We start from the raw sequence: 72,089 nt of genomic DNA, 5'->3' as shown, positions 1-72,089 counted from the left end.
AGGTTAACTTTCAAATAGTTAGGTAATGAGAATCTTATTTCCTTTAAAAAATGAAAATATTCTGCCCCACTTCTTGCTACTCTCCCTCCCTCTACCCTTCCAATCATATTTAAGTATATGTTAAAAGAATACACCGTGTATAATTCCTTCAAGGAATTTCTTGTTATATTAAGGCACATAGAAATTCCTTAAAGGAATTATACATGGCTTAGAAAGGCAAGTTACAAATATGTTTATTCTATTCTCAGAGAAAGTGATGTGTTTGCCTTTTATTTCTATGCGAAAGCTCACTTACAGATAACATAGTTTTTATTAAAAAGAAGGAAAGTACATTTTTAAATTGCTTGGGCTTCTGGTAAAACTGGTAAATTATTGTGAGTAAAAACATCATTATATGATTCTAAAGTATGTGGGCTTTATTTCACATGTTATCTTCACAGTGAGCAAGAATCGTGTGCCACGGTGCTTATTTCCATAATAAGGACATATAACATTGCTTAAAAGTTTCAGAATATCATGCTCTCAGCTATATTCATGCAAGTGCTCTGCCTCCTTAAGGTTTCAAAAATGTAACTCAATAATATATAATTGTAGAATATTCATATTCCAATTAATTCACCCTGGCAATGCTCAAGATATTTTTTTTTGCTTCATAAACTCTTCCTATTATATTATTATTCTGTTTTATTAGAATAGCATTGTGTTAAAGAATACATTATATCCATACTCAATACATCGATCCAGTGCTGGCCTGGGTAGAAAGTTTAGTGTAGCACTATCACTGTTGCTGTTAAAGATATTAGAGCACTCTGTCTATTTTGGGAGGGTTTTTAAATTTGTTTGTAATATTTTATTTTCTTTATTACAGAATCCAAAATAAGATCTTTCATAATAAATACACACACACACACACACAAAACCACATACATAACTTATTATGAACACAATACAGATCCAGTAAGCTAGAATAAGCATGAAGACATTAGAGTTAAAGTCTACTTCACACGAAAAACAAAGAAAGCTTGTTCTCACAAACCGCCTTTACCATAACTATATTGTTGCATGTTGCATTGTCATTCCTTGAAAAATTGCCCAGGTACTTTTGAATCAATGGAATTGCAGTGAATACGCAGTGACAACAAGATGTCATTATGAGTAGTGGCACACACCAAATGTTGACAAAGATTTATACAGGACACTATTTATAGATACATTTAAATGTTATTAATATCATCTATATTTAGGGATATGAAAATAAATATTGACTATGGTCAAGGATATGTACATCAAAAATTATCCAATGTAAATATGTTCCTTTATTTATGTTTTATTTTTTGGTAAAGATTTGAACCATTTAATACTATTAAAGATAAAAAAATATTTGGGAAAGATCAACATTTAGGTATTCCTTAATACTATATAGTCATTAAGTAAACAACTTTGTTTGGCTGTTTGTCACACCGGTCCTTTAAAGGCCAATAACATGTAATCAGCCATTCCTTGACCATTCAAATAGAAATCAAAAGACGTTTTCACTTGAATAGCTGCATTGCAATGTGAAATGGGGTGTATCAAAAGAAATAACCCTTTTCATTTTATCTAATCCTAGGAAATAAAAGCTTTAGCTAATAATAACCCATTCTTACATTAGAAATGTAATTCTAGTAAGGAGAAAGTCTGAAATAGCTGACCACCTACTATCCCAGCCTGGAATGTCAAATAGCCAGTCAATTTTAAATTGAATTAGCTTGCCATAGTACCAGGTAAGGAAGTAGTAGATTTTCATGTCCTTTCTATTCTAAAAGAAGATAATAGCTCCCTTTTCTCAACATATTTTCATTTTCATTTCCATTTTCAAAGTGCTGGTATTATAGAATAATAATAACCTTATAATCTTTTAAGCTTAAGTATTACCTCTGATCTTTTCCATATCTAGTGTTCCATTTGAGGGACACACCTGGATCATGGCATAATAGAACATACTCTTAAAATCTTAAAGTAGTTTGAATACAATAATCAACTATGAGATTTGATCAAGACCATAATTACTATTTAACTAGTGCTCATTACTCTTTATCAGGAAAGTAGGAAATTTCCAAGAAATAGTTACAAATTTTATTTTGATTCTGCATAATTTATTTCTGATAATTTTCTAATAATACTTTAATCTTACTATTTAGTAGCTTATCTAAAAATGTGTCCTCCATATCTATTTATGGATGCCTAAATATTTACAAAGATCTTCATTGAAAACTGATATCCCTGAAAGCAATAAATGAATAAAATTATAGCAGTTACCCATTCCAATGGCAAGAAAGAATCCTTAACAGAAATATTTACTTAGTCAGAAAACTTAGGATTGTTCCTAAAAGCATATATTAGAGAAAAATCCAACCTATGAGAAATGAAGACTTGGATTTAAATCCTTCCCCTAACTTATGTGTGATCCTGAAAAAAGTAACTTGACAGTGCTTCTATCAACTAAGATTGTAAGTTTCAGAAAATGCCTCATCTACAGAGGCAAAATTTTCTTCAGGGAATTCCCTATGCTAATGAAATCACAAGCTTGGTGCAACAGCAACAATAAAGACAACAACAAACATCATTATCCATGATGAATTAACTATTAAAAAAGAGAACTAAGAACCACAGTCAAACAAAAATGGGAATTGTTGAGTTTGTGTCACTGATTAAAAAGGACACAAATTTTTTATGTTCCAACAAAAATAATACTTTACTATTAACATATTTTAATTGGGAAAAATTATGATGAAAAATCTATTATAAGTTTTTGCACTTTAAAATATATTTGTATTTTATCAATTAACTAATTTTCCGATGGATATTAATAAAATAGTAATATATTGTGAAATATACTCTTTGTTCAGTCTATGAGAGACATGCTGTATATTTGTTGTTTGGGGAACGTCTTGTAAAAAATATCATGGTCCTTTGTAAAAATATCATGGTTCACTGCTTTTCTCACTTCACCAGTGGTCTGTGGCCTATAGATTAAGATCTATAGCAGTTTAGATCAAAATGATTTAAATCAATTGTGTCAAAATCAAATAGATAGAAGCAGACCTCAAGGAGGGGGCACATAGCATCTTAGAAAATTAAAAATTCACATTATCCATGTTGTATCACATACTTATTTATTTTTTAAGGCATTTCCCAATTACATATTAATCTATTTCAGGTCTCACTGTGCTATCAGTTTGACACTACTGATTTAGGCTACTTGTGTAATTCTGGATAAATTAATAAAAGTATTTTCATTAGTCTGTCAACAAGTATTAATTACCACTTAATGTATGACAGAAACTGTGCTGACTGCTAAAGATTCAAAGAAAGTAAAAAACATTATCCCTTCCCTCAAGGAACTCACATTCTAATGGGGCAAAATAATTACATACATCAAAAATATATGCATAGAGAGAGACAGACAGACAGACAGAGACAGAGTCAGAGAGTGACAGTGACAGAGACAGAGAGTAGATATAAGTTAATCTTGGAGGGATCAAAAGGACTTAATATTGGAGGGAAGACACCAAGGGAAAGGACCTGGAAGAGGCTTCTTTTTTTTTTTTTTTAAATATATTTTATTTGATCATTTCCAAGCATTATTCGTTAAAGACATAGATCATTTTCTTTTCCTCCCCCCCACCCCCCATAGCCGACGCGTAAGTCCACTGGGCATTAGATGTTTTCTTGATTTGAACCCATTGCTTTGTTGATAGTATTTGCATTAGAGTGTTCATTTAAAGTCTATCCTCTGTCATGTCCCCTCAACCTCTGTATTCAGGCAGTTGCTTTTTCTCGGTGATTCCACTCCCATAGTTTATCCTTTGCTTATGAATGGTGTTTTTTTTCTCCTGGATCCCTGAAAGTTGTTCAGGGACATTACACCGCCCCTAATGGAGAAGTCCATTACGTTCGATTATACCACAGTGTATTAGTCTCTGTGTACAATGTTCTCCTGGTTCTGCTCCTCTCGCTCTGCATCACTTCCTGGAGGTTGTTCCAGTCTCCATGGAACTTCTCCACTTTATTATTCCTTTGAGCACAATAGTATTCCATCACCAACATATACCACAGTTTGTTCAGCCATTCCCCAATTGATGGGCATCCCCTCGTTTTCCAGTTTTGGGCCACCACAAAGAGCGCAGCTATGAATATTTTTGTACAAGTCTTTGTGTCCATTATCTCTTTGGGGTACAGACCCAGCAGTGCTATGGCTGGGTCAAAGGGTAGATATTCTTTTGTCGCCCTTTGGGCATAGTTCCAAATTGCCCTCCAGAATGGTTGGATCAGTTCACAACTCCACCAGCAATGAATTAATGTCCCTACTTTGCCACATCCCCTCCAGCATTCATTACTTTCCTTTGCTGTTATGTTAGCCAATCTGCTAGGTGTGAGGTGATACCTCAGAGTTGTTTTGATTTGCATCTCTCTGATTATAAGAGATGTAGAACACTTCTTCATGTGCTTGTTAATAGTTTTGATTTCTTTATCTGAGAACTGCCTATCCATTTCCCTTGCCCATTTATCAATTGGAGAATGGCTTGATTTTTTGTACAATTGATTTAGCTCATTATAAATATGAGTAATTAAACCTTTGTCAGAGGTTTCTATGAAGATTTTTTCCCAATTTGTTGTTTCCCTTCTGATTTTAGTTATATTGGTTTTGTTTGTACAAAAGCTTTTTAGTTTGATGTAGTCAAAATTATTTATTTTACATTTTGTGATTCTTTCTATATCTTGCTTGGTTTTAAAGCCTTTCCCCTCCCAAAGGTCTGACATGTATACTATTCTGTGTTTACCCAATTTACTTATGGTTTCCTTCTTTATGTTTAAGTCACTCACCCATTTTGAATTTATCTTGGTGTAGGGTGTGAGGTGTTGATCTATTCCTAGTCTCTCCCACACTGTCTTCCAATTTTCCCAGCAGTTTTTATCGAATAGTGGATTTTTGTCCCAAAAGCTGGGATCTTTGGGTTTATCGTATACTGTCTTGCTGAGGTCGTTTTCCCCCAGTCTATTCCACTGATCTTCCTTTCTGTTTCTTAGCCAGTACCAAATTGTTTTGATGACTGCTGCTTTGTAATATAGTTTGAGGTCTGGGACTGCAAGGCCCCCATCATATGTGTTTTTTTTTCATTATTTCCCTGGATATCCTTGATCTTTTGTTCTTCCAAATGAACTTTGTTATGGTTTTTTCTAAATCAGTGAAGAAGTATTTTGGTAGTTCAATGGGTATGGCACTAAATAGATAAATAAGTTTGGGTAGGATGGTCATTTTTATTATATTGGCTCGTCCTATCCATGAGCAGTTAATGTTTTTCCAATTGTTCAAGTCTAGTTTTAGTTGTGTGGCGAGTGTTTTGTAGTTGTGTTCATATAGTTCCTGTGTTTGTCTTGGGAGATAGATTCCTAGGTATTTTATTTTGTCTAAGGTGATTTTGAATGGGATTTCTCTTTCTAGTTCTTGCTGCTGAGCTGTGTTGGAGATATATAGAAAAGCTGATGATTTATGTGGGTTTATTTTGTATCCTGCAACTTTGCTAAAGTTGTTGATTATTTCAATTAGCTTTTTGGTTGAATCTCTAGGATTCTTTAAGTAGACCATCATGTCATCCGCAAAGAGTGATAACTTGGTCTCCTCCTTGCCTATTCTGATACCTTCAATTTCTTTATCTTCTCTAATTGCTACTGCTAGTGTTTCTAGTACAATGTCAAATAGTAGAGGTGATAATGGGCATCCTTGTTTCACTCCTGATCTTATTGGGAATGCATCTAGTTTATCCCCATTGCAGATGATATTAGCTGTTGGTTTTAGATATATACTGTTTATTATTTTTAGGAATGACCCTTCTATTCCTATGCTTTCTAGTGTTTTTAATAGGAATGGGTGTTGTATTTTATCAAAGGCTTTTTCTGCATCTATTGAGATAATCATGTGGTTCTTGCTAGTTTGCTTGTTGATGTGGTCAATTATGTGGATGGTTTTCCTAATGTTGAACCAGCCCTGCATCCCTGGTATGAATCCTACTTGATCATGGTGAATGATCCTTCTGATCACTTGCTGGAGTCTTTTTGCTAGTATCCTATTTAAAATTTTTGCATCTATATTCATTAGGGAGATTGGTCTATAGTTTTCTTTCTCTGTTTTTGACCTGCCTGGTTTTGGAATCAGTACCATGTTTGTGTCGTAAAAGGAGTTTGGTAGAACTCCCTCTTTGCTTATTATGTCAAATAGTTTGTATAGTATTGGGGTTAACTGTTCTCTGAATGTTTGATAGAATTCACAGGTGAATCCATCAGGCCCTGGGGATTTTTTCTTAGGAAGTTCTTTGATGGCTTGATGGATTTCAATTTCTGATATGGGATTATTTAAGAATTCTATTTCCTCTTCTGTTAGTCTAGGCAGTTTGTATTTTTGTATATATTCATCCATTTCTCCTAAATTGGTGTATTTATTGCCATATAATTGGGCAAAGTAATTTCTAATGATTGCCTTAATTTCCTCCTCATTGGAGGTGCTGTCCCCCTTTTCATCTTTAATGCTGTGAATTTGCTTTTCTTCCTTCCTTTTTTTAATTAGATTGACCAGTACTTTGTCTATTTTGTTTGTTTTTTCAAAGTACCAGCTTCTTGTCTTATTTATTAAATCAATAGTTCTATCACTTTCGATTTTATTAATTTCTCCCTTAATTTTTAGGATTTCTAATTTGGTTTTCTGCTGGGGGTTTTTAATTTGATCGCTTTCGAGTTTTTTCAATTGCATTTCCAATTGATTGATCTCTGCTCTCCCTTGTTTGTTAATATGAGCTTTCAGGGATATGAATTTGCCTCTGATTACCGCTTTGGCTGCATCCCAAAGGGTTTGAAAGGATGTTTCGCCATTGTCATTTTCCTTGATGAAATTATTAATTGTTTCTATGATTTCTTCTTTAGCTAAACGGTTTTGGAGTATCATATTGTTTAATTTCCAATTGGTTTTAGATTTGGTTTTCCATGTACCATTATTAATCATTATTTTTATTGCCTTGTGATCTGAGAAGGCTGCATTCATTATTTCTGCTTTTTTGCATTTGTGTGCTATGTTTCTGTGACCTAATGTATGGTCAATTTTTGTGAATGTGCCATGTGGTGCTGAGAAGAAGGTGTATTCCTTTTTATCCCTATTTATTTTTCTCCATATGTCTATTAATTCTAATTTTTCTAAGATTTCATTCACTTCTTTTACCTCTTTCTTATTTATTTTTTGATTCGATTTATCTAAATTTGATAATGGTTGGTTTAAGTCTCCCACTAGTATGGTTTTATTGTCTATTTCTTCCTTCAATTCTCCTAGTTTCTCCATTAGAAATTTGGGTGCTATATTATTTGGTGCATACATGTTGATTAATGATATTTCCTCATTGTCTAGAGTCCCTTTTAACAAAATATAATTACCTTCCCTATCCCTTTTGATCAGGTCTATTTTTGCATTGGCTTTATCAGATATCATGATTACCACTCCTGCCTTCTTTCTATCAGTTGAGGCCCAGAAGGTCTTACTCCATCCTTTAATTCTGACCTTGTGGGTGTCAACCCGCCTCATGTGTGTTTCTTGAAGACAACATATGGTAGGGTTTTGGATTCTAATCCATTCTGCTATTCGTCTACGTTTTATGGGTGAGTTCATCCCATTCACGTTCAAAGTTATGATTGTCATTTGTGGACTCCCTGGCATTTTGATTGCCTTCCCTAATTCTAACCTTTTCTTCTTCGGCTCTACCTTTTAGTCCAGTGATTTACTTTGAATCAGTCCCCCTTGTCCCCTCCCTTGATGTTTCCCTTTTTAGTCCCTCCCTTTTTGTTCCCTCCCCCTCCCCCCTCTCTTTCCCTCCCTTTTTGTTCTCCCTCTCCCCCTCCCCCCCTTGGTTTTCCCTTCTCCTTACCCTTGTTGGGTAAGATAGAATTCAAGATCCCGATGGATCTGGATGTTTTTCCCTCTCAGAGTTGATTTCCCTGAGATTGAGGTTTAAGTAAACCCCCCCCCCTCTCTTCCTCTCCTTCTTATAGGAGTTTTCTTCCCCTCCCCTTCCCCTGTGAATCCTTGTGTGAGAACCATTATTCTATTTGGTCTTTCTTTACCCCCTATTTATACATTACATTTTCCCCACATATTAGTATACATAGGTTGATATAAATGTAGTCCTTATAGAAGAGAGTTTGAGTAAAAGAAGATAACATTTTTCCCCTTTCCTTAATATTTACCTTTTCAGGTATTCCTTGCTCTTTGATTTTCGGTATCAAACTTTCCACAGAGCTCTGGTCTTTTCTTTGCAAAAAGTTGGAAGTCTTCTATTTTGTTGAATGCCCATACTTTCCCTTGGAAGTATATAGTCAGTTTTGCTGGGTAGCTGATTCTTGGTTGGAGACCCAGCTCTCTTGCCTTTCTGAAGATCATGTTCCATGCCTTACGATCATTCAGCGTAGAACTTGCAAGGTCTTGTGTGACCCTGATTGGCATTCCTTTATATCTAAATTGTCTTTTTCTGGCTTCCTGTAGGATTTTTTCTTTTGTTTGATAGCTTTGGAATTTGGCAATTACATTCCTGGGAGTTGTCTTTTGGGGGTTTAGTGTAGAAGGTGTTCTGTGAGCTCTGTCAGTGGCTGTATTGCCCCCTTGTTCTAGAATCTCTGGGCAATTTTCTTTGATTATATCTTGTATCACCATGTCCAGTTTGGTGTTTATTTCTGGCTTTTCTGGGAGTCCAATTATTCTTAAATTTTCTCTTCTCCCCCTGTTTTCCAGTGGAAGAGGCTTCTTACAGAAAATAAGACTTGAATCTTCAAAGAAGACAGGTAAGGAAGAAGACAGTTCTAGGCACAGAGGGCAGTCATTGTAATCACAGAGATGGGAGAGATATAATATTGGGTAACAAATGGGTCAGTATAGAGTGGTTGAAGGCACATCAAATACAAAGAGACCTGAAAAGTAGGAAGCATTCAAGTTGTAAAGGGTGGTCAATGCCAAAAAGAAGACGCTTTTCTAATCTTTGAAATAAACAAAAAATATAGGAGTTAATTGAGTAGAGAGAAGACATGATTAGATGTAAGTTCAAGTAAATCACCTTGATAGATGATTGTAGGGAGATCATTTGGAAGGCTTTGTAATAGTACAGAGTATGGTTGCTAAAGATATGAATAAGAGCTAACGTATGAGTGTAGAGAAGTAATATATATGAAATATTTTAATTGTAAAAAAGGTATTATATTATTAGACAGCAGACTGGATATATTGTGTGCTGCTTAGTGAGGTATTAGGGATAAAAATGAGGTTTAGAGCCTAATGATTGGCAAGAAAATGCTATTCTCAACTATAATAGGAAAGTTGGAAAGAGAGAAAGAGTTGGGAGGAAAGATGAGTTCTGTTTTGGACATGTTGAATTTGAGACACCTAGTGGATTTCCAGGTTGTGGTATCTAGTAGGTGGTGGTTGGTAGTAAAGACTGGAACTCAGGAAAGAAAACAGGGCTGGATATGTATATCTGGGCATCATCTGCCTAAATAATCGATTTATGGGAGCTGATCAAATCATTAAGTGGATTGGAAGAGGAAAAAGAAAAGTGTTCAGGACAGAATTTTGGGGAAATATTCATGGTTATTAAGTATACCATAAATGAAGATCTAGCAAAGAAGAGTTAAAAGGAGTAATCAATTATATGGAAGGAAATCAAGAAGGAAACATATCATGAAAATGCAGAGGAGAGGAATATATTGGATGAGCCAATGACCAATAGTTTTAAAGAATTTAGAGAGGTCAACAAGCATGAAATGCCAGAAAATAAAATTTAAGTTTTAAAATGATCTGTGTATATTCATATGAAATCCTCATCCTCAATACCAAGTATTTCATCAATATCTTTGTATTAAATTTAAAAATGCTTCCAAAGAAGATCATGTTATACACAAGAAAAAGGATAAAAAAGATAAGAGATAATTCCTACCAAACTTTTCAACATGAGAAATTAGGAAACTTGGTGGTGTCTTATTACCTTCACTTTTCTAATAATTGTTTATATCCCTTTTAGTTACTTATATGTTCTCTCCAAAAACTTATTTCATTTTCTTCAGTTCAGTGGTCTACTACTTGATCCTCTGCATTCATTCCCTCTCAGAATTTCTGTCACCTTTCCAGATATACTTTACCAGGTATATTTGTTCTCCATAGGCAAAGGAATGTGCTTGCTGCTTTTTGACATGTCTACTACTGTCAATGAGAAAAATAGAATGTCATTTACAGTCATGGCCTCCAGAGCAATGTAGCTCCAATGATTGTGTTTACACCTATGCATTTCCTGTAATTAATTTAGAATCTTTCTTTCTTTGATTTATGTTGTTGTTGGTTGTCTCTCGAACTGAGGATGACGATTGTGCGTTTTTGTGCACAAAGACACCTGTGCATGAAGATTTAAGTGGAAAAGTCGATGCACAGAGACAGTCCCACTCTCTCGGCATTGGAAGCCTGGGTCCATTGGCACGAAAAGTCGTTACACCTGGAGACTTCCTCAGCTGCATTGGATGTGTTGTCTTTTGTGCTCCAACACGCCCTAAGCACTCCACAGTGCCTTGCTGCGTCGCCATCTCAGCCGTTGAACCTTCTTGTTAGTTTCTTCCACCTGTTCCGCTGAAGCAGTCTTCACATGCTGGGTGAGCAAAGCCCTGGTTCACCATCGACCCTATGGCTACCCTCACAAGGTTTAGCCGGCCTGTTGAAGCCGTTGCCTGGGGTGTGGCCGCTGCCTTATGCTAGCAGCTACTAGGAGCCACAAGTGAGAGCTGGGTGTCAGGTCAGGGTCAGAGGCTGGAGAGCTGCCCTAGAAGGGCACGACAAGCCCTCCATACCAGAGATATTACCCCTCCCTGAGCACCCCATACATCCCCTTTTATAATAAATTTATAATACAAACCAAAAGTGTCAAGCACAAGAAATGCAAACTGCATGTTGCCCACAACACTCCTAAGTGTACCCAAAACTAGAAGAAAATATAATTGGGAAATTTATAACAAAGTGAATAAAATAAAACAGATAAGATTACATTTTAAAATTAAGTCAATATGCACAACATATATATATGCTTATGTATGACTTAGTGACTCCTATTTCTTTTTGTGTTTGACACCACTCCTCCAAAGTACACCTTCACACTACCTCCTTCCCCTCCCAAAGACCATAAAATTAATAAATAGAATTTCAGAGCAAGAAAAGATCTAAAATGTCTAAAACGTGAAATCAATTAGATATTCATAGACAAAACTGCTAAAAATGTCTTATTTAAGATTTCTCTTTGTTTATGCAGTTATCTGACATGGAGGTGATCCTGGAATCTCATAAGCTACCATCAATAAAATCCAAGTACTGCAGACCCCTTAAATCTGGAAAACCTCTAGGTTTTTAATTATGAATTCTCAAGTCATCTGATAACCAGTTCAGCTAAGCTGAAAATGACTTATTGCCTGGTTGGGATGGCAAAGAGGTGATGAATTTTTAAACAAGACAATTCTAGAAGTGTTTTCTAGAGTGAAAACTCCCAGATCATAAACCCCTTTTTAGAGTTGCTCTTATAAAAATATTCTGTTGACATGACGGCACTAGATCTCTGAATTTATCCTTATGTAAGTGTGTGATATCCTGGGAGTTGTCCTAGCCAGGTTGATTCAGTCAATGGAGTCTAATTCAAAGGTGATATGATAGGGTTGAATCTGGAGTCAGAGATAGCTTCCAGAAATGTTCAAGATTTAGCGAAAATGTTATCTTTATTTTTTAAAACCTTTTTGCTTTCTGATTTAGAATCAATATTAAGTATTGGTTCCTAGGAAGAAGAGTGGGGAAAGTATGCAATGAGGGTTAAGTGACTTGTCCAGGGGCACACAGCTAAAAAATGTCTGAAGTTGATATTTAAGCTGAGGAAGAAGAGTCTTCCTGACTTCCTGAACTCTATTCACTCTTTCCTTAAGGAATACTAGTGCTACAGAAGCAGGAGGCAAATGAGAACATAACAAAGGAGACTGAAAAGGAGCAGTCACAGAGGTTGACATAGAGTCAAGAGAAAGTGGTGTCACAGCCTAAAAGAGAAAGGAAAGAGAGAGAATGGTCAGCAATATAAAAAGCTATGTAGGAATCAATAAGAGGTCTGACAAAATATTGAATCAGAAATGTGAACTATAGGCAAAACCCATAAGAAACACTTCACATACTTCAGGACTCAGGAAAACAAAAACAAAAAACCTTGGGAATGTATCCTAATATTGAAAATTTTTTTAATGAAAAGGAAAACATTTAAATACCAAAGGACAGAGGACATGAGGAAGGAAAGGCTGAAGACTGTATGTACTTTAAGAAGATAGGGACAGAAATAAATGGAATTCAGATCTTTAAATCCCCACAAAACACCAAAAAAAGGCTACTTTTACTTTAGCACTTCTTCAGTCATATATATCTGTCTGACAGTGAAAGGCCACTCTAATTCCTTTGCAATACCCCGGGGAACAACACTTGCTCAGAATGTCAAATCTTGGAAACTTGCTGTTAATTACTATGCTTGCCATGATATTTTCAATTTGATCAGAAGTATTAGGATTTTTATCATTCTCTTTCTTAAATGCTGCAAGATCACCACCTAACTTATGCTATGCTCCAGCCCCCCCTCCACCTTTCAAAGTGACCTTTATATGCAATGGCAGATCTAAGATTATATCAATTATGAATTGCAATGTATTATCAATCAAAATGTTACCCATCAGGCTGCTTTTTCACTAGCCAAAAAAAATCATATATATATCCTCAGAGGCTATAATCCTGTATCTGAAAATACCAAGGATTTTATTCTCCTATCAATGCACCTACGTAAATCTCACTTTCACTAATATTAATGGGGAGTTACATGTATGTATCAAGAGTAGAATAAATCTAAAAAAGAGAGTCAGGTAAAGATTTGGCATTAAAATCGTTTAAGAGAGCACTGTGAGAAGAAATGCTGTATAGCAGCACTTTATTATATAAATGATTCAAAATTAACTACAGGTAAAGATGATCTTTCCATTTTCTACAAGGTCATTTTAAAAAGATTTGCATTATAAAAAATATGTCATTTAGATTCAATATAACATTTCTCGCTAAGCATTGCTCCCTGAATTTGTCATTAACTTATTCACTTTGCTGAATTTCTGAATTTCTTTCAATTTACTAGGCTACCTACAAACATTCTTAATATCACTATGTTGCATTTGTTGCTCTAAATCACTCCTGATTAGAGAAATACAAAATAAAGCAACTCTAAGATACAACCACACCTATCAGAATGATCAATATGACAGAAAAGGAAAATGATAAATTTTGGAAGGGATGAGGGAAAATTAGACAAACAAATTACTGTTGATGGAGTTGTGATCTGATTGAAGTATTCTGGAAAGCAATTTGGAACTATTTTCAAATGAGTCTAAAACTGTGTAGATCCTTTAATCCACTACTAGATCTATATCCCAGAAACAAAAAGGGAGGTGGGGGAAAGACAAAGGCCCTATTTGTATAAAAATGTTTATTGAAACTTTTTTTAGAAATTGAGAAGGTGTCCATCAATTGGGGAATGATTGAAAAAGTTGTGGCATATGATTTTAATGAAATACTATTGTGGTATAAGAAATGATATACAATGTAATTTCAGAGAAACCTGAAAAAACTTCCATGAACTGAAGGAAAGTAAAATAAGCAGAACCAGAATTTAACACAGTAACAACATTTTTTGGATGAACAATTGTGAATGACCAAATGATTCTCAGCAATATAGTAATACAAATTAATCTCAGAAATTCATAGTTTAAAATGCCATTCATTCTTCTTTCCAAAGAAGTGATGAAGTCTAAATGCATGTCAAAATTTTTTTTCTCTTTATTCCTTCCTTCCTTCCTTCCTTCCTTCCTTCCTTTCTTTCTTTCTTTCTTTCTTTCTTTCTTTCTTTCTTTCTTTCTTTCTTTCTTTCTTTCTTTCTTTCTTTCTTTCTTCCTTCCTTCCTTCCTTCCTTCCTTCCTTCCTTCCTTCCTTTCTTTCTTTCTTTCTTTCTTTCTTTCTTTCTTTCTTTCTTTCTTTCTTTCTTTCTTTCTTTCTTTCTTTCTTTCTTTCTTTCTTTCTTTCTTTCTTTCTTTCTTTCTTTCTTTCTTTCTTTCTTTCTTTCTTTCTTTCTTTCTTTCTTTCTTTCTTCCTTCCTTCCTTCCTTCCTTCCTTCCTTCCTTCCTTCCTTCCTTCCTTCCTTCCTTTCTTTCTTTCTTTCTTTCTTTCTTTCTTTCTTTCTTTCTTTCTTTCTTTCTTTCTTTCTTTCTTTCTTTCTTTCTTTCTTTCTTTCTTTCTTTCTTTCTTTCTTTCTTTCTTTCTTTCTTTCTTTCTTTCTTTCTTTCTTTCTTTCTTTCTTCCTTTCTTTCTTTCTTTCTTCCTTTCTTTCTTTCTTTCTTTCTTTCTTTCTTTCTTTCTTTCTTTCTTTCTTTCTTTCTTTCTTTCTTTCTTTCTTTCTTTCTTTCTTTCTTTCTTTCTTTCTTTCTTTCTTTCTTTCTTTCTCTCTCTCTCTCTCTCTCTCTTTCTTTCTTTCTTTCTTTCTTTCTTTCTTTCTTTCTTTCTTTCTTTCTTTCTTTCTTTCTTTCTTTCTTTCTCTCTCTCTCTCTTTCTTTCTTTCTTTCTTTCTCCTCTTTTTAAGATCTCTTCCACAAAATGACTAATATGAAGAAATGTTTTACATATTTGCACACGTAAAATCTACAACAAATTGCTTGCCATCTCAGGGAGGTGGACCTGGTGCAAGGGAGGAGGGGGAAAAGGTGATACAGAGAAAGAGAGAGAGTTTGGAACTCAAAAAAAATTTTTAATAATATTAAAATTGTATTTACATATAATTTGGAAAAAGTAAAATATTAAAATATATTACTTTTGTTAGCTTTATATCATAAAAATGAAAAGAAAAATTGTATTTTGAAAAATGAAACTATTACTGGGATACCAGCTAGCACAGTAGACAGAATTCTAGCCTTGAATCAGTAAGGTCCCTATTCAAATCCTATCTTTGACACTCACTAGCTGTGAGATTCCAATAAGTCACTTAATTTTATTCTGAACAAATTCCTCAGTGGTGAAATGGAGATGATAATAGCATCAAATTCACAGGTTTATTATGAAGATATAATGAGATAATATTAAACCACTCTTATTATTCCACATTTAGCTATCAAAGGATCATTTTCCCCAAAGAATAGAACTAGAGGGAAGCTAGGTGACTCAGTGGATTGAGAGTCAGGTCTAGAATTAGCTATGTGACCTTGAGCAAGTTACTAAACTCCCATTGTCTAACACTTACCACTCTTGTGCCTTGGAAACAATACATGGTATTATTTCTAAGATAGAAGGTAAGGGTTGTTGTTTTTTTTAAGAAAAACAAAATTTATGCTTAGAATGGAAATAGTTAAATCATTTTTCTATTGACAGTATATTTGAAAGTATACAATATCAAAAAAAATAAATATATTATATATTTACTTATATTTGGGCCATTTATCTAAAAGTTATTATTTCATATAAACAATTGTCACAGTATATGAAAAACATTAATACATCAGAATTTTGGACCATATCAAGTATACCCTGATATATAAAAGTGGTCCTCTAATGCCTTATCATGGTTAGGAAATTATAATTATTGAAATCTCTGCCAACAGAGAACAGGCTTGTGTAGATCTTACAAAGTTGGAAAGATCTCAAATATTGTCATAGTTTAAGCCCATCTATCCTCTCTGGAAAATAATCTTGTGAACCATGAAATCATCATCTGAATATATAAATGACTACTATCTATTGAGGAATAGATATGGCCACACCATCCTGGGAAACATTAAAAAAAAAAAAACACAATGATCTCTAGTTCTCTATTGCTCTGTAACATATCTGTTAATCTATTGGTGCAGTGAAAAAAATGGACAATGAGGGCATGGAAAATGGTGTACTTTATAATTTTGTCTTCTGATATTAAATGAATTGTTGCTGCTCATAATGTAGAGTGATTTCCCAAGAACAATGAGATGATATACTCCTAAAGCAACTGCACAATGTCTGCATTGACATTTGCACGATAAAATCAGTCAGCTAGTCAATCAGTTAGCATTTATTAAGCAACTACTATATACTAGGACTTTAGGGCCAGAAATTGTTAATAAAGCAGTTTCAGCTCAGTGAAGGACAGCTCAGAGTTTCTTCTTGTAGAAGACATAAAGAATTTGCTGGACTTGATCTCAATTGATCCCCCAAAGGCATTATACTTCTTTTAAAAAATTATTTAGAATATTTTCCCATCATTACTTGATTCATTATCCCCTCCCCCACTCAACCCAACCCTGGTCCACCACACTACCCCATCTCCCCTACCTGCTTCCAAAGCTGACAAGCAGTTCCACTGAATTATACATGTATCACTGTTTAAAACCTATTTAAATGTTATTTATATTTGCAGTAGAGTGATACTTTAAGATCAAAACCTTAATCACATCCCTATGGCATTATGTGATCAAATATATATTTTTCTAATGCATTTCTGGTTCCACAGTTCTTTCTCTGGATGTGGATATTGTTCTTTCTCCTACCTTCCTCTGGATTGCCCTGGGTCATTGCATTGCTGCTAGTAGAAAAGTCCATTACATTCGATTGTGCCATAACATATCAGTCTGTGTACACTGTTCTCCTGGTTCTGCTCCTTTCACTCTGCATCAAATCATGGAGGTCATTTCAGTTCACATGGAATTCCTCCATTTCTTTATTCCTTTCAGCACAATAATGTTCTATCACCAAAATATGCCACAATTTATTCAGTCATTTCCCAATTGATAGACACTGCCTCATTTTTCAAGTTTTTGCCACCACAAAAAGCATGGCTTTAAATATTTTTGTACAAGTCTTTTTCCTTATCTCTTTGGGGTACAAATCCAGCAGTGATATGGCTGGGCCAAAGGGCAGGCAGTCATTTAAAGCCCATTGCACAGAGTTCTAAATTGCCATTCAGTCTACTGGGTATGAGGTGGTACCTTAGAGTTGTTTTAAGTTGCATTTCTCTAATCAGGAGGGATTTAGAACACTTTTCATGTGCTTACTGAGTTTTTATTTCATCCTCTTAAAACTGCATATTCATCTTCCTTTACTATTTGTTGATTGGGGAATGGCTTGATTATTTGTAAATTTTATTTAGTTCCTTATCTATTTAGGAAATTAATCCTTTTACAGACCATTTTCTTAGAAAAATTTTCTCCTTGTTTACTGCTTTCCTTCTAATTTTGGTTGCATTGGTTTTGTTTCTTAAATTTAAATTTGATATAATTAAAGTCATTCATTTTATATTTTGCAATGTTTTCTATCTCTACTTCATCTTAAATTCCTTCCTTTCCTACAGATCTGACAGGCATACTAATCTATGTTGGTTTAATTTATTTATGATTTTACTCTTTATATTTGTCATTTACTCATTTTGAATTTATCTTGGTATAGATTATAAGATGTTGATCTAAACCTAATTTTCCACATCCTGTTTCCCAATATTCCTAACAGTTTTTTGTTAAATAGTGAGTTCTTTCCCCAAAAACTGGAGTCCTTGGGTTTATTGAATACTAGCTTACTGAGGTCATTTACTCCTAGTCTATTCCATTGATCCACCCTTCTGTCTATTTGCCAATAACATATTGTTGTGATCACCACTGCTTTATAGTACAGTTTAAGATCTTCTAGGCCCCCATCTTTCACATTTTTTTCCAATATTCCCCTTGCTATTCTTGATCTTTTGTTTTTCTAGATGAAGTTTCTTATAATTTTTTTCTAATTCTATGAAAAAAGTTTTTGGTAGTTTGATAAGTATGGCACTGAATAAGTAGATTAATTTGGGTAGGATTGTCATTTTTATGATATTAGCTCATCCTACCTTGGAACAATTAATTTAAGTTTCTAATTGTTTTGATCTAGCTATAATTGAATGAAAAGTGTTATGTAGATGTGTTCATATAATTCCTGTGTTTGTCTTGGCAGATAGATTCCTAAATATTTTATATTGTCGAGAGTGATTTTAAATGCAGTTTCTCTTTCTAACTCCAGTTGGTGAGTTTTGTTGGAAATACATAGAAATGATGATGATTTATGTGGGTTTATTTTGTACCCTGAAAATTTACTAAAGTTTTAAATTATTTCCATTAGGTTTTTAGTTGATTTTCTGTGGTTCTTTAAGTATACCATCATATCATTTGCAGAGAATGATAGTTTAGTCTCCTCATTGCCTACTTTAATCACTTCAATTTCTTTTTCTTCTCTAATTGCTACTGCTAACATTTTTGGAACAATATGGAATAAAATAGGTGATAATGGGCATCCTTGACTCACTCCTGATCTTATCGGGAAGGCTTCTCACTTGTCCCTATTGCAGATGATACTTGCTGATGGTTTTAACTGTATACTGTTTATCATTTTGAGGAACGGTCCTTCTGTCCCTGTACTTTCTAATGTTTTCAATAGGAATTATTGTTGTATTTTGTCAAAGACTTTTTCTGCATCAATTGAGATAACCATGTGATTTCTGTTGGTTTGATAATTGATATGGTCAATTATGTGGATGTTTTTTTCTAATATTAAACCATCCTTGCATTCTTGTTTTGATTTTTTTCAGAGTACCAGCTCCTAGTCTTATTTAGTAGTTCAATAGTTCTTTTACTTTCAATTTGATTAATTTCTCCTTAATTTTTAGAATTTCCAATTTAACTTTTATCTGAGGATTTTTAATTTGTTCACCTGATCATAGTGAATAATACTTGTGATCACTTGCTGGAGTCATTTTGTTAGTATTCTATTTAAGATTTTTGCATCTATATTCATTAAGGAATTTGGTGTATAGTTTTCTTTCTCTGTTTTTGATCAGCCTGGCTTTGGAATCAGTACCATATTTGTGTCATAAAAGGAATTTGGTAAAGTCCTTTCTTTGCTCATTTTGTAAAATAATTTGTATAGAATTGGGATTGATTATTCTTTAAATGTTTGATAGAATTTACTTGTGAATCCATATGGCCTGGGGATTTTTTCTTAGGAAGTTCCTTGATGGCTTGTTTAATTGTTTTTTTCTGAGATGGGATTGTTTAATAATTCTCTTTCCTCTTTTGTTAATCTAGGCAATTTATATTTTTGAAAATATTCACTCATTTCACTTATATTATCATATTTATTGGCATATAAATGAGCAAAGTAGTTCTTAATAATTGCCTTAATTTCTTCTTCATTAGAGGTATGATTGCCCCTTTCATTTTTGATAATGTTAATTTGATTTTCTTCTTTTTTTATTAGATTGAGAAGTACTTTAACTATTTTATTTGTCTTTTTATTAAAGTATCAGCTCCTTGTCTTATTTATTAGTTCAATAGTTCTTTTACTTTCAATTTGCTTAATTTCACCTTTAATTTTTAGGATTTCCAATTTAGTTTTAATCTGGGGATTTTTAATTTGTTCTTTTCCCAATTTTTTAAGTTGCAAGCCCAATTCATTGATCTCCACCCTCTCTATTTCTTGGTATATGCACTTAGGGATACAAATTTTCCTCTGAGTACTGCTTTTGCTTATCCCATAGGTTTTGATATGATGTTTCCTCATTATCATTCTCTTTAATGAACTCTGTAATTGTTTCTATGATTTCTTCTTTGACTTGCCTTTTCTGAAGAATTAGATTATTTAGTTTCCAATTAACTTTAAATTTGCCTTTCCATGGACCTTGTTCATTATAATTTTTACCACATTATGATCTGAAAAAGTGGAATTTAATATTTCTGCTTTTCTGCATTTGTTTGCAATGTTTCTATGTCCTAGTATTGTGATGGGCAAACATTTGAGCTTGGTGTGTCAAAATTCCCCAAAAAACTGAGTATCACTTGGGTAGTGTGTCACTTTGATAAAAAAAATCATAATTTTGTGATATTTATAGTTTGAATAACAAAAATGTATAATTATAAGCTAAAACTGTATTTAATACGTGCCAAACTAATTATTTAACTTACCTGCTTAGTGACTTCTTTGTTCATCTGTCAGTCAGTTTCTTTTGTTGGTCTTGATATTATTTAACTTGTGTGCGGTGCCCTGAACTAAGATAAGTGAGGGGGAAGGGGAATTCTTTAACTAACCTGCCTATTAGTGACTTTTTGGTTGCTGAATTTCATTATCTAAATCTTCAATTGAAGGTTGGTATTTTGTATACTCCAAGCTCAAACAAGTGCTACAAACTTCATCTGTCAATCTGTTTCTCCTCCTCCCTGCCCCCATGGGAGCCCCACACACCTCAGCCAACTGGTGCACACTGCCCACCACTCTTCCGTCACCCCTATGGCCAGTTTGTGGAGCAGCCTTTCCCCTGGGCCAGGCCAGGGCATGGCCATGGCCATAGCTGCAGGCACACAGTGACTCTTGGATCCTGAATCACTCTGAGTTGCATGCGACCTTGTGTCATCGAATATGGCTACATGTTTCAGTGCTGACACGTGTGTCATGGGTTCTCCATCATGGTTCTAGTATATGGTTAATCTTTGTATTTGTGCTATATACTGCTGAGAAGAAGGTATATCCCTTTTTATTCCTGTTCAGTTTTCTCCAGATATCTATTAACTCTAATTTTTCATTTACTTCTCTTACTTTTATTCTTATTTATTTTTTGGTTCAATATATCTAGTTCTGAAAGGGGAAGGTTAAGATCCCCCATTAGTATGGTATTACTATCTATTTCCTCCTTGAGCTCCTTCAGGTTTCTTTTTAGAAATCTAAATGCTATACCATTTGATGCATAAATGATTAGTAATGATATTACTTCATTGTTTATAGTACCTTTCAGCATATATAGGGAAAATGAGCAAACAATCAAAAAAGTATCTAACTCTAAAGACATTTTATGGAGACAAAGAGCAAGGTACGGACACAGAAGGGAACAGGGAAAGCAAAAGAAATAAACCCAAAGTCCAAAAGAAAAATATGGTCTAGACACTGATTCTGGAAGAGCTAAAAAAAAAGACTTCAGAAACCAATTATTAGGGGTAGAGGAAAATTGAGGAAGAGAAATGAAAGTGATCCAAGAAGAAAGGAAAGTAATGTAAGAAGAAATGAAAGTGATGCAAGAAGAAATGGGCCAATTCAAAAAAGGAGAAACAAAAATTGACAGAGGAAAAACAGGACATAAAAGTCAGAATTGACCTCTATTTGTCCAGAATATATAAACTAATAATTTAGTGAGAAATCAAGAAACAATAAAAAAAAGAATGAAAAAACAGATGAAAACATGAAATATCTTATTGAAAAAACAAGTAAGATAGAAAACATATCTAAGAGAGGTAATCTAAGAATTATTGGATTACCTGAAAGTCATAATGAAGAAAAAAACCTTGGGTATCATATTATAAGAAATTATAAAAAATTACTGCCTAGAGATCCTTGAACAAAAAAATACAATTTAAATTGAAAGAATTCATAGATCACTTCCAGAAAGAAATCCTCAATAAACAACTTCCAGGAATGTAATAGTCAAATTCAAGAGCCACCAAGCCAGTGGAAAAAATACTTCAAGGATCCAGAAAGAAACCATTCAAATACCATGGAACTACAATCAGATCACTCAGGACCTAGTGGTTTTGACATTAAAGGTTCAGAAAGCATGGAATATATTTAGAAATATGAAAGTTTAAAAAAAATTTTAAACCCTTACCTTCTGTATTGAAATCAATACTGTGGATTGGTTCCAAGGCAGAAGAGTGGTAAGGGATAGGCAATGGGGGTGACTTGTGACTTGCCCAGGGTCATGCAGCTAGGAAATGCTTGAGCCCAGATTTGAACCTAGGACCTCTCATCTATAGGTCTGGCTCTCAATCCACTTAGCCACCCATCTGCCCCCAGAAAATAGGCTTAAAATAAAATCAAAGAAGGACTGAAGTTTAAGAGGGCAGTCCAACTTCCCAGAAAACAGAACCTCCCTATAATCATATTTGAACTCTAATATGAGATTCCTTATTATGCTGAAAGAGGAAATTAAAATATCATTAAAGGAAACAAATATTTTAAATATTAAAGTTATTTAAAACATTCACAAAAGAGTCACTACTAGAGATAAAACAATTTTGAGGTTATTGAAGGATATATATATATATATTGAATATTTCTGGAGAAAGGAAGTAGAACACATGATATAATTGATAGAGATAAAGAATTATAGTCAGATTGAAGGAGGGTCAAATCCTGTCAAATCCTGACTTTGTCAACTATATGATATTAGAAAAGTCATTTAACTTCTATCAGTCTTAATTTCATCCATAAAATAGAAATAATAATAATATCTATTTGAAATGGTTTTTGTCCTTATGGGATAGTGATGCCATTTAGGGGCTCCCATGTGCAGTCATGAGACATTTCAGAGACTCCCCCTATTGATCTGTAATTACTAAAAAGTTTTTGTCCTAATCATACATAGGTAAAACAAAATAAGTTTTGGGTAAGAAGAACCAAAAAATGAAAATGACCACTGGTGTGTGTTTTTTGCTTTTTTAACTAATCTAAGTAAATTTACCTGATAGCTTTTCTTTTATATCATGGTCATTTCTGGACAAAATTCTCCTCCCATCTAAGAATTGTCTAATAATGAGTCCAGAAGAAAAAGACAGTTAAAAAAATAAACAAAATAGACTGGTCAGAATTTTGTACCCATAAACCTCATTACTGCCAAAAGTATATAATTTTCATGGTCTTTTCTCTATAATAATAGCATAACATCACAGTCATTCATTTTGGATTTCTCTTTGTGATTTTTGTTATAGCTCATATTCTTATAATATAAACATTTTATATATTCTGCCAATTTCTCTCTGCAACAATTCATGAAAAATTTTCCCTCAAAATTCTTTAATTTTTTGATTTGCATAAAATTTAAATTAATATCAGTAATAATAATTCCAGATTCTTATTTTCCAGAGTTTTATTAATAATCACTAAAGATAGAGAAAGTGGATTAAAGCCTAATCTAACATAACTGACCACCATCCCACTCTCTTCCAAGCTCCCCAGCACTTTCCAGGAAACAGAGAGAGAGGGTGGTGCCACAGCAAAACTTTTATCCTCTATCCCCCCATACATGTGAGTTCACATCTGTCCATTCATGCATCATAAGCACGAAAATGGGATGCTAGGTAGGATAAGCTGGGTGGGAGAAGCTTTGGGGAGATAATTCTATCTACACAAATGTTACCATGAAATAATATTCCTCAACTTCCATCTATCTTATTTGTGCAATCATCTCATAATCAATTAATTTCTATTTTGTTTCTCATATTCCATTAACATGAAAAGTGCTGCTATTAACATTTTAATACATATGGGAGCATTAATCATTTCTATCTATAATTTCTTTGGTATATATGGATACTGAGTCAGAGGGTATGAAAAGTTTTGTAATTTTTGTTACAATTCAACCAACTCACAGCTTTAAAAATCATGAGCTGTATTCTCAAAGCTCATATGATGTTGAAAAATTATGATTTGATATATGCAAGGTAAAACTCTCAAAGGTTGTTTTAATTCATATTCTCTAATTAGTGATTTGAAAACCTCTCATATGGCTATAGATAGTTTGCAATTTATTATTTGAAAACTACTTAGTTATATCCTTTGACCTATTAGAAAATAGCTAATGGTCAAATTATTGTAAAAATTCCTAAAATATATTGGATATCAGTTTTTAACTAGATATATTATGAGTAAAAATATGTTGTCTTTTTTCAAAGAATGAAGAGTAAATCCACAGGTATTCTAATTCCTTAGTTGAGGGAACTAAAGCAGTTATTAATATATATGAAAATAAGAGAAAGATGTATTATATTCCCAGTATATGTATTTAAGATATCACTTAGAATTTCCAATGATTTGTGATTCACAAAAGTACCCTTTTTAGGCAGAGAAAAAAATGGAAAGCAATACCAAAAATATGGTGTTACACAAGCATTTGAAGACCATGAGGCCAGAGGTGGTATATATTTTTTTAATTTTATAATATTTTATTTGATCATTTCCAAGCCTTATTCATTAAAGACAAAGATCATTTTCTTCCCCCTCCCCAAACACCCATAGCCGACGTGTGATTCCACTGGGTATCACATGTGTTCTTCATTCGAACCCATTGCCATGTTGTTAGTATTTGCATTAGAGTGTTCGTTTAGAGTCTCTCCTCTGTCATGTCCCCTCAACCGCTGTCGTCAGGCAGTTGCTTTTCCTCGGTGTTTCTACTCATACAGGTTGTCCTCTGCTTATGGATAGTGTTTTTCTGCTGGATCCCTGCAGATTGTTCTGGGACATTACACCGCCACTAATGGAGAAGTCCATTACGTTCGATTATATCCCAGTGAATTAGTCTCTGTGTACAATGTTCTCCTGGTTCTGCTCCTTTCCCTCTGCATCACTTCCTGGAGGTTGTTCCAGTCTCCATGGAATTCCTCCACTTTATTATTCCTTTTAGCACAATAGTATTCCATCACCAACATATACCACAATTTGTTCAGCCATTCCCCAATTGAAGGGCATCCCCTCATTTTCCAATTTTTGGCCACCACAAAGAGCACAGCTATGAATATTCTTGTACAAGTCTTTTTCCTTATGATCTCTTTGGGGTACAGACCCAGCAGTGCTATGGCTGGATCAAAGGGCAGACATTCTTTTGTCGCCCTTTGGGCATAGTTCCAAATTGCCCTCCAGAATGGTTGGATCAGTTCACAACTCCACCAGCAATGAATTAATGTCCCCACTTTGCCACATCCCTTCCAGCATTCATTACTTTCTTTGCTATCATGCTAGCCAGTCTGCTTGGTGTGAGGTGATACCTCAGAGTTGTTTTGATTTGCGTCTCTCTGATTATAAGAGATTTAGAACACTTCTTCATGTGCTTATTAATAGTTTTGATTTCTTTATCTGAAAACTGCCTATCCATGTCCCTTGCCCATTTATCAATTGGAGAATGGCTTGGATTTTTGTACAATTGATTTAGCTCTTTATAAATTTGAGTAATTAAACCTTTGTCAGAGGTTTCTATGAAGATTTTTTCCCAATTTGTTGCTACCCTTCTGATTTTAGTTACATTGATTTTGTTTGTGCAAAAGCTTTTTAATTTGATGTAGTCGAAATTATTTACTTTACATTTTGTGACTCTTTCTATGTCTTGCTTGGTTTTAAAGTCTTTCCCCTCCTAAAGGTCTGACATGTATACTATTCTGTGTTTACCCAATTTACTTATGGTTTCCTTCTTTATGTTTAAGTCATTCACCCATTTTGAATTTATCTTGGTGTAGGGTGTGAGGTGTTGATCTATTCCTAATCTCTCCCACACTGTATTCCAATTTTCCCAGCATTTTTTATCGAATAGTGGATTTTTGTCCCCAAAGCTGGCATCTTTGGGTTTATCGTATACTGTCTTGCTGAGGTCGCTTGTCCCCAGTCTATTCCACTGACCCTCCTTTCTGTTTCTTAGCCAGTACCAAATTGTTTTGATGACTGCTGCTTTGTAATATAGTTTAAGGTCTGGGTCTGCAAGGCCCCGATCATTTGTGGGTTTTTTTTCCATTATTTCCCTGGATATCCTTGATCTTTTGTTATTCCAAATGAACTTTGTTATGGTTTTTTCTAAATCAGTAAAGAAATTTTTTGGGAGTTCAATGGGTATGGCACTAAATACATAAATAAGTTTGGGTAGGATGGTCATAATTTTATTATATTGGCTCATCCTATCCATGAGCAGTTAATGTTTTTCCATTTGCTCAAGTCTAGTTTTAGTTGTGTGGAGAGTGTTTTGTAGTTGTATTCATATAGTTCCTATGTTTGTCTTGGGAGGTAGATTCCTAGGTATTTTATTTTGTCTAAGGTGATTTTGAATGGGATTTCTCTTTCTAGTTTTTGCTGCTGAGCTGTGTTGGAGATATATAGAAATGCTGATGACTTATGTGGGTTTATTTTGTATCCTGCAACTTTGCTAAAGTTGTTGATTATTTCAATTAACTTTTGGGTTGAATCTCTAGGATTCTTTAAGTAGACCATCATGTCATCTGCAAAGAGTGATAACTTGGTCTCCTCCTTGCCTATTTTGATGCCTTCAATTTCTTTTTCTTCTCTAATTGCTACTGCTAGTGTTTCTAGTACAATGTCAAATAGTAGAGGTAATAATGGGCATCCTTATTTCACTCCTGATCTTATTGGGAATGCATCTAGTTTATCCCCATTGCAAATGATATTAGCTGATGGTTTTAGATATATACTGTTTATTATTTTTAGGAACGACCCTTTTATTCCTATGCTTTCCAGTGTTTTTAATAGGAATGGGTGTTGTATTTTATCAAAGGCTTTTTCCGCGTCTATTGAGATAATCATGTGGTTCTTGTTGGTTTGCTTGTTGATGTGGCCAATTATGTGGATGGTTTTCCTAATATTGAACCAGCCCTGCATCCCTGGTATAAATCCTACTTGATCATGGTGAATGATCCTTCTGATCACTTGCTGGAGTCTTTTTGCTAGTATCCTATTTAAGATTTTTGCATCTATATTCATTAGGGAGATTGGCCTATAGTTTTCTTTCTCTGTTTTTGACCTGCCTGGTTTTGGAATCAGTACCATGTTTATGTCATAAAAGGAGTTTGGTAGAACTCCCTCTTTGCTTATTATGTCAAATAGGAGCTCTGAGGGCTGGTAATAGGATTAAACTCAGACTGAGTATGCCCTGAGGCAGGGAGCTTTGGTGAGACTCAGACGGAAGGATCTGGTCAGGGGGCTACAGACTCCCCCCATCTCTCTCTGTTTCCCTGCTGTCTGGGTGCCCCTGAGACTGGGTCAGGTTGTTTTCAGGAAGAGGCCTTCAGGATAGCCGGCCCTGAGGCTCTGAGGTTCCCTCTGCTGCCTCGGACTCAGCACTCTGGGTTGGGGGGGATGGGTCCTGGGACCTTCCTTCTGCCTACCCCTTAGATCTGAGTGATCTCAGGTTCTGGCTTTTGGGGGGGGGGCCGTACCTTTTGATCCAGGTCCAGGTCCAGGAGGAGGATTCCCGGGGTCTATGCTGTTGTTCGTTTTGAATTTCGGTGCCCTAGGAGCATATAGTTTGAGATAGGAAAGGAAGGGTTTCCGGAGATCTGAACTTTAGATTTCTCTAAGCTGCCATCTTGACTGAGGTGGTATATTTTTGATTATCACTTACTGAAAGGAAAGGAAAATGAATTTTCCAAGATGGAGAAAAAAAATGATTCATGATATGTCTATAGCTGATGAAAATTATGTCTAGGAATATGATTTAAATTTCTCAATTTTATCTTAAAATGCAGTAAATAAAAAAAATTCAATGATTGGCTACTGACCAGGGATAATATATAACTAAAAGATGGTAGCAAAAATTCTACAGAAATAACCCCTAGGTGTGATGGAAAATTATTAAAGTTTAAAACCTTAATGGATATAGAATTATTAAGAAGAAATTTCAAAAGTTGGGAGATTTGCCTGAAGAGACTGATATAGATGAACAGACAATTTACAAACAAATTCAGACTGAGAAATATCTTTCCCTGTCCCTATATTTCTGTCTCTGGTTGTCTCTGTCTCTAAGTCTCTTTCTGTCTGTCTCTCCCTCTCTCTCTCTTTTTTTCAAGAAATGAGAAATGGAAGGAAGAGATGGCATGGGCTTATAATAATAGTAATGGGAATTAGAAAGTTCAGAATGAACAAAGAATTGAACAAAACTAGATATAACCGAATGTATTATATACCCATTTTAAGGGAAGGAAAGGGAACAAAGAATGAAAAGGCTATTACTTAGGGTGAATAGAATGAATAGCAGTCATGTTCCTTAGATGAATCAGTAGAAGATACATAGCACAGAAGGTAAAGCACTGATTTAAAGTCAGTAAAACTTGTTTTCAAATATAGCCTCAGACATATGTGTCTAGACAAGTATTTAATTACCTGGACAAGTCACTTAATCTCTGTCTACCAGAATTTCCTCCTCTGTTAAGCTGAGTGTGGTAATACCACTTATTTTCCTTGGATAGTTTTGAGGATCAAATGAGAAAACCTTACAATAATTTATGAATGAAAGTTATTATCATTATTATAAATTTGGAGAAGAGAACACTTCTTAGTCCTTGATTAATTCAAGTCAAGTTGTTCAGATTGTTCACTCCTAGATTATTGAATTGAGTGGCAGATATTAGCTAGAAACATGAACAGCAAGATGGTTATCTTTTAAATCTCTTCAATAACCAAAACAAAAGATTTTGTGTCAAATATACAAATATATAAATAAGATAAAAGGAAAGAATATCTTCCCTTTGGGAGGAAACTAAGGTCACCAGACAGCTCAATCTCAAGAATTGATTCAGTAGTTGATGAATGGAGGAAGAGGAGGAGGAAGAGAAAGAGGAGAAATAGGAGGAAGAAGAGAAGCTAACATTCATAGTCCCTCAGATTGTTGGAGGGCTGGACTATTAAAACCTAACTCTAAACCTAACCCTAACCAGGCATCAGTATACACAGTGTGGAATCCCCTCCCCCAGATCACTGCTCACCATGCTGATGTCTTCCATTGTGAAGTCACATAATCCTTTGTGTGGTGCCTCATTGTAGGGTGCCACACAAAGGATTATGTCACTGGAATTTGTACTGTATGTGAGCGATGCCATGCTTTGCAGTGCCACCACATACAGTGCTCCTCTCAATGATCACAATGAAAGAGGTGCCCCTTCTGGAAGTGTGTTGGGGGCCATATACACGGCCTCAGGGGGCTACATGTGGCCCATAGGCCATAGTTTGGGGACCCCTGATTTACATTGTACTTAATACATTCCAAGGGCAGCCACATGGTGCAGTTGATAGAGTACTCAGCCTGGAGTCAAGAAGACCCATCTTTTTCAACTCAAATTTTATCTCAGACACATAGTAGCTATGCAGCCCTAAGCAAGTCATTTAAACTTGTTTGCCTCAGTTTACTCCTATATAAAATGAAGTGGAGAAGGAAATGGTAAATCATTCCAATATCTTTGCCAAGAAAACCCCAAATAGAGACATAAAGAGTTGGATACAACTGAAAACAACTGAACAACAAACAATAAATATATTCTAGGCAATATGCTAAGTGCTTTATAAATGTTATCCTATTTGATTTTCACAACAAACTTGGGAATTGGGTGCTATTATTGTATTCTTTTTATAGATAAAGAAATTGTGACAAACAGAGGTAAAACACATTGATCAGGGTGATTCAGTAAGTATCTAATACTAGATTTTATCTTGGGTCTTCTTGAAACCAGGTTGAGTGATCTAACCATTGAAGCCCACAGTTTCCTCTAGTTTGAGGAATTATAAAATTGACTTACAAGCAATACAAAAGAAGAACTGAGCAAACAAAAGATCATCAAAGAAAACCTAATTTAAAATATAGTCCACGAATGAATAATTAACAAAGAATAACATAAACACAAAAAGAAAAAAGAGCAAAACATCAAAGAAGAATGAAGTTATATAGAATATAGTATAGTATATACTATAATATAATATATAGTGAGAAGTATAATAGGATTTACTGTATAATGAGGCAGCATAATGGGGAAAGACATATACATACTGGTAAACACAAATATAGTTGTATTATAACTAAGTGAAGTTATAATAAACTGAGCAGAGATTGGTTTGCATAATAGATGCTTAAATATTGTGCAGTATATACTTCCTAGTTTTCACTGAAACTGAGGGCAAGTTCTCTTTCTATATATCATGTACAATAGTTTTATTAAAATTTTTTTTCCATATAAAACTCAGTTGAATTGTTCATTGGCTTCAGAAGGGATGTGGGAGGAGGGGAGGGAAAGAACATATATCACGTAACCATGGAAAAATGTTCTAAATTAATTAATTAAATAAATAAAATTTTTAAAATTCCCATTGGGTATGTGAAAACTGCTTCAAATTACAATTAATTAGAGAAATATAAATTAAAACAACCTTGAAGTGCCATCTTACACCTATCTGATTGGTTAATATGACAAAAAATGCTTAATGTTTAATTCAATGTGGGAGAATTGAGATACTGAAAACTGATGATAAAGTTATGAACTGATACAACCATTCTGGAGGGCAATTTGGCACCATGCTCAAAATGCTATCAAATTGTGCATACCCTCTGACCCAGCAATACTACTTACCAGATCTGTATCCTGAAGAGAAGGGCCATATTTGTACAACAATATTCATAGCAGCTCTTTTTGGGGGGGTAAAAATCAGAACTAGAAACTGGAGGGATGTCCATCAATTAGAGAATGGCTAAATAAGTGATGTTATATAATTGTAATGGCATACTGTTGTAACATAAGAAATGGCAAACAGGATGATCACAAAGTTTCCTGGAAAGACATATAAAATGATCAAAGTGAAGAGAATAGAACCAGGAGAACATTGTTCACAATAACAAAAATAACATATGATTATCAGCTGTGAACGAAAGAATTAATTATTATAATCAATGCCAGGATCCTGGACAAAAAGAAGGGACTCACAACCCAAAAAAAAAAAGGCTATTCAGTGCCATCCAATGATGAAGTCTGAATGCAGATTGAAGTATACCATTCTTTATTTTATGCCCTCTATTAATGCCTCTTTTCTGTAAGAAAATCTTCTTTCACAACATGATAAACATGGGATTATATATTACACCATAGCATAAATATAACCTATATTGTCTGTAGTCTTGGAGAAGGACAGGAGGGAGGAAGAGAACTTGGATTGCAAAATGTAAGAAAATAAGTACTAAAATTGCTTCTATATGTAATCTGAAAAAAAATATATGAAAAAAAGAAAAAAATGTTTTCCTCTAATCTCTGTGACAAATCCAGATATAATGTCTTTAAAAAAGAAAAAAAAAGCCTCTTATCTTCAGTCTTAAAATCAATACTGTGTATTGGTTCTAAGGCATTAAAGTGGTAAGGGCTAGGCAATGTGGGAAGTAGAGGGGGTGGTTAAGTGGCTTGCCCAGGATCATAGCTAAAAAGTGTCTGAGGTCAGATTTGAACCTAGGATCTCCCATCTCTAAACCTGGCTCTCAATCCACTGAGCAAACCAGCTGCCCCCTGTAATGTTTTTTGCTAAGCCTTTTATTGAGTCATTATAAATTTCAGATTTCAGTAATTTAAGAGGTGTTTTTTGAAAGTTTCATCATAAACTCAGTATTGTAAAGTTTATAAAATGTCATTTAAGAAATTCCTAAAATTGCAGTTTTGAGAAATATAGGTATCATTCAGCTTGCTGATGTCATTTAATAAAATTTAATAATAAAATTTAATCTTTATATGGTGAATAATGTTGTTAGTGAGAAGTAGATTTTCTCCCCAATAATCTAATCCAGTTCAAATAAATTCAACAAGCATTTATTGCATTTTTCTCTGTGACAAGAAAATTGTAGGCTTAAAGATAATTAACTTAAAATAGAAAAGTCCTACTTTCAGGGAGCATACACGCTACTCATAAATTCCTTGTACAGTTCTTGATGAATTAGGAGTAATGAAGTAACTCATTTTATCCTTTACTTAGATCTATTTGACAACAGAATCGGATTTCTATTTCTGCCATATTTCATTTACTTGAAGATATAAGTCTTGTTATTCCAACTAAGAATCTTAGAATGATAGTTGGCCAACATCAACCTTTTTATCATGTCCAAAAGCAGTTATTTAAAACTTAGTTCTTATGTTTAAAAGGCAGTGTAGAGACCATATTATGTTCCTCACAGGCAGCATTTTTGAATGATATTATGCAAAATAACCGATTTTAATAGAATCCCACTTTTGATACTAGAAAAGATTTTCTGTGAGCAAATGAGAGATGGGCAATTCAATTAATTCAATTAAAATGTTTTTACTAAGCTCATTTTATGTGTCTGGCAACAAGCTAGGTCCTGGGTAAATAAAAAAAAAACAAAAACACAAAAGTAACTATAAAGATTTCTCACTATACCTCCACTATACTCTACTTAAAGTAAATGAGACTTCCGGGTAATCTAGACGCGAATTGCTTCCTCTCCCCGGCACCGAACGAAATAGATTACCTCAAAAGAGCATAAAAATCACCTTTGGAAGAATGGAGGGACTCTCCAGTACCCCACAGAAATGAAGGCATGTGGGGCTTGAACATTTCCACACTATAAGAAGGAGGAAAAGCTTGCACAAAAAACTTGAACTGAGCCTCCCTTTCCCCCCAAACCCCCACCAAACCAGAGTAATCTATCAGCGCCCTCACTGGGACAGCAAGTGAGTGAGGAATGTCTCTGTCTGGGGGGGCACACCAGGGTCCTGGGGATCTAAAGACTGCAAGGAAATGACCTCTCAGGGTGGTTTCATGGGAGAATCCTGTGCTGAGCAAATGGGCGGCTGCGCTGAACACAGGGGTGGTTGCGGTGAGCAAAGGGGAAGCCACGCTGAGCAAAAGGGAGGCCGTGCTGAACACAGGGGCAGTTTCACTGAGCACAGGGGCCTGCCCTCTAAGAAACCTTGGAGGTGGGAAGAACTAGTCTGAGGCAACCTAAATTCACAGAAAACCCACCCATATCACCCAGACCCCAGACCAATAAGGAAAGGGGAATAAAACCACCAAAGGGATGGCTCACATGGCCCAAAATCAAGCCTCCAGGAAGAAAGGGAAAAAGGTGACTATTGAAAACTTTTATGGAGGGAGTACCCAAGGAAAAGAAGAGAAAGAGGATGAAACCCAAACAAAATCAAAACATGCCTCCCAAAATGGAAATTATCCACAAGCTCTGGAAGAACTCAAATTGGAGCTTACCCAAAAGATGGAAACCTTCTAGAAAGAAAAATGGGAAAAGAGATCAGCAGTCTGATAGACAAGATTTCACAATTGGAGAAAGAGCTGGAAGCATCTAATAGAAAGGCAGACAAAGCTGAAAACCAAAACCAGTCCCTAATGACCAGAATTAAGCAACTGAAAGACAGTGAGCATGCAAAACAGCATGAATTAATAAAGCAAAGCCAAAAATATATAGAATTAGAAGAAAACATAAAATATCTCACTGAAAAGTTCACAGAATTGGAAAACAGAGGGAGAAGAGACAACGTGAGAATGATTGGTCTGCCCAAAAAACAAAACCCTCTATGCTATACTACAGGAGATTATAGAAGAAAATTGCCCACATGTTCTTGAGCAAGGGGGCAAAATAAAAATAGAAAGGGTTCATAGAACACCTTCTATACTAAATCTCCAAAAGACAACACCCAGGAATGTAATTGCCAAATTCAAGAGCTTCCAAGTAAAGGAGAAAAATCCTACAAGAAGCTAAGAAGAGGAGCTTCAGATATAGGGGGGCTCCCATAAGGATCACACATGACTTAGTGGCTAGCACACTAAGAGACCACAAAGCATGGAACAGGACATTTAGAAAGGCAAGAGAGCTGGGTCTCCAACCAAGAATCAACTACCCAGCAAAACTGACTATATACTTCCAGGGAAAAGTATGGGCATTCAACAAAATAGAATATTTCCAAGCATTTGCTAAGAAAAGACCAGAACTTAGTGGAAAATTTGATATCGAAGCACAGTAAGCAAGAGAAACATGAAAAGGTAAATATGAAAGAAAGGGAAAAGGAGATAAATCTTATCTTTTTCTTTAAGTCAAATTCTCTTCTATAAGGACAACATTTACATCAAATTATATATATTAATATGTGGGGAAAATGTTTTGTGTAACTCTCAAAATTGTATGCATCATAAGAGTAGTTCGAAGAAACCTGCATAGGGAAAGATTGGAGCATCAAGAAGATTTGGTGAAAGGGGGGGGCAAAGAAAGGAAAAGGGAAGGGGGAAGCGTCGACAATACTAAGATTTACTTCAAGAAATGGGGAGGGGGACTAAATAGAATAATCTTTCCCATACAAAGATACACATGTGAAGGGGAGGGGAAGATCTCTCATATGAGAAGGAGAGGAAGAGAGAGTGAAGTGGTATTACTTAAACCTTACTCTCAGTGAAATCAACTCTGAGAGGGAAGCACATCTAGATCCAGTGGGATCCTGAATTCTATCTTATCCAACAGGGTAATAAAGAAAGGGAAATTAAGGAAGGGGAGGGGGAGGGAGTATAAAAAGGGAGGGGCTAGAAAGGGAAGCATACCAAGGGAGGGGACTAGGGAGACTGATCTAAAGTAAATCATTGGTTCAAAAGGATATAGCTAGGGAAGAAAGGTCAGAACTAGGGGAAGATATCAAAATGCCAGGGAAACCACAAGTGACAATCATAACTTCGAACGTGAATGGGATGAACTGACCCATAAAATGTAGACAAATAGCAGAGTGGATTAGAACCCCAAACCCTACCATACGTTGTCTTCAAGAAACACATATGAGGTGCGTTGATACTCACAAGGTTAGAATTAAAGGATGGAGTAAGACCTTTTGGGCCTCAACTGATAGAAAGAAGGCAGGAGTTGCAATCATGATATCATGACAAATCATGACAAAGCCAAAGCACAAATAGACCTGATCAAAAGAGATAGGGAAGGTAATTATATTCTGTTAAAAGGGAGTATAGACAATGAGGAAATATCACTAATCAACATGTATGCACCAAATGGTATAGCATCCAAATTTCTAATGGAGAAATTAGGAGATGTGAAGAAGGAAATAGACAGTAAAACCATATTAGTGGGAGACTTGAACCAACCACTATCAAATTTAGATAAATAAAACCAAAAAATAAATAAGAAAGAGGTAAAAGAGGTGAATGCAATCTTAGAAAAATTAGAGTTAATAGACATATGGAGAAAAATAAATAGGGACAAAAAGGAATACACCTTCTTCTCAGCACCACATAGTATATTCACAAAAATAGATCATACACTAGGTCACAGAAACATGGCATTCAAATGCAGAAAAGTAGAAATAATAAATGCAACCTTTTCAGATCATAAAGCAATAAAAGTATTGATCAGTAAAGGTACATGGAGAGCCAAATAAAAAATTAATTGGAAATTAAATAATATGATACTCCAAAATCGGTTATTTAGAGAAGAAATCATAGAAATAATTAATAATTTCATTGAGGAAAATGACAATGGTGAGACATCCTTTCAAACCTTATGGGATGTAGCCAAAGCAATACTTAGAAGAAAATTCATATCCATGAGTGCATATATTAACAAATTAGGGAGAGCAGAAATCAATGAATTGGAAATGCAAATCAAAAAACTTCAGAATGAACAAATTAAAAACCCCCAGAAGAAAACCAAGCTAGAGATCCTAAAATTTAAGGGAGAAATTAATAAAATCAAAAGTGATAGAACAATTGCACTAATAAAGAAGACTAGAAGCAGGTACTTTGAAAAAACAGACAAAATAGGCAAAGTACTAGTCAATCTAATTAAAAAAAGGAAAGAAGAAAGGCAAATTAACAGCATCAAGTATGAAAAGGTGGATCTCACCTCCAACGAAGAGGAAATTAAGGCAATCATTAAAAACTACTTTGCCCAACTATATGGCAATAAATATACCAACCTAGGTGATATGGATGAATATTTACAAAAATATAAATTGCCTAGACTAACAGAAAAAGAAATAGATTTCTTAAATAATCCCATATCAGAAAAAGAAATCCAACAGGTCATCAAAGAACTTCCTAAGAAAAAGTCCCCAGGGCCTGATGGATTCACCAGTGAATTCTATCAAACATTCAAAGAACAGCTAACCCCAAAACTACACAAACTATTTAACATAATAAGCAAAGAGGGAGTTCTACTAAACTCCTTTTATGACACAAACATGGTACTGATCCCAAAGCCAGACAGGCCAAAAACAGAGAAAGAAAATTATAGACCAATCTCCCTAATGAATATAGATGCAAAAATTTTAAATTGGATACTAGGAAAAAGACTCCAGCAAGTGATAAGAAGAGTCATTCACCATGATCAAGTAGGATTTATACCAGGGATGCAGGGCTGGTTCAATATTAAGAAAACCACCCACATAATTGACCACATCAACAAGCAAACCAACAAAAATTATATAATTATTTCAATAGATGCAGAAAAAGCCTTTGATAAAATACAACACCCATTCCTATTAAAAACACTAGAAACATAGGAATAGAAGGGTTGTTCCTAAAACCATCAACTAATATCATCTGCAATGGGGATAAACTAAATCCATTCCCATTAAGATCAGGAGTGAAACAAGGATGCCCATTATCACCTCTATTATTTGACATTTTACTAGAAACACTAGCAGTAGCAATTAGAGAAGAAAAAGAAATTGAAGGGATTAAAATAGGGAAGGAGGAGACCAAGTTATCACTCTTTGCAGATGACATGATGGTCTACTTAAAGAATCCTAGAGATTCAACCAAAAAGCTAATCAAAATAATCAACAACTTTAGCAAAGTTGCAGGATACAAAATAAACCCACATAAATCATCAGCATTTCTATATATTTCCAACACAGCTCAGCAGCAAGAACTAGAAAGAGAAATCCCATTCAAAATCACCTTAGACAAAATAAAATACTTAGGAATCTATCTCCCAAAACAAACAGAGGAACTATATGAACACAACTACAAAACACTTTCCACACAACTAAACCTAGACTTGAACAATTGGAAGAACATTAACTGCTCATGGGTAGGATGAGGCAATATAATAAAAATGAACATTCTACCCAAACTCATTTATCTATTTAGTGCCATACCTATTGAACTTCCAAATTTTTTTTTACTGATTTAGAAAAAACCATAACAAAGTTCATTTGGAAGAACAAAGGATCAAGGATATTCAGGGAATTAAAGAAAAAAAAATACAAAGGAAGGGGGCCTTGCAGTCCCAGATCTCAGACTATATTATAAAGCAGTGGTCATCAAAACAATTTGGTACTGGCTAAGAGACAGAAAGGAGGATCAGTGCAATAGACTTGGGGTAAGTGACCTCAGCAGGACAGTATATGACAAACCCAAAGATCCCAGCTTTTGGGATAAAAATATACTATTTCATAAAAACTGCTGGGAAAATTGGAGGACAGTGTGGGAAAGATTAGGTTTAGATCAACACCTCACATCCTACACCAAGATGAATTCAAAATGGGTGAATGACTTGAACATAAACAAGGAAACTATAAGAAAATTAGACAAACACAGAATAGTATACATGTCAGACCTTTGGGAAGGGAAAGATTTTAAAACCAAGCAAGACTTAGAAAGAGTCACAAAATGTAAAGTAAATAATTTCGACTACATCAAATTAAAAAGCTTTTGCACAAACAAAACCAATGTAACTAAAATCAGAAGGAAAGCAACAAATTGGGAAGCAATCTTCATAAAAACCTCTGACAAAGGTTTAATTACTCAAATTTACAAAGAGCTAAATCAATTGTACAAAAATTCTAGCCATTCTCCATTTGATAAACGGGCAAGGGACATGAACAGGCAGTTCTCAGCCAAAGAAATCAAAACTATTAATAAGCACATGAAAAAGTGCTCTACATCTCTTATAATCAGAGAGATGAAAATCAAAACAACTCTGAGGTATCACCTCACACCTAGCAGATTGGCTAACATGACAGCTATGGAAAGTAATGAATGCTGGCTGGAGTGGATGTGGCAAAGTAGGACACTAATTCATTGATGGTGGAGTTGTGAATTGATCCAACCATTCTGGAGGGCAATTTGGAACTATGCCCAAAGGGCGATAAAAGAATGTCTGCCCTTTGATCCAGACATAGCACGCTGGGTCTGTACCCCAAAGAGATCATAAGGAAAAAGACTTGTAAAAGAATATTCATAGTTGCACTCTTTGTGGTGGCCAAAAATTGGAAAATGAGGGGATGCCCTTCAATTGGGGAATGGCTGAACAAATTGTGGTATATGTTGGTGATGGAATACTATTGTGCTAAAAGGAATAATAAAGTGGAGGAAATCCATGGAGACTGGAACAACCTCTTGGAAGTGATGCAGAGCGAAAGGAGCAGAACAGGAAATCATTATACACAGAGACTGATACACTGTGGTACAATCGAAGGTAATAGACTTCTCCATTGGTGTCAATGGTGTCATTGGTGTCAACAATCTGCAGGGATCTAAAAAACACTATCCACAAGCAGAGGATAAACTCTGGGAGTAAAAACACCGAAGAAAAGCAACTGCTTGACAACAGGGGTAGAGGGGATATGACTGAGGAGAGATTCTAAATGAACATTCTAATGCAAATACAAACAACAAGGAAATGGGTTCGAGTCAAGGACACATGTGATACCCAGTGGAATCATGCGGCAGCTATGGGAGAGGTGGTGGGAGTGGGGGGGGGGGGAAGAAAATGATTTTTGTTTGCAATGAATAATGTTTGGAAATGACCACATAAAATAATGTTTAAAAAAAATAAAGTAAATGTAATGTGGCAGAAAAAGAAGTCATATTTGGGTTTCATATAAATTGCTTTTAATTCTACAAAATTTCTCTGAGGAAAATTATATAATATAAAATGAACTTCAGAAACTCAAAATGGAAAAAAAAACCCACTAAACATAAAATTAAAGAGAAACCCTGAAGTGTGCTATAATATCCATATGTCATATATAAGTAAATGAAAATTCATATTGAATGACAATATCCCCTTTTTGTTGATGATATGCCCTAGTTCTACTTATTTTGACACAGGCACAATAATATATCTGTCATAACAGGCTGAAGAAGATAGTAGGTACAGACATTATAAAACTATAAAGAATACGATTCTATGAACAAAGTAGCACTTTTATAACACCTAAAACCCCTGAATTTCTCTTTTTAAAAATTATTTTTTGTAGGTTCTTTGGCTTCTCTTGATAAGTCTCCCATCAAGTGAAGACAACCAGAAGTGTGTGTCACATGTCACATGTATATATCTTGTGTAATCAGGCCCATGCTGGCAAATCTTCCATAGATCCTATTCATATTAAAAGGGAATAATTCAATAATAATCTGAATGACATTAACACTTGCTTAACATGATATATTGAGGCCATTCTCTTTCTTTAGGGCATGACAAAGTACAGAATATACATCCTGTTCTCAAAATGTTGGTTAGATCACAGATGGTATGAATAGATACTTCTCATTTACTCTCATTTTAAAGAATAAGTAACAGTTCATTCTGATTCCAATGCCACTGATATTTCCAATTTAAACTGACAATATCTCATGAAAACAAAATTGGTTTGTCAGATTGAATTGAAAATTTAGGAAAATGTGTCATCACACAAGGGAATAAAGGAGAGAATAAAGAAAAATAGGCTCCTAAAAAGGGAAATTACTAAAACATTTAAATTGAAAAGCTTATATCCTTACTCTATCCACACTATATTCTCCAGTTTTGTAGCAGAGCTTTGTCAGAAATACTCCATCCTGCAAACATTAAGTGATTGTCCTATACAAGTGATGTATATGTCCTATATCTGTGATGTAAAGATGCAAAACAACAGTTTTTCCCCTCAAAAATCTTATAATTTAATAGGAAGAAGGAATGGAGTAGAAATGTAGATGGAGTAGAATGGAGTAGAATTTCATTAAAGGTATTGAGTAAAATTGACAGAGAGATCTATTTGGTCAGGAGAGTTAGTAATGGATTAGAACTTTGAACATCCAATTCTGTTATTTCTGTGAATCTGGACAAGTCACTTACCTTTGTTGTAAATTACAAGAGAAAAGTTAAGAGAAGTCTTCCAAAAAGAAAAAGAGTTCCTCCAGGCAAACAGAATTTTCAATTTGTTTTATAATCTTAACTTCTTGAAAGTGGTGAATCTCATCTCATATCATAGATATTTTTCTCTCTCAATTTTTTAAATCACTCTGTGGAAACTGACAAAAACTCTCCCTTATCCCCCCAAATCTTGGGAATTGATTTGTACAGTCCTTTTCTCTCTAGCTTTTTCTGATTTTCATTTAAGATGGAGTCGATTGAAAATGTTACTGCTGAAAACCTGGATCTTTTCTTTCTCTTAATGATTTTGCTTTGTAACCTTGTGCTTTTCAAGTGAAATTAAAAATCCATTTACCTATATGTAAAATACGTCAAGTAATCTGCCCTAGTATATTTTCTCTTCTTTCCTTTGGACCTGGCACATCTCTGATCAACCACTTACTTTTCTTCCTTCACACCTTTATACCTTAATCTCTTTTGAAAAGACCTCCTTATTCTGCCTGTCAAAGACATTCTTCTTTCAGTTCCTTCCAATCACAAAACATAGCCTATTGTTTCCAAACTAGTGTTCAGAGAAGAGTAATCTCTGAGGACTGAATCAGGAGGGACTAATAAGGAATCAAAGAAAAATGGCATTACTCCTTATAGACTTTGTTTACCCTATTCTTTCTGTTGTCTTTGATTTGCTTCAATTATAAAGCTATTAGAAGTACAGTCCTATTGCATGGGAGGTGAAAAATCATGTCACCTATTTAATAGAACTCAATACCAGTGTGAATCATGATTCATACCACTATAAAATAAACATCAAAATGCTAAATCATTTACATTGCTTCAGTTGCAGCTCTTGAAATAGATAAGTCCAATTTCTAGGACTTTAAACCATTCAAAAATAGTTCTACAAAATAAACATCAACAATAATATAAGGCACAAAATAAATACTATGAATATTATGTTATAATGATAACAAATATTTTTTTAAAACCAAGTTCCCAGTTTGTTGGCCTATAGGGTAATGACCATAATAGGACAGAATGCTTCATTTTAAATGAAACAAAACAATACCTTTCAGGACATCTTATCTGAAAATTAATTCTGCTTAGCTTAGGCATGAACGCTGTCACACAGACTGAAAACTGACTACAAAAAACAATAATGATGAATGGCTATTTATTGAACTGAGGTGGGAGATATGCAGTAGGGTGAAGCAAGGATCAATGTAAGACCGCTTTTATTTAACATTTTCATTATGTCAGAAAACTGTAGCAACAAAAATGACGATGGATCTTTGGGAATTGATTCATGAGAAAAGATTAAAATCACATAATATTTATAGCTTTGTCAAAAATGACTTAAGGGGTAATGATAACTATTTGCAAAGAAAGAGATTAATTATTCAAGAGGGCATAACTAAGAACGACATACTAGTTTAGATGCATATTGTGAGCTATTTCTCTACTGCTTTGAGTATTTTAGAATTTTCAACAGATTTCTCTCTAAATCATGAGTATCGTTATGTAAGAAATTGATGAAAGTACTATATAAATATTTTTCAATAGTCTTGGAATAGAATAGAAAGTACTATTCTTTTTTGCCCCAGTTAATTATTTCTTTATTATGTGGAAATAACTATATATTTTTCTGTCTTTTCAATCTTGTATGTTTTTCTCATTTGGGCAATACTATAAAGCAAGTATCATTTAAGTTTTGTATCCTTCTCCTATTTTCCTATATACCTTCTGTGTCACCTTCTCCAGTAAGGTGTCTAGTGTCTCATGCTATTTTCACCTACTTGTAAAACATCAATTATTTGTCATGTTGAACCTAATGAATTCATTCATACTAATATGTAAATGACTAATAGAAGCTTAAAGTTAATAACTTCCAGAAACATTTGCATTTTAATAGGAAATGTCTTTTAACTCAAATGAATGAATCTCTAAAGGCAAAATTCTAAATAAGGGGAAGCAGAAGGGAACAAACTTTATTAAGCACCTACTATGTATCAGGCACTCTGCTAAATTACAAATATTATCTCATTTGTAGCTGTATTGCCTTTGAAAAGTTTTTATTTTATTTTTTTAATTTTTCTCCAGTGCTTTGCATTTGGGTTTAATGGAAAAGGTGATTATATAACTTATACCAACTAGCCCATTTTCATATAAAGCAAGATAATATTTCTCTGTATTTAGAGCTGAAAGGATTCTGCATCTCAAGGACTTTCCCATTTTTCCATTCTCTCTACTGCATTCATGGTCTTTAATTTGGTCTAGCTTATGTACCCCCAAGTCTGAATAGAAGCAATTCATGAAGGTCTCCCAGAATATTATTTTTAATTGAGTTGTGCCCTCTTAAAAGAGCACTTTTAATTGAGATTTAATAACTCCATAAAAGATAAATCTAGTTGCCATGTAATAAACAGTAATTAATTAGTTAATATCAATTAAATACTAAAAATATTAATTTACATTTAACATCTAACTACTGTAATTTGCTATAGCTATCTTATTAAATGCTAATTAAATTCCTAAACATTCTTACAAGTTTAATGCATTAATAACAAGAACGTAAGTACATATTTACTGTATCTGCAATTCTGAGTTCATTACATGGCAACTAGATTTATCTCTTTTATACTAATTAAATATACTAAGCAAACCTCAGTAACTTTTCCTAACACATACCATAACTGTTTTATTAATTTCAAATTAAGTGCCCATTTAAGGCTTCTAATCTACAACTGCCCCAAACAATTTTCTGTCAGTAGAGCAAAGGTTATTTTGCTGTTTAGCCTAACAACAGCATCTCTTAGATTTTGGAGCAAAGCTTATAAAAATGATATAATTTCTCTTCTAAGTTGACATAAAAATCTATTCTTATGATTTAAAAATTAATTTTAACATTTCTTTGCCATTTTATTGGTTTTTCTTTCTGTGCTACCTGCCTTTCTTTGTTCTTTACATGCAAATTCTGGGACTATAAGGTTGGGTTTGTTTTTTCCCTCTATATCATATTTGAAAAAAAAAGAAAAGGAAGTTCCCTGCCCCCATTTGGGAGTAGAGCCCTTTGCCAGCATCTTCATATATCTTTTATTCACATTAATTACCACTTTATTGTGTTAAGGAAACATTAACACCAGGAGAATTAAAAGAAGAAGAAGAAGAAAAAGCCTTTAACATTTGTAAGCCAAAGTAAAGCAGCCCAGTTGGAATGCCTGAGAAAGCAACATGGCTATGCCAAGGTTACAGCCTCAGGATGGTTTCTGAAAGACTCAGGAAAAATACAGTACTTGCATGTATCAAATGATTTAGAATCTTCAGTCCTTCCCGATATGATGGGGGATGTCATAAAGACAGGAGGCTGCTGTGCAACAAGAAAAGCACATTAGCTATTAACCTTCCCCCAGCCGATCAACTTTATTTTGCAATCTTCCCTCAGAACCATTAGAATACCCTGAAGAAATAACTTTCCAATTAAAAAGGATCTCAGAGAACAAAGCCATTTTATCTCTGACTCCTGGTGTTCTTTATTCCAATAATTTAAATTGGAATTGATTTTTCAATTTAGCCGTTGACTTGCTATGGACACACAGCTGAAAAGGCCGAATGGAATTGCATGGCTGAAATATTTGTCTTTGTGATGCACTTCTCATAAATTCACAGGAGGTTGTTTTTTTTTAATGAATTTTTTTCTGCTGCCATTGCCTTAGACAACAGCTTTTTAGCACAGCATGGGCAAACTGAGAAAACACGTCCAGTATGACCTCGAGGGCCTCCTCCTTCATTCCTCATAGATCTATCTAATTGTTACATCTCTAGGAAAATGAACAGATCCAGAAAATCCAAAATGATAGCCATTCTTCAAAGCCTATATATTTGTTTTCTACTTTTTCTCTGTTACATTTCATAAAAATGAAAAGCACCAAAATTGTCTATGTGCTGACTAGGATGTCACTAGTAGTTGACTTCTTCATATAATTACTTTAAAACAAAATGAATTTTCTTTAATTTATTTTTTCAATTTGCCTAAATATTTTAAATTAAATATACCAGTTTTTAAATGTTTTTATCTAGCTACATATCATCCATCTATCTATCCAGTGATTGACTGGTAGTCAGTGATCTTCAGCCTATTTTCAATTCTGGAATTAATTGTCTTTGTATGACCTTCAGTAACATGGCTTAATCTCTTTCAGAAACTTCTTTTGCCTATTATTCTCTTTGCCTCCCTTCCTCTACCCAGTGTCCTTATTGGTCTTTACCAAGGGTTGATAATGCCTCTATCAAGGCTATGCTACACCCAGTTCAAATTGGAGTCAAAAGTTAACTGTTAAGTTTTTACACTTTAGAAATTAGCAAACCTTACAGGCTAAATGTATGATTTGTAGATTATCCAGATTTAATAAAATAATGGAGAAAATATAATAATGCAGATTATAACACACTTAAAAGTGTGCTGTGTGTATAATTCCTCCTCCTGAAGAGATGATTGTTAAACATTGCCATCACCCTGCTGCTTCTGCTCAATATTTTGAAACCAGCCATTAATTTAAGAATACAATTTATTGAAAATTCTTGACTCAGAGAGCAGTCAACCAAGAATCAAACTACAGTGTTGTTTTTGATGTTATGTGCTTACTACTCAAACCATTTTCCTAGATTCTAACCTTTGTTACTCATTTTCAGAGGCATGATTTCTGACCCTATGGCTGATCAGAACCCATGTTTGGAACTCCTACATTTCATTCTGTTGTCTTCCATGTTTTATTCCTGATTTCTGACTTCTTAGACTCCATACTTCTGCTTTCCTATGACTATGATGAATTTATTTGTTTTTCATTTCTCCTTTGTTGGCTCTTAAAGAAACGTAGGGCTTAGAGTTTGAAAAATCATAGGGTTTAGAGCTGACCTTCGTAGAGGGTACATAGTCCACCCTACTTGTTTTACCAGTGAAGAAAAGTTAGACTAATTATGATGAAGTGATTTGAATCTGAGTCTTGGAGCCCAGAGCTGGTGACCTTTGAACTATGGCATGTTGCCTTTTGTGTTTTATTCTCTTTCCTTATTTTTGGAACCTGATAGGTTCTTAACAACTTAATTGTTAATTCTGTTGCATTTTCCCTTCCTAACTTTACCAATCTATCCTAATAACTTCCATAAGAGAATCTTCATAGAAGTACACCACATAACAATGATACATATAAACATACTGATAAAATATATTGCTCTTCCTCAAATCAGAATTCATAAACTTTTATTCAAAAATGCTAGTCCATATGGAGAAAGTATATAGTATAATGGAAAAAGCACAATTAAAAATGAATAACTGGCATGTGATCAAAACATAGCATTGTATTTCTGTCACATTTCTGTCACCTACCTTTTGTCTTGGAATAAATATTGTGTATTGATTCCAAGACAGAAGAACAATAAGGGCTAGGCACTGGGGATTAAGTGACTTACCTATGGTTAGATAGCTAGGAAGTGAGTGAGACCAAATTTGAAATCAAGACCTCATGATTCTTACAATGAATCTCAATCCACTGAGCATCCTAGCTGGACCCCAGTTTTTTTCTGAATCAGAATATAAAATGGGGTGGATTTATATTTCTTTTTCTTCCATATTACATGTCAATACAATTTTTAAATATTCACTTCATAACATTTTGTAATCCATGTCCTCTCTCTTCCTCTCAATCTTAACTCCTCCCCAAGAAGGGAGACAATATGATTTAGGGTATATACACACACACACACACACACACACACACACACACATATTCTTTCAGTTTATACTTCCATGTTCATCATGTTGTGAAAGAAAATAGGCATTCCCTACAATAGCAAAAAGTTCATTAAGTAAATAAAGGAAAGATTGGTAATGGATATCTCTCTTTTGTCATGAATCTCCTGAAGTTGCCTTGTTGATAATAGTTGAATCATTAATAGTTGATCATTATGCTCTTTTGTTTCTACCATGTTTATATTGTTTCTCCTTGTCCTGATCACTTTACTTTGCACCATTTTGTTTGTCATTTCTTATGGTACAATAATATCCCATATGCCTTTGGTTTCCAGTTCTTTGCCACCACAAAAAGAACTACAATAAATGTTTTTGAATACATAGGTTCTTTCCCCTTATCTTTAACCTCTATGGGATACAGAACTAGTAGTTGTGTTTCTGGGTCATAGGGTATGCACAGTTTGATGGCCCTATGGGCATCAGCTGTGTATTTATGACCTGTGGTTTTTTTTTTCCATTTCCCAACCAATATTTATCATTTTATTTTATTTTTTATGTTAGGCAGTCTGATGGGTGTGAGGTGGTGCCTCAGAATTGTTTTATTTTGCATTTCTATAATCAATAGTGTGACAAGGAAATCACTTTAAAAAGACTGATATATATTAATTTAAGGTCGCCAAGGAATTCAGCTATGTAATTCCTAAATGAAAACTCAAGTCAGCAGTCAACCTTTTTTGGAGTTTAATTACAATAGGAGGAAGTAATTAGAGAGAGAGAGAGAGAGAGAGAGAGAAAAGGGAGAGAAGGAAATAGGGCTTAAATACCCGTTCTGTTTAGGCTGGGCCAAAAGGCCCAAGCCCTTAGATAGCTGGGGCAAAGAAAAGAGATCAGTCCCTATTACTCACGTGACCAAAATGGAGAAACAGTCTCAGAGGCCCCCACTTTCAGCTTCCTTCAGAGCAAGCTTCTCAGAGCACACACCAACCACACCGACCAACTTCTCAACCCCCACCACGAGTCTTCAGACCCCCCTATCCTTCAGGAAACCATCCAAGTTCCCTCCCCTCAGTCCTCACATCTACCAATCACCTGTCCATCAATTTCCCTGTGCCAATGGAGGCTCTAGCTTAACCCAGGACCGCCCAGACGTCTGGCTTTGCACATGTCTGTTGAAGGTCATATTTTCAAACAATTAAATCTTTGATCCTTTGCTACAGCCCTTTCTAAATCCTGTTAACCTGAGTAGGTTAGAGATTGGAATAATTAAATTTTGATCTAGGCTGCAGCCCTTACTCAATCCTGTTAGGACTGAATAGGGTGGAGATTGATTCCAAGTATCTCCATTGTATCAATTCTAAAATCAATCATGACTCAAAGAAATTCTTGTTCTATGCTTAAGCATAGGTCAAAGTCCTTTCCATTGTTCAGCAAAAGGTTTCTGTCCTAAAGTAATCTTAAGAAGGAAAGAGAAGGAACCTCCCATGCCAATGGGGTTCACATTCCAATAGTCAAGACCCACTATCAATAGGAAATTTTTCAAGTATGAAATTTCCCAATGGTGAAATTTCCAACATTTATAAGTCTAAGAAATTTTGAGGTTTACAATAGTAATTTAGAACATTTTTCATATGACTAAAGATAGTTTTAATTTCTTTACCTTAGAATTGCTTGTTCATATCCTTTGACCACTTGACAATTGGGAAATGCTTTATACTCTTATAAATTTGACTCAGTTCTCTACATATTTGAAAAATGAAGCCATTATCAGAAATATTTGCTATAAAGGTTCTTTCCCTATTTTGTTGTAGGATGATAGGAGCCAAGATGGTGGCTTGGTAATAGCAAAAGCTGAAACCACTCTACAAGTCTTCCAAACCATTTTTTTTCAAAGTGCCTCAAAACAATAAGATGAAGAAAAGAGTTTTTTTAAAAAACAGAATTGATCTAGTAGAAAAATCAGCAAAAAATCTAATGATTTAAAGAGTGAGTTCCATTAAAAGTAAAATGAACCCAATGGAAAAGGAGGATCAAAGAGTCATGGAAGAAATTCATTCTATAAAAATAAGAAATGGGCAAATAGGAGCTAATTCATAAGATATCAAGAAACAATAAAACAAAATTAAAAGAATAAAAACTATGAACTATTTCATTGAAAAACAACTTCTATGGAAAATAGAATATAAGAACTATTGGACAACTAGAAAATCATGATAAAAAACCTAGACATCATATTACAAGAAATTATTTTTTTAAAAACCCAACTTCCCTGATATTCTTGAACAAAAGGGTAAAATAAAAATTGAAAGAATCCATAAATCATCTCCTTCATAAATCCTTAAATGAAAACTCCCAGGAATGCTATAGCCAAGTTCAAGAGCTCCTAGGCCAAGAAAAAAATAGTGGAATCAGCCAGGAAAAAAAAAATTCAAATATCATAGAACTTCAGTCTGTATTATATAGGATCTGACAGCTTCCACATTGAAGGACCAGAAGGCTTAGAATATGATATTCCAGAAGGCAGGGGACCTGGATATAAGAAAGAATCACATACTCCCCAAAACTGACTATATTCTTTCAGGAGAAAGTATAGTCATTTAATAAAATAGAAGATTTCCAATCATTCTTGAAGAAAAGATCAGACTTGAACAGAAAAATTTATGTCCACATAGTAAATTCAAGAGAAGCATAAGAAGACAAATAAGAAAGAAAAAAAATGTAAGGACTTCAATAAGGTGAAATTGTTCATATTCTTACATGAAAAGATGATATTTGTAACTCTTAAACATTTTGTCATTATCACAGTAGTTGGAAGAAATATACATACATAGATATTGAGGTAGTAAGCTGTTTAGAATGATATGCAAACAAAAAAACTAAGGGGGAAAAAGATTACACTAAGAACTGAGAAGAGAAGTAAAATGGGATAAATTATATAACATAGAGAGGTGTGGCAGGGACAATTATTACATTAGAAGAAAAGTTGAGGATGATGATGGGTAATACTTAAACCTTACTCTCATTGGAATTGGCTCAGAGAGGGAAAAATAGTCCGATTCATTGGGGGTATGGAATCTTATCTTACCCTATAGAGAAGTTGAAGGGGAATAAGAAGGGGGTTGTTGGGGAAGGGAGTAATATAAGGGATGGGGAATTGGGAGAGTGATTAAAAGCAAAACACTGGTGTGGAGGGAAAGAGTGAAAGGAGAAAGGGAATGATTAAAAGAGGAAATCAAGATAGAAGGGAATATACAGATGGTAATCATAACTGTGAATGTAAATGGGATGAACTCACTCATAAAACAGAAGCAGATAGCAGAGTGGATTAAAAACCAGAATCCTACCATATATTGTTTACAAGAAACACATTTGAGGCAAGTAGACACACACAGAGGAAAGGTAAGAGGCTGGAGCAGAATCCACTGGACTTCAACTAAGACCAATTGACAATCACGATCTCAAACAAAGCTAAAGCAAAAACATATCTGATTAAAACAGATAAAGAAGGTAATTAAATCTTAATAAAAGGTAGTATAGAGAATGAAATAATATCAGTAATTAATATGTACACCAAATGGTATAGTATCCAAATTTTTAAAAGAGAAGCTAAAGAAGCACAAGGAGGAAATAGACAGTAAAACTATACTAGTGGGCGACCTCAACCTTCCCCTATCAGAACTAGATAAATATAACCAAAAAATAAATAAGAAGTAAAGAAAGTGAATGAAATTTTAGAAAAGTTGGATTCAATAGATATCTGGAAGAAATTTAATGGAGATAAAAAGAAATATTTCTTCTTTTCAGAAGCACATTTTACATGCACAAAAATTGACCAGGTACTAGGGTATAAAAACTTCATAACCAAATGCAGAAATGCAGAAAAAATAAATGCAACTTTTTTAGATCATAATGAAATAAAACTTATAATCTATAAGGGTTCATGGAAAAGTAAGTTAAGGAAACTTAATATTTTAATTCTTCAAAATGAATGGGCCAGAAAACAAATCATAGAAGCAATCACTGACTTCATTGAAGAGAATGACAATGAGTAGACAACATATCTAAATTGATGGTATACAGAAAATTTATATCCCTGAATGCTTATATTAATAAAATATGGGGGAAAAGATCAATGATTTGAGCATGTAACTAAAAAAAAACTAGAAAAAGAACAAATTAAATTAAACATTAAGTTGGAAATCTGAATGTAGAAGTTATTTCCACCTCCTGTCAATTCCAATGAGAATAGTATTTAAACATTGCCCACCCCCATATTCACTTCCACTGTATTTATGCTTACATGTCTTCTCATGTGATAATTTACCCCCAACTTTCTCTTTTCTCTTTTATCAGAGTGTATTCCTCTTTCTTATCTTTTGATTAAAAAATGTTTTCCCATCATATTCAAATTACTGTCTAATTTCTGTTTATATTTCTTCAATTCATTTACTTACTAGTGATAAAGTTTTTAATTTTCTTTAGTACCTTAAGCATCCTAGGTTCTTTAGTTATCTTGGGTACTTCAAGTATCATAGATATCTTAAGCATCTAAGTTATCACCTTACTAGTAATAAATCACTTTAACCCCATTGTTTCCCTTTATTATTTTAAAGTATCTTAATTATCTTAAATGTTTCTTATACTATGAGGATCTTAAGTATTCTAGTTATCACTTCCCCATACAAGTAATACAAGAACTTTAGCTCTATTTTTCCCCACTGATTACTATTAAGTATATTGAGTAGTTTAGTTATCTCTTAGACTATAGAAATCTTACTTTTCTTAGGTACCGCTTTCCCATGAAGTGGTTCATTTAAGATTTTTTTGAAATTCATGTAAACCCATTTATTCCCTTCAGCATTTTTCTGCTTACCTTTTTATGGTTCTTTTGCATGTAGAATTTGATCTACTTTTAGTTCTCATCATTTCATCAGAAATATCTGGAATTTGTATATTTCATTAAATGTTCATTTCTTCCCCTGAAATACTGTGCTTAGTTTCACTAATTAGGGGTTTTTTGATTGTTGGCTTAGATCCTCTGCCTGGTGGAATATCATATTCCATGCCTTCTGATACTTTAAAGCAGTAGTTGCTAGGTCCCGTATAATCCTTATTGTGCTTCCACAACATGTGAATTGTTTGGGTAATGTTTTCTGACTACTTGTAATATTTTTTTCTTTCACTGTGTAATTCTGGAATTTGATCATAGTAGTCTTAGGATTTTTTGATTGGGGATTTCTTTTAGGTGATGATTAGTGGATTCTTTCGATTTTTATTTTCCCCTCTTTCTCAAGAATATCAGGGCAGTTATCTATCCCTGGTAACTTCTTTCAATATGGTGTCCAGTTTCTTTTTCTCATGGATTTTAAGCAATCTATTGATTCTTAGTTTATTTTTCCTGGATCTATTTTCTAGGTCAGATGTTTTTCTATTGATATATTACAACACCCCCACCCCCAATATTTTCCTTCTTTTGAATTTGCTTTATTGTTTCCTCCCATCTCATGAAGTTGTTACCTTCAATTTGTTCAATTCTTATTCTGGGTGGGTCATTTTCTTCTTTGAACTTTTGTTCTTCCTTTCTTTGGGAGTTAATATTTGAGGTATTGTATTTTTATTCTATAGAACTGCTTTCTTCAGTAAGCTTCTGTTCTAAGTTGTTGGGTTTTTCTGTCATTTTCTTTTATATTTTTTCTTCTTTTTATCATTAGTTTTTCTCTCTTTTTTGAACCATTTTCAGGGGTTTATTTTGGGTTTCAGATCCTTTCATATTTTCCTTTCAGACTTCCCACATTTTCATTTTTGTATTACTGTCCCTTTATGAGCTTGTGTTTTGGATATCTGTCTTGTTAAGATAGTTTTTCAGGTCTCAGCCTTTTTTTCTGTCTTTTGCTCATTTGGGGTTCCCTTTATTTTTGTCTACATACTGCAACTCAGTTGTTTCCTGGGAGGAGGGAGTACTATTCTGCACTTGTATTGTATCTGGGATTGGCTTAGCTGTTTTAGTCTCAGATTAAGCACTCTGCAGAGTTGGCCTGTTTGGCTGCTGTGTTGGAGGTTTACAGCTGTTCAGTTCAGTTCAGTTTGGTAAAAGGTGGATTCTGACTAATCCCACAGAGACTAGACCTTGTTGGGCTGAGTTCCTCCTACTGTGGCTTGGTTTGAATTTTGTTGGTTTCTACTCTTACTCTACTGAGGTTGGATATACCTAGTTGTGTTCATTCCCCTACTGTTTGTGCTGTATTATGTTTGAGTTATGCTTAAGCTTGCTCAGCACTCTCTTCTTATACCCCAGTGAGATAAGTTCTCCTTGCTATCTTCCCATGTTGTTCTGTGCCAGAGCACTGTTTCATCCCTTCTTCTTTTGGTTCTGCTACTCAAATATTCATTTTGAGACATTTTTATTTTTCTGTGGTCTTTTGGAGGATGGTTGGTTTGCTTCCCTTTTGTCTTTCCTTTTAGCTACATATCCAGGTGGTGAGAGTATATTTTGGGTTACATGTCTATGAATACATCTAAATACACTATATATGTAATCAATGAAACTGGATTCAAATATTGTACTCTTTTAACCTGCCTATACCCTATACCTATACCTCAGTTTCTATATCTGTTAAGTGAAGAGAATGAGGTAGTTTGAAATCTATCACCTAATGATCTGTATCTATTTTGTTCATATTTGCCAGCTGGTTTAGAATTTGACATAGGGTTGTTCTAGAACCCAATCAAACAGGCTTGCAAGAACTAATTGTTAAAATTTCAGTATGAGTATTTACACTTCAGAAGTCAATCAATGCTATAAAGTAGTACATGATATATTATTTGTTCGTTGTCTAGACTTAAAGTGATAGAGAAAATATTAATACTTCTAATCACACCTAAAATATATAATGAGTAAGTTTTCTTCTCTGAAAGCCAGTTGTTAAATTTTTAGGAGCAAGTCTCTGAACAGGAGTAACATTATTTACTAACAGTTGAAGAATACCATTCAGAGCTAATTCACAGAAAATTTCTGGGGGGTTGATATTGAGATCTGTAATTACTGCCCATCTATTTATATAGTTAACAATTTTCTGCTTTTCAATAAGATGTAAAGAAAAAATAGGTAGGAATGTGATTCTTTAAAATGACATCAAATGGTATATGTAAGCTATCAAGATATACTATACTAACTCTCATTAGTCTCTTTCCCCAAAATATATAATGACAGGTTCGAAAAGAAGCAATGCTTTTTTTTGGATAGTGGATAAAGAGTTGGCCTCAAAACCAGGAAGACCTGTGTTTCATTTCTACCTCTTACACACAGATGTTGTGTGACTATGGCCAAATAATTTATTCAGTCAGTGCTCTAATCAAATCTCTGAGACTATAAGTCTCAGAGAAGGTGCTGACCTGCATTTATGGAGTAGTTTCCTTATTCAGAACTTCCTTATGCCAGTGAAATTACTGGTCTGGTTCCTATTATATAAGAGAAATAATCTTAAATGCTTAATAAATTCTTCTTGGTTGATTAATTAATTGAAGAAACAGGAAGGCTTTTAAATTACTAATTTTATCTATTCTTCCTCCATCTACTAAGCAAACTTTCATAATGATTGATCCTTCTTATGAACTCATATTGTACTTACTGTCTATACAACTTATTTGATTGACATTTAGCAAATTCTATTTTTTAGTGTGTTGGTCATTTAAATAGATATAATATTTCCATGGAGCCATGGGTCCACCAGATTATTTTCTAAGGACACTGGAATTTAGAAAATACAAGCATTTTCAATAATATCTTTAAGTAATTGCACTATTTTAAAATGAGTTACATTTACATTTTGACATTACTTTCCCTCATTCAATAACACAGAAACTAGTCAGCAAAAATAATTAGTTAAATTAGGAAACTACCAGATGGCATGTATCCCCATCCCAGCTGTCCCACCACCCACACATAGCAGCATACCAGGTGAGCTCTATACCAGATGAATTCCTCCCTGGGTGGTCATCTCCTCAGAAAGGGCCTTGATGAGTCCCACTGGGGCTAGCATGGGAGATCTTCTATATCACAAAGGACAGTGTTTGATAGTCTCCCCTTCAATGATTGATATGAGAATGGTTACTGCTACTTGATCCAACTTCCAAAATTGTTACTCATGGCTCTGAATCTCCAAACTACAATGTGAGGTCTCCAAAACACAAAGAAGAATAAAGCTGTTGGATAATTGCTCTGAAATTCATAGAAGAAATATGCTAAGATTTGCAAAGACTAATAATTTTCTTGTACAAGGATAATTTTCTTCTGCTAATTATTTCCTCTATTACTGAATTCAAAGAAGGGAACATTTTGTACTGCTTAGAAGTAGAGCTATATATTTGTTTTGGTGGAAGGGGTGGGGGGAATTGACAATAAATGTACCCTATAAAATTATTGATTACAGGGACTATTTTATTTTTATCTTCTTATCCAATACCTAGCACAGTATTTTGCACATAGTAGGTTTTTAATACATTTATCAAATTGAAATAGAAATTAAAACATATGCTAAGATGATAATTTAAATGCTTCCGCCCCCCTGCTCTTTAAAAGTCCCTTGTCTATCCTTTAATAATTTCAGCTATCATAGTAGCATCTATTTCTTATAAATTCCTTGAGATAGTTGCTAATAACTTTCCAAGTGCTGATCACTAACAAAGTATCTTTTCTAAGATTCAAACAACATATATCCATTGTGGCAAACCTATGACACACATGCCAGGAGGGGGCACTCGGAGCCCCACTCTGTAAACACATACTCTAATGCCCAGCACAGCACAGAGTTCATCAGAGTTTGTTACCAGACTGCCAGAGGGACATGGGGCCAGGCCGCTCTCCTCTCCCTCTCCATGCATACCTGAGGATATTTCTCACATCACCTGCCCTTCTAAAAGGTTCACTACCACTCACCTATATTATTTCTGAATTTCAGTTTCCAAGGAAGCAAATATAGCTGCCTAATAATGATCTAAGTCCTAATTTATCAGCTCTAAAATAAGTTCCTAAACTCTTACAATTAATAGTAAAGTGTTTTTACTTAGAAATATTGAAAATAGAAGTTATTGTATGATACTTCATCTAATTATTTAAAGGATTTATAATGGTAATGTGTAGCAATCAGTAACTCAAGGGTATATTAATTGCTTGTTAAGTTAGACTCTCCATTTCCCCACTAGGTGTTTTTCTGGCAATGGTATTGGAGTGGTATGCTATTTTCTTCTCCAGATAATTTTACAGATCAAAAACTATGGGAAAGAGGAATAAGAACTTGTCCAGAATCACACAACTAGTAAATGTCTCAGGTCAGATTTGAACTCACAAAATTGAGTTTTTCTGACTTCCTACTCTACTCTTTAATCACTGCCCTGCCTACTCACTTAAAGCAATACTAAAAGGTAATTGGAAAGACTAATATATTCAATGATATGAAACTCTGGGATTTTCATTGGGATAGCTAAGTTTTTTTTTGTCAATTCATACAAAAATTATTTCAAGCTTTAATAGAAAGGTTTGAGAATTGCTTTTTAAAATAATGTTTTTATTATTTTTGCATTATCATATTTTCCCCCAGTATCCCTCCTCCTCTCCTTCCCAGAGAGCCATCTGATATAACAAATAATATTTAAGACCAAAACAAAAAATCAGCAAAACTAATTAGTAGTTCAAAAAAGTCTACATATAAGTGTAATGTGAAACACTTATGAACATCTTGCCTTTGCCAAGGGATTGATTAAGAATATCTTATATTGTGAGTTGCTTTTGCCAAAAAAAATTCAACATTTGGTAGCCCCTATTTTTTTGGATGAGCCTCTGCAAACTTGAACAGAAAAGTAGTCCTGAGACAAAAGATAGTCTTCAGACACAATCAACTTAAAGTTCTTTTTATCTCTGGACCTCTCTACTTGAAATCTTTCCAGCTTGGTTAGACCCTGCCAGAGGCTATGCTCTACTGGGATAGAGTCTGAGAAATGAGTCCCTTCCTTGTCCCAGTGAGGCATGAGCAGGATTTTAGGAAAGGTTACATTCTTTATAGATGCAATTTAAAAAAAAAAATCAAAGCTGTGGGAAGTCACACTCATCTAGTAGAAACCCCAGAGCTGATTATGCATGCATCAAAGGAAATATAAGCATACACATACACTTTGAGGGTATTCACTCCCCTTAATATACTAGCTTCACCTTGAAAAAATGTTCATGAAAATCTACTTCAGTAGGTAAATAAGTCTTGATTGTCAATTGTTTTTACATAAGCTAAATGGGAAAAAAAGCCCTTTTATTATTATTCTGTTCAGTAACTGCCAAGAAAAATAAAAATACTGGATTTGGATCAGATATCTAGCAAGAGAAAGCTTTATAATCGCTCCAGAAAAATAATGATTTGGCAGTATATTTTTAGCAGAAAAATAGGAAATGATTAGAAAAGTAAAGCTTAAAAAACAGTGTAAGTTGAAAACAACAGCTGGATCTATTTGATCCTCAATGAACTTCCCCATTTGAAGTCTGAGTGAGTGATGGGAGAAGAGAAGAATAAAGTAGAGCTGTGATGGAAGATCAGGAGAGAATGGATGCTTTGATTTGCATGTTTCATTGGACTGATCCTGAAGACTCTTATGACACTTTCCGTCATATACATAAAAGTAAATCTTTGTTTAGAATGAAGAAAGGAAAATTTTGTGAAGAAAATTCTATGTATCAGGTTTGAGATACATAATTCAAATCACTGAAATGAAAACTGGCTCCATATCAGAAGACTCTGATTCTTCTTTAAAATATAAAATTTAGAGTTTGTTGTAATCTACCAAACAATCTAAGGTAATGTTGAAAATGTGCCTTTTAAACATAGTCTCAGTAGTGGAGTGAGAGTTGAGGCTTCTTCATGAGCCCACTGAAACTCTCAATCCCTTGTTGCCAATCCCCCGCCCCCTTTTTCCTGCTGCTAAATTGATTATACTTTAAAATCTCTACCCTTTAAAATTTTTTAAACCAGCTGATTGTAGTCATAGCACATACCTCTGCAATAGAGGAGTCTGAGGTTGGTAGATTTCTCGAAGGGGGAGTTCTAAGCTTGAGTGGGCTAAGGCAATTAGGTGTCCAGACTAAATTTGGCACCAGATTGGTGAATGTCAGGAAGCAGAGAACTACTAGGCTATCTATGAAAGGGCAAATCAACCCATGGTGGAGATAGGACTGATCAAAGTTTCCATGTCGATCAGTCATTTAAGAGGGCCTATGTGCAGTCATTGCACTTCCAAACTGGGTAAAATAAGTAGACTCAGTCTCAAAAAAATAAAACAAACAAAAACATGCTTTAGTTTCCTCCTCACATGTCCCAACTTCTCTCCCCCTCATATCTCACTTCACTCAAATAAATAGATAAGAGCTCAAAGTGATGATTATAAATATTTAAATAATTTCAATTAATAAAACATATATTAGGCATTTACTGCCTATAAGACATTTTTGAAGGGACAAAGACAATAAGAATGAAGCAATATAATGTAGCAGAGCAAACTGTGGACTGAGTTTAAGAAAAAAATGAATTTGATTCTCAACTTTGACCAAAACGCTGTCTCCTGGGTAAGTCACCTAAGCTCTCTGGGCCTTAGTTTTTTCTTCTTTCAAATGGTAACTTTTCACTGAAATTGAAGTCTCCTTCCACTCCATGGCTTATACCTCCTAACTTCTCTGGAATTCTTGGCTCAGATAGATTGGGTGCAGTTTTTTTTTTTTTTTTGATATCTGACCCCAAAAAAAGTCAGTTTTTTGTTTTGAAATTATCTCATTTAGAACCAGGAGAACATTATACAGAGACTGATACACTGTGGTAAATCAAATGTAATGTACTTCTCTACTAGCAGCAATGCAATGATCCAGGACAATTCTGAAGGATTTATGAGAAGGAACACAATCCACATCTAGAGAATGAACTGTGGGAGTAGAAACACAGAAGAAAAACAACTGCTTGATCACATGGTTTGATGGATATGTGATCTGGGATGTAGACTCTAAACGATCATCCTAGTGCAATTTTCAATAATATGGAAATAGGTCTGGATCAATGACACATGTAAAACCCAAAAGAATGGCTCATTGACTAAGGGGGTGGGAGGAGGAAAAGAACATGAATCATGTAACTATGGAAAAATATTCTAAATTAACTAATAAAATAAATTTTTTCAATTAAAAATATAAAAGAAATTATCTCATTACAGCTCCTACTTGTGTGACCTTGGGAAAGTCACAACCCAGCAGAAGTTTCATCACCTATAAAATTAAGCAGGGTAAAAGAAGTATGATTCAACAAGCTTATACCAGCTCTCAAGAGGAGATGGTTAAAATTTCAGTTTGAGAACATAGATCTTAGAAACCAATAAATGCTACAAACATCATCTTGATTTATTATTCTTTAAAAATTTAACATTTAAACATTAAACATTCCTGAGGCTGTATTAGTTGATCTCCATGGTTCCTTTAAGTAAATCATGTATTTTTAAGATTTTCCCAAGAATACAAAGATATAACTTTTTATCACAAAAAAGGAAACAAAATGCAGTAAAATGCATCATGTGAGACTGAGATATAAACTTGCTTTCTGACTTTAGAAATAAAGTTTCTGCTATGGAAAAATCAGAAACCTCTTTCTGCTTTATCTAGAAGCAGTCATAAGATGTTAGATTATTTGATCCATTTTAAAGAAAAAAACATTGCCATTTATTTAGTTCCTTATAGTTTTCAAAACAATTGTAAATATTACTTCATTATTTCTTCACAATAATGTTGTAAAATAGGAACTACTATCCCCATTTTACATTTGAGGGAGCTGAGAAGAGATATTAAATGATTTACTTAACTATGGTTACATAGCAAGAACCTGTTAGTTCCAGAATTTGACCTCAGGTCTTTATTAATTGAAGTTCAACATTATTTCCTTTAGGACAACTTATTTTGTTTTTTTTTTTAACTGAGTTTTCCTGAGAATTAGAATGGAATAGATGATACTGCATCGAAAGCATTATATACATTTCTTAAGGAGAAAATGGGATGATAAAAAATTAGAGGAAAATAGAATAATCAAGTACAGATATAATACGTACAATTATGAAATGTTAGTAAAATGTCAGTAAATAAAGATTTCTCTGTCTCAGAGAATGAGTGGAAACAATAAAGGATTCACTACATTCAAAACACTCATAAGTATTGGGGTTGCAAATAGCAAACAAAATACTCTGAATGAGAAAGATAACATATCTGGTAATGGTAGCTTGGGGAAATAATATGGGACAGGGAAGTCCAAGGTAAGTGTTACAATTTAAATGAAAGTTAAGGGATCAGTGTTATGAACTGCCTGACAGCACTGTGGTTGATGTAAAAAGCTACTTTATCTGAACAATTATTTCTGAGTAATTATTATAGATTTTTTAATAATAATTATTATTCTATTTCTGAGTTATTATAGCATTGGATACTATATCATGTATTCCTTCTAGTTCCCATGAAAACTCAGTTAAAAAAATCAACTTGCCCTGAAGGAAATAATGCTGTACTTAGAATCAGAAACTATTATATAGTTTGCTATATTGGGAACGCCATTCTAGACTCTGCTAATTGAAATCTGATCCACCATTCAGTATTAAGAACAAATGCCATCTACTCCAAGAAACCTTACCTTTATTCCCTTTTGCTTCAGTGTCATTAGTCTCTTGGTTTATGTCACTCATTTATTTGTGATGTTCTATTTTACATTATGATTTTTTGTATATTTGTCTTGTTAAATGATATTCTCCCTGAGGGTAGGGCCTGTGTTTTCATCTTAAAGCATAAATAAATATGAATGATTATTATTATCTCCCCATAGCTGGACAAAGAGTCACAACTTAATACATGTTTATAGAATTGAATTGAATAGATTAAAATAAATACTTCTGTTTGTAGAAGTCCTTCAAAGGAGGCACCACTGTTTTCGTGTTTGAGTTCTTGCTTATGGAAAAAAGAAAAGAAAAAAAAGGAAAGGAAAGGAATGGAAAAATGTATCCCATTTACCAAAAACTGGACCTTGCATTCATTTTCAGAACCTGACTATAACACAATTTCAATATCAAATATTGAAAAGTTATTTGATAGGTTTAAAAATCATTATAGAGATATTGAAGAATTCATAGTTACTTTATAGACATGGAATGAATTCTTAGGAATTCAATCAGAGGAAGGTCATCTTAATTGCTTTCAATATCTTTGGTCAAAGAAATAAAGGTACATTGTGAGAAATTTAAAATATTCTGAGTTTAATAAAATGACAGAAATACTCTAAGAAAGTTTGTCTACCTTAGAGTTACAAAGCAAGACAATTGGAAGAACCAAGCTATGGGCAAATAAATCATTGGGTTAAGGTTGACAGAAGAATGTGATGAAAATGGAATTTAGATTCTAAGTTGGGGGACAGGTGGAGATAGAGTGGAATACTCAGAGCTGAGCTTTGTTAGCCAGGCAGAACTAAGGCTGAAACAGTGAGGATTCATAGGTGGAAAAGGGTGTATACAAGTGAGATGTTGCCAAGGGATAATCATTATGTCAATATATTTAGTGTAATCTTAAAGTCAGTGAGGTTAAACCCAACCAGGGGGGAAAGCATTATTAAGTTTATAGGTCAAGGAGAATTATAGCAAGTCTAGTTCCCTAATGCCAAAAGCATGACCCTTTCTCTAAATATCAGTTTCTTTCTTTGTAAAATAAGGAAGTTGACCTAACTGACCTCTAATGTGTCCACTTAAAGCTAAATCTATATGACCTTGATCTTCTGAGGGCCTCTATGGTAATGGTCAATTATATTGCATCTTCCTTTATTAAAGTCAGACTACTGCAGAATTGTTAGAAGATTTCAGGGGTTATTATCCCAACAGATGCTGAACAAAAATTACTTCCACAATGCCTCTGACACATCACCATCCATTCTGAATTTGAAACAACACTTCCTTCTTAAGAAGCTTATCCCACCTGGGGGCAACTCTTTTTATTAGCTAGTTTGTCCTTACCACGAGCCAAACTCTGCCTCTGAAAATTCCATCTATTGAACCAAAACTCTGGAGTCAAACAGAAGAAGCTTAATTCAAATACTTAAAAACACGTAACATATCATAATACCTACTATCCCATTTTCAATGAATTCTACCATAATTGAGGAAGTAGAAGTGGATTTCATATGACTGAGAATCATTTTGATTTTTAAATAAGTTTCAATGTCTGAAATATTAATAACCAAACCAGCCAACTGAAGAGAAGCCTCTCTAATTAGGTAGGTTTATCTTTTCAAAATTATATAGTTTGTGTTGGAACTATATGCACTGTCTTTACAGTATGGTAGAATGGGACAATAATTTTGACCATGCTGACATCTTTAAGAACACAGGATTACTTTCTTGCCAAAATAATCCTTTGAAGTAGTCTTTTGTAGAAGACTAAACTCAGTCACCTATGTGGGAAGTGGATAGAGGACCTGGACTAGAACCAGGAAGATTTGAGTTCAAACCCAACCTCATACACTTACTAGTTTTTGTGACCCTAGGTAAGTCACTTAACCCTGTTTGCCTCAGTTTCCTATCTATAAAATGAGCTGGATAAAGAAATGCCAAGCCTCTCCAGTATATCTACCAAGAAAACCTCAAATGGACATAACAAAAAAAAAATGATGACAATAATTAACAAACTGTATATCTGATTTGAATTGTGAGCTACATCCTAAAACATTGATGGTCTGACTTTGCAAAAGTTGATATGAAATGATCTCCCAAATAAGTAAATAATGATTGCATTTTATGGTACACCATGCCTTTATTAATTTTGCCTAGGTTCATTAATTTTTTTGAGGAAAGTAAGTATTTCATGTTATAATCTTGATATCTACTGAATTTAGTCCCTAAAATCCCCAGATCTTTTTAAGAATAATTGTTGCCTAATCATTCCTCTCCTTTTTTATTCTAGAATAGTTCATCTTTTGAACTCAAACTTAGGAATTTAAAATTATCCTTATTTAATCATATTATATTAGGCTCAACCCACCATTGTAGCCTAGTGAGATATTTTTAGACCTTGTCATTTAATGTATTAACTGACGCTCTCCTGTTCCTGTCAACTGCACATTTGATATGCATACCATCAATGCCTTCATTCAAGTAATGGGAATGTTAAATAGTATAGATCCTGGAATCCATCCTTGGAATAGTGCCTTGGAAAGCTTCCTTTGTATCATTTACCCATATGACTATCTCTAGGTAGCTGCCATGGCTATGCCTCATTCTTAAATATAATAAAGGAGAGTTTATATTTCATAGAAATATATATAGCTAGAAGAGGCCTTAGAAATCACCTGATCCAGAGCCATCAAAATCATTGTCACAAGACTCCTGAGTAAGGCTGGAATTGTATTAAAATGTTCTTGTGCTAGAGATGGGAGGTTCTGCGTTCAAATTTGTCCTTAGACACTTCCCAGCTGTGTGACCCTGGACAAGTCACTCAACCTCTTTTGCCTAGCCCATACAACTCTTCTGCCTTGGAACCAATACACAGTATTGATTCTAAGGGGAGGTAAAATGATATTGATTTTTTATATACCTGAAAAATGTATAGTACACTAAATAAAAATACAATACAACACAGATGGTATTAATTTGTTATTTTCTAAATCAATATGTGCCCTAAAGGTTTCTGTTTATATTTGAATTGGCACCCACCAACTCCATTGTTCTACAAATGAGGAAACTGGCGTCCAAACATGGACGTGAAATGTCTCATGTCCCAAAAGCAGTAATTAGGAAAAATGGAATTAACCCAGGATCTAACTACAAATACAAATACAAATACAAATCTTTGTATTGTGCTCCTTTGTCTCTTAAATCACCTTGATTACCAGTCTAATAGTTGAAATAAGCCTACTCCCCTCTCTCCCAGCCTTGTAGACCCCTTCGTAAAGAGATAAGGAGGAAAGACTGAAGTACTCCGCTTTATGGCAATAAAAGGCTCAAAGTTTTCAAACAGAATAAAAGACAGATAGTTTGCCTTTATAAATGTCAATTGAGTTTTATATTTTCTAAGCAAATTAAAATCATTTTGGGTAGTTGTAGTATATTTTATAGTGAAAACACTATATAAGAGCTGAAGGAATCTTATATGTTAGAATTACATTGAATATTTCAGATGTTTGTATTAGAAATGGATCAATGAATAAGGAGAAACTAAGGATTTGTAGAATGTGGAAACAATATATTCTAAATAAATAGCATTTCCTTAGATAGAAAAAAAGCCTCAGGAAGATAGATGATGGTAGTCTATCATAAACTCTTCTGGATGAAGAGATATGGATCTTTCTGTTTCTGATTTCTTAGAAATCATTCCTTCATTAAACATTCTAGTTTTTGGCCAGCGGGGGAAAATAAAAAGTAAATTTGAAAATTAAGTGCTAGTTCAAAGACTCAGTTATCTATGTTCTTGAAAATAGAAACTTTTTTCCATCTCCAGTACTATGGAACCCCTTCTGTTTTCCAAGATTTCTTAACTATCACTGAATGGAGTCTTCTTAGATCCTGTCCTCACACTGGTGCTTTACTCAATATCTTATTAAAGAATCAAATATGCCTTACATAGACTTGAAATTTTTTTATTTAATTTTTGCCATCATCAATTGACAAATGTACATTGCATTAATCTAATGTTTAAAACTTCTTAACATTGTTATTGGAATATTTTGTTGAAGTAACTAATTGATATAGAAACCATTCCTTCAGTCTGATCTGGGGGTATCTTTCAGAAATAAGTGAAAAGGCAGATTAGGAAAGGGAAAAATATAACTCCAGAAAAGAAAGGAAAAAAAAAACCTTAGAAAGACTAAATAAATGAACCCTTGTAAACAGAGACAAGAAAAGCACATATACGATTATAACAATGGAAATGTATGGCATATCAAGAAAAGTCCTGGATGAACTCCTATAAGCTAAGTTTTAGTACTTGAAACCACTCTTATTCACACTATGATCTTGGGCTAATCACTTAATTTCTCTGAATCTGAGATTCTCCATTTGTAAAATGTAATAATACCACTTGAAAGATTGTGCTACATTCAATTTAAGGTGAGGAATCTCTATTTCATATGAAGCTTCTGGGAAAATCAGAAAGCATCTTAGGAGAGAGGAGGTTTAGACATGTTTTAGATATTATACTCCACAATGAATTCTAAATGTATTATTAAAAATTATGCAATAAAAAAGTTAGTAGAGAAGAATATGAAGTACCTTTGACAGCTATAGATGAGAAACTTATGCTTCACCAAAAAAGGTAGAGTTATAAAGAGTGAAGTAGATAAGTTTTATTATATGTAAATGTAAATATTTTTCACAAATAAACTTAGGCTAAGTGAAATAGTCAAACAGAAAAATTTTGTTATGCAATTTCTCTCTCACACACATACACACAGAGGAATATTTCTATCGAGAAATATAAGAACAAAAGATCTTCTACAATATAAAACATTCTCAAAATAATCATTGGAAATTATTAGTAACCATTAAAAAAGTTCCAAGTAATTATAAGAGAAAATCATATGAAAGCCCCAATGTTTCCCCTCATAACAGTGACTGTGAAGATGGAAAAAGATGGAAATAGTCAATATGGAGGGCCTGTAGAAATAGATACATAAATACATTGCTACTGTAACTTGGTATAACCATTTTTGGAAAGCAAGTTGAGACTATGCAAATAAAGTGATATAGTGTTCATACCCTTTGATCCAGAGAGTCTGGAAAAGGTCTTCTATGACTAAAGAAATTTCATATATATATTTGATGTCAATATTGACAAATTAAGTTTTCATTCATTAAGAATGGGGAAAGAATAGATATGAAACTGATACTTAATGTCAACTCTAAGACATAAGGTAAAGGTTTAAAGGTTAAGGTAGAAAAAAGAACATAAGTAAATAAAGAAGTAAAAATTTCTAGTTAATTTGGAAATTAGATAGATGGTTATATAGTTATTTAGATACAGTGAATGTGTGTACATATACATATATACAGTATGTATATATATACATACTATGTATAATACATCTATGTATATATACATAGTAGACATACACTGATCAGAAAATGATTGAACAAATTGTGGTACATGAATGTAATAGATAAATACTGTGAGAAATCACAAATATAATTACCAAAAAAATTTATAAAGACTAGCATGAACCCTCATAAATGGAGCCAAGAAAAAATTTACATGACAATAACAATATAAATGAAAAGGACAACTACACAGACATGCACAAGTGCATGTTGTAATATTAAAAAGAATAAATTTGGTCCCAAAGAAGAGATATGAGACAATACCTCTCTGCAGAGGTAAAAATCCATGGGTGAGGAAGCTTGCATATATCTTCAGTTTATATATATATATATATATATATATATATATTCATCTGTTTTTTTTCTGATTTTATTCTTCCCATTTTCTCATAAATATTGTTATAAGGGATGACTCTCTGAAAGAGGTAGAGGTCAATAGAGGGAAATTAAGGTGATATTAAAATTTCCTTTTAAAAATTTAAGATGAACATAGGAAATCTTTCTATCATGATGAAAGTATATAACTATATCCCTAGGAAAATAATCATGTTGTGCCTGTGCTCTTCTTAGCAACATAAGGGATATCATGAACACTCATCCCCAGAAGTATCAAAACCATGAATAGGGTAACAGGGTCTCTTGCCACCCATACAAGCTGGACACATTTCTTCCTAGAGTGTCAAAAGCAGCCGGTTTTCTCCTTGAATAGGTGAAAAAAATGGAAGCCTTATAGATTGAGAAATGTGTTTATATTAAGAGACATTTTTGTCATTCTTTGTTTTCTGAATCAAATTTAATGTACATTAAAGACAAATCCTTGAGACAGCACAGATTCAGATATTTAAAACTAAGAATTTACGTTTAAGTACCTCAAAAATTCATTGTACCAACTCACATTTGGAAAGCTGCTGCATTTTCTATTAAGATTCCACTAAATGTCATTCTAAAAGAAAAACTGTTTGGAATTTCTTAAAAGATTAGAATGTGTGTGGGAGGAAATGCATGAAAGACTATTACCTGAGTTGAACTGTTATAAAATTGAACATAATATATATATATAAAAACTTTTTACTTTATTAATTTTTACATGAAATCAAGGTTAAAAATATTTGCACTTGGAAAAAAACACCTAGCATTTATAGGACACTGAGTTTTTGCATAGTGCTTGACAAATATTTCATTTAATCCTCACAATGATCTTGGGAGGCAAATACTATTGCTAGCCCCATTTTATAGATGAGGAAACTGAAACAGATTAAGTGACTAGTGCAGGTTAATAATAAATGTCTTTGGTCACATTTTAACTGACTGTGGGTCTAGCACTCTATTCACTATTTCACCCAGTTACCAACAGTATTTGAAAAATACTTTCTTATTGATGAAAATATCATATAAATTGGTAATAAAATTTCATTCTGTTTAAATCTGTTAACAAATCATTGAGCAAAATGTAGGCAGCTAATGAAATTTAGACTGTAGAGTGGAGCCTTCTGAGAAATTTTAGGTAAAGCCAAACTGTTTTTCATGTGTAATTTACTCTCCTAGACTAATGCTGGTTATGCACATCAAAGTGTGGGACTCAAAATTATGCTTTTAAACGTGGCGAGAATTACATGAAAAAAAATCCATTTCACCTTAGGAAGCTGGAAAACTAAAGATTTTGTCTTCTTAAGTTGATAGAAATTTTTTCCTTTTTAAAGTTCAAAAGTTGATTCTTTTCAACTTTGTTCTTGAAAACCAACTTGCACATATACTTTTCATCAGACCCTTTATATATCAGGTTATTTGCTCTGCAGTCTAACACAAGGCCATTATGGAGTTTAATAACTGGTGTCACAAGTGCTTTGAGGACTTACTACTAAGGATATTTGAACAATAATTTGAAGAAGGAGTAGAATGGACCCTAAAATGTGTGTCTAAAAAAATGTCCATTTTCAGGGCATTCACAGGTAGAAGGAGGTAACAGATAAGCTCTCTCGTCTGGCACATCCATACTCATAACATCTATTTGCTTTGCTTTGTCAAAACATATGAAAAATCATTAAAGTGTTTTAATAAATGTCTGGTTTTCCTGCTCATTCATCTTATAAATATTAATTAGCCATGGATCAGGCAATTAAAGTTTAATCAATTTGCACTAATTAGCACCACATACTTGCATAAAAAGATAAAACCAACTCCTGCATCTGGCTGTTATTTGCAGTTTTTGTCAAGTGCTGATGAGTTTAATCTTGAAGAGAAGATTAAGAAGAAAAGAAAAAAATAAGTCAAGAAAGTAGTGTTAATTTTATTAAATCTTCAGTCAAAGCTCTGGTCATGAGTAGCATGGAGATAATGCCAGCCACATTTCACTTCTTTCTAAAAGTAAATACAAAAGCCCTGCTCACCAGCTTCTTGTAACCACATCCAGCAGATCCCAGGTCTCCAAAAGAAAGAGAACTTCTTTTTACCAGGTAGCTTTCACTTTTCCTCCAACTTTAAATTAGAATCAAACTCATGTGGATTCTGTTTAGCAAATGGTAACATTCCTCACATTCACAAATCATTAGTCTTGATTCTCTTCTTATACAATGAACATGAATGTACCATATCGAAAATTTATGAAAATAAATAAATAAATAAATTTGCATCTGTACAAATGACAGTGAATTGTTCCCTGGGAGCAATCATATGTGTCTGTTGGGGTGGGGAAATGTTTTAGAATATTTTTAAGTAGCATTCTGAGCTTTTGTGGATTTTTCATAGCTCCACAAATTTTCATCTCTACCAAATGATTTTGACACTATCTCCTGCTTTTCTGTCTTTGACTCTTGAATTTGATTAGATAAATTACACTGCCAATCTGTACTGGAGACATTGTACAGTGCATTTGCATTACTATTTTGTGTTTTAATAACCAGAGAAAATAAAGTGTTCCATTACTGCCTATTCATATAATTGACAAGGATTATAGGGAATAGAACTAGTCTTTAATCACTGATGGGAATTTACCTTGGGCTTGGCAGGTAAAGCCACACATTTTAAGATGATTTAGCATTATACTAAAAAATAGAACGTGATTCATAAAAAAGCTATGCTCCATTTACATAGGGATTTTCATGCAGTTTATGCAAGAATAGACCAGTGAATGGTTATTGATATTTTTCAAATAAAGTATGTATGATTCATTAAACCCTCTATTCCCTTGTGTAACAAGCCACTGCTCTGTTAAGCACTCTTTCAGTACATATTCCATAAAGAAAGCAGAGGCATAAAAGGATGTGTTTGTGTGTGTGTGTGTGTGTTATTTCCATGTATATTTTTGAAGCAGAATAAAAAATTGAACATATATTTGCAGATGATTCTCTAAACTAATCTGCAGAATAGTGTAATTGTTTATCTTATTGTCAAAGAAAATTTGAATACATCTTGTATTTGTATATCATCATTGTTGGGATTATTTATGTATGAGTGAGTGCATGTATGTTCATGAATGAGTGTATGGGAATGTCTATGCAAGTACCTAAGTAAATCCATGAATCAAATATTAGGACTCTGGTATTTTCTCCATGAATTTAAAGATTATATGATAGAACACTTTCCTTTGGTGGATCTAGAATCTTATCTCCATGTTAATAGAATTTCAAGATAGTTGGTAAGAGATCCAGAAAATTGCTATGTTTAAGAGGGGAAATACTGAAAGTTAAGTAGGAAGTAAAAATGAACATAATTCTATAGTGATGGAAGGAGAGGATCCTTGAATAAAAACAGGAATAGATTTAATGAATTTCATGTTTAATTAAGTATTTCACTGGTTGTATGGTTAACCCAATCAAATATCTTTGATCATTTTTCTCATCTGTAAACTGATCCTCTAAATTAGAATCTCTCCCTGAAGTAATAAGATTGATGTTTCCTTGAGTTCAAAGGTTTTCAAAATGATCAATTTCTCTATCCAGTTCATGCCCTTCGTTGGTTGGCATGTTCTCCTACAAATGAGCATTTATGTGTTAACTCCAAGTCCACATTAAAGAGAGGAATAGCAATCCTATGCATAAGAATTATGTCCAAGAGGAAATTTGTTGTGTTTTATCTATGTTCTTTTATATATTACATATTTATTATCGTGCTGTAATCAAGAGTGATATACAATAGGCTTCAGATCTACATGCTGAATGGTGTGATATTATATTATGGCAGTACTCCAATTAAGAATGCACTGGCAGTTCCAAAGACAATATTCTTTTTTTGTAATTTGTTTTGTTTTATTTTTAATATGGCTAGCCCCATCTCTAACACTTAGCGGAGATGTCCTCTCTTTTCAAAGAATCTAGAATATTCATTAATGGGGACAATATATCTGTTTCCTCTGCTTCTGAATCTATACTGAGATTCATGAGCACTACTTGGTTAAGAAAGAAGAGATTACTAGAGAAGAATATTCCCTGATTTACTCAAAGTTAGGGTAACAGAGATTCTTATCTATTGTATCAAGCCTGATATGACCATATGAACCCAAATGCATACTTTATCTAGGGGAAAAAAAGGCTGAGAAGCCCTTAGCTAGCTTAAGGTATGAAATAAAAGAAATAAATGAAAAAATAGTTTTAGGATGCATGCTAATTATCTGGCAAGTTCCAAGAAAATGGACTTGGGTTATTCTCGTAAGTGAGGAACAAAATGTCTTTTAGAAGTAAATTTTTCCTTCCTCAGGGATTTTACATGTGAAATGGGTAACTCAGAGTTCATAGTGGTAGAGAAATAAATTTCTCTTATCCAAAGATCCTAAGGATAATGATAAAGGACTTAAGTAATATAGTTCTACATAAATGTGTATAGGCATGCATTTATCTACAAGAAGCAATATATTAATTCATTTCCTTCAGTGTAAGGAACAGTACTTTCAGCTACACAATTCTGAAATGATAAACCATATCTTTATAAATCAATCAAATAACAATATTTCCTAAGTGCCTACTTTGTGCCAGACATGAGGTATTTAAGTACAAAGAATGAAGGAAGACCTACTCACAAGGAATAGCCATTCTAATAGGGTAGAGAGATAATGGTACATGTGCAACAGTCTAGTATAAAGTATAAAGTGAATAAATCCAAACATGTATGTCCAAAACAGAACTCTTTTTTTTCCTCTAAACTCTTCCCCTCTCACCTAACTTCACTATAACTGTTAGGGACGATACCATTCTCCTGCTCTCTCAGATTCCCAATCTATGTGTCATGCTTGCCTCATTACAATCTCTCACCACCTCTAGCCAATCTGTTGCCAAGGCTTGTCAAGTTTATCTTTGAAACATCTCTCAAATTCACCCTGTTCTCTTTTCGGATTGCTATTATGCTATGCAGACTCTCATCACTCCATGCTTGCTATTGCAATAGGTTCTATGGATCTGCATTCCCCACTTTCTACTCAGTCTATTCTTAGATCAATTCCCAAAGTGATATTCCTAAAGCATTGATTTGACCACATTACTCCCCTATTTAATAAAATCCAGTAATCCTTATAACTCCCAGAATCATATAGAAAATTATTTATTTGATATTAAAAGCCTTCATAATCAAGCAGCTTTCTATTTTTCCACTCTTCTCATCTTACTTCCCCCCACATAGTCTTCTATACTGTTATAAAGATCTCCTTACTGTTCTTCAAATAAGAAATGATGAACAGATTAATTTAGAAAAAAAGATTTTAAAAGTGGAAAGAACTCCATGAAGTTCTGAGGAGTGAAATAAGCAGAACCATGAGAACATTTTCTATATAGCAAGAGAAATATTGAAGAATGACATGTATGTTCCCCTACAGAGAAAAAAACTGATAGAGATAAGCAAGACATAGTTTTATATATACATACATCTCCATGTCAAATGATGCTTTCTATAATGGGATAAGAAGAGAGAAGAAGGTTATCTTTTTATTTTAATATAACAATAAACAAATAAATGAATAAATAAATTTAAATTAAAAATAAGATATCCCATCTCTTATCTCCAGTCTTTTCCTTTGACTATTTTCCCCATGCCTATAATTCTGTCTCTCTCTATCTCCAAGCACACTGGGTTCCCTGACTTCTTTCAAAACCTAACTAAAATCCCATCTGCTACAAGAAACTTTTCATAATCTCTCAATAGCTTCCTTCTTTTAATCATTTCTTTTTTTTCCCCTCTTTATGGCTTGTTTGTACAAATCTATTTGTTGTCTCCTCCATTAGAATGCAAGCTTCTAGAGTGATGATGGTGAACCTATGGCATGTGTGTCAGAGAGAGCACACATAGACCTCTCTGTGAACACCCATGCCAAGGATCTAGTGCCCCAAGGACCCAGTGTGCCCATCCATGCAGCAGAGTTCCTAACTAGAAAGCCAGAGTGAGTTAGTAAACCTGTCTCTTCAAGCCAGAGCATCCCACCCCATACAAAATACAATGACCTCTTAATTTAGGCCAGAGTGAGACAGAAACAACTGATGCCTTTAATGTCAGAAGCAACCAGTGCCTTTACCAAAGAAAGTATTTTGGGGATTTGGGATTGAGCCTTTTGAGTTTGTAATTTAAAGATGTTCAAAATGGTAGTCTAGTGATTTAGGAATAAGTTTTATGAACCCAAGCCTAGACTAATAGCCTCTTTAGTTCCCTTCCCCAGTTTCTTTCACAAGCAAACTGGGGCTGCTTTACTTTGCATTCTTACTCTTTTCCCCTCTTACTAACCCATACTGTTTAATTTGCATTCAAAGGGGTGTCTGTTAGAGGGAGAACAGGTGGGCAAGAATCTCTGGAAAACACAATAGTGGTTTCTCAATCTCCCAATCAGCCCTATCTTGAGAGATGAAAACCTGACTTTAACCTTTGACCATTTGCTAAAAAGATTAATTTGGAGGATACCCCTTCTGGAAGGCTGGAACATGATGGGATGATCATGTCATTTTACATGAGGGCTATATTTTCCTATAAATAATGGGTTTTTCTATAATGTGGGGATTTTTCCTCCCAGGTTTGAGGGATCATAACTCACATAACTAGAGGGGAGCAGACTGCTTGCATCCCTTGCCTCTCCCTTTCCCCAAGCCTGACTACATCACCTGCCTCCCTTCCTAGGAGTCCAATGGGAGTGCTTCCTACCTCCCCTGGGTATAATAAGAGGGGAAGCAGTTTGCCTGGCTCAGTGCAGGGAGGGGCACAGAATGTGGTCTTTGTGAGGAGCATGGGCACAGCACTTGGTCTGGGCAGGGCAGGGCTTGGCACTCCATCTCTAAAAGGTTTCCCAACATTGTTGTAGAGGGTAAGAATTTTTAGAATCCCCAGTATTTAACACAGTGCCTGGCACATAGTACTCACTTAAAAATGCTTTTTGACTAAGGGGATTCACATAGTCAGATCTACATTTATGGAAAATTACTTTATGGGAGAAATGGGGCAGGGAGGTCAATTTGGAG

Source organism: Monodelphis domestica, chromosome 8 (assembly GCF_027887165.1).
Source record: "Monodelphis domestica isolate mMonDom1 chromosome 8, mMonDom1.pri, whole genome shotgun sequence".
In the NCBI taxonomy this organism is placed as follows: Eukaryota; Metazoa; Chordata; class Mammalia; order Didelphimorphia; family Didelphidae; genus Monodelphis; species Monodelphis domestica.
This window is presented reverse-complemented; position numbering follows the sequence as displayed.